The sequence below is a fragment of the Astyanax mexicanus genome, chromosome 14 (genome assembly GCF_023375975.1).
Source record: "Astyanax mexicanus isolate ESR-SI-001 chromosome 14, AstMex3_surface, whole genome shotgun sequence".
Lineage (NCBI taxonomy): Eukaryota > Metazoa > Chordata > Actinopteri > Characiformes > Acestrorhamphidae > Astyanax > Astyanax mexicanus.
The window spans coordinates 40,149,458-40,204,214 of NC_064421.1; the positions used below are offsets into that span (position 1 = coordinate 40,149,458).

The window sequence follows — 54,757 nt, forward strand, 5'->3', positions numbered from 1 at the left end:
TTTTGGGTATATAAAGCGTAGGGCCACAGGGGCTGGAGACAGGCTTCAGCAGAGGTGAAAGATGGAACTGGGAGCTGTAATAACTCTACTGAGCTCTCTTCTGATAGGAGGTAAGAACTTCCTCCTGGATCTGAGATTAGCAGAGCTTTTGGCTTTAAATTAGAGCCTGACTGTAGTGCTGATGGTTAACATAATGCTTTAGGTAAAGGAAAGATTTCTGAATGTCCATTAAAATGTCCATTTCTGTTTTTTTTTTTTTTTTTCATTTCAGCAAACGCGTACACAACAGCAGGTAAATATTATTAAATGTAATGGTTACATTGTGTTTTTTTCTTTCTGTCTATTTTTTCATTGCTGTACATGTTATTATTACCTCCCCTCATTTGGGAGATAGAATATCATGGTAGAATTATACATTGCTATCATGATAGCAATAATACATTCAAGGTTCGTGCTATAATGTATAATATTGGTATGCTGTGCTGTGGCCGTAGATCAGCACAGCAGTGCCAATATTACATGTTATAGCACAAACCTCGAGTGAATAATTGCGATTATACCACAGTTACATTATCGCTATGTACTGAAAGATTCTGAGTTAAAGAGGACGAGAATATACGATCCGGTTATAAACATTCTGCTAGTTAAAATAGTTCCGCTGCTGCTCTGTTTGTAGCTGCGCTGTTTGGCTTGTAGGCGCTGCACTGTTGCTAGGTTACCTGTATGTAGTGCAGTAATACATGGAGAGCCTCGGGTACAGCGCATTACCAGCTGATAACGGCACTCATAGAACGCCTGTCAGCCAATCACATTTCAGGGTCGGAATTAACTGTGTTATAATAACTAGCATAGCAGAGAAGCTATGTTACCTGTATCAAAACCGAAGTTAAGAACGTTGCAGAGGCTATTGCAATGTCATTAAATATGCATTTTCCTGTTAATATAGGATATTACAGTGTGTTGCCAAATTATCAGCCTTTTAATAAAAACTACAATAACAGTTCTAGTTATAACTCGTTACTAGCATTAGCTGTCAGGCAGTTAGCTTAGCTAGCTAACATAAACATTACCCATATACACAGTTTATTGTTGCATTTGATTCATAACCAGTTGTTGTCAGGGGCCCTAGGCCAGGTCGGGGCCCTAGGCAATCGATTGGTTTGCTTGCCTTGTTGCAATGAGTCTGTCAGTAAGCTACAGCTAGCTAGTAGCTAAAATCATCTACAGTGAGTTATGTTGTGTTTCAATTACCTCAGAAGTTAAATGTTGGAGCTGGGAATGACATACGTTACACCTGGACCATCGGCATTCCTATTAAACAACAGAATTTTTTATACTATTTTAAAACATTAATAAAGTGACAGAAACCCGGTGAATCAAACCCAAAATATTTGCCTTTTTTATGTCCAAGATTAGCACTGTTAGCATTGCCCCAAGTTAGCACTGTTGTAGTTAGTGATACCACTGATAACATAGCATTATGCAGTGTTTTGCACATTTAACCTTCATGGAAACATGTTCAAAGACAGAAGTATAACATAAACTGTGCAATTGCTCTATTCTTGTTTTTAGGTGTAGCTGGGTCATGTGGTGGCTACTACACTGCATCTAGTGGAGCATTTCACAGCCCTGGGTACCCCGGCAACTACTCCAATTATGCAGACTGTTCATGGCATATTAGCAGTGGAGGAGGAATGAACATACGCTTGACCGTCAATTCTATCGAGTAGGATTTTACAATGAAATATTTGTCCAGTGCATCTCACAACTGTTTACAAAATACATTGTTAGGCTTAACTGAATTATTTTACCTGTACGTACTGTATCATTTAAAGTTTAGGAGTTTTTTGACATTTTTTATCTTTAACAACCTTCCCTAAATGAATGTGCCATGGATGGCATAGATGGGAAAGAGGACATCCCACATTCCACTTGCTTTTTTCATATTGATGTTTTTTAGATGATCAAGCTTTACCCATAATTGGCCATTTTGGTTCACTCTTCTTAACAGAAATATTTTTATTCAGACACATTGGAGTATTTTCCAGCATAAATGTCCTGTTTAAGACCATCCGCAGCATCTCAATCAGATTTTGACTAGGCCACTCCAAAACCTTCATTTAGTTGTTTTAAGCCATTCAGAGGTGGACTTTGAATTATTGTCCTGATGCAGAACCCAAGTATGCTTGAGCTTGAGATCACAAACAGATGGCAGTGAAGTGTTGCAGTTCCCAAACCAGATGGTAATGCAAGTGCTCAGGATGCTTTCTACAGTCCATCTGTAGAACATTGTTAGGATTGAAAGTAGAGGCGCTGCTGGGCTTTCTTTGTAATGGAGCTGGTGTTGAGGGACCATGTGAGGTTCTCTGCATTGTGAACACCGAGGAACTTGGTGTTCTTTACAGTTTTCAAAGCAGAGCCGTTGATGTTCAGCGAATGGTGGACAGCTGGAGCTCTCCTGAAGTGAACAACCAGTTTTCACCCAGTTTCATTCTTATTATTGAATCATTACACTGACCTTAACTGAGGCAAGTGAGACCTGCAGCTCTTTAAATGTTGTTCTGTGTTTTTTTGACCTCCTGGATGAGTTGTCCATGCCCTTTTGGAATAATTTTGGTCGGCTGGAGTCCCAAAGCCTTAGAAGTTAATCTGTAACCTTTCCCAGACTGATAGATGATCAGTGATGACTTTGTCTTTTCATCTCTTTTTGAATTATTATTATTTTTTTTCATGTTGTCAGGCAGGTTCTATTTAAGTGATTTCTTGATTTTACAGGTCTGGCAGTAATCAGGCCTGGTTGTGATAGAACTCAAAATAAAATTAGAACTCATTTTCATAAAGGGCTAGATTGGCTTGAATATATTTTTCTCTTAATAAATGAAATCGACATTTAAAAAGTGTTTTTTATATTTATTCAGGTTATATTTGTCTGATATTAAAGTTTGTTTGATAATCTGAAAAAATGTAGGTGCAAAAACAAACGTAATCATGCCACTGTATATATTTATTTTTTTGTTCCATGTTCTAGTGTGGAAGCACATACACACTGCGGCTTTGATGGCATTCGTGTGTATGATGGTGGCTCCACCTTCTCACCATTAATTGAGACAATGTGTGGATCTACAACAAAGACTTTTTTTTCTCGGGGCAGTGACCTGACTATAGTGTTCTTCAGTGACGGAAGTGTTGTTGGTCAAGGTTTTGTTGCCAGATGGGACTTTGAGGGTGAGTGACCCATCCACTTTAATGTATTATATTTCAGCAGAAAAACATAAAAAGCAGGAACTATAAAGTGGTTTATTAAATAATATGAGACTAACAATATTTAAGTTTTGTTTTGTGACGAGAACCAAATGTATTGCCATAACATTAACATAAAGTGTTATCAGTTCCAAGTGGGGCCCAAAAGTCTGAAAATCTGTGTGTTTTCATTTAATTCAGAAAATATAAAATACAAATGTAAAGAATAAAAAAAGACATAAAAGTTATGATGAGTAAAATGACCCCACTGTATTCTAGGTAGATATTTAATTGTACATTGTACAATGTATATTTCCAATGGTAGCACATTTTTCAGAACATGTGTTTCTTTCTCCCTCCCACAGAATTCAATACTGGAACCACATGGCCTCAAGCGACAGAAGACTCAGGTATATTCTTTTGGCCCAGGATATCATTTATATATGTTTGAGTCCTTTGATAGTAGTTTGATAATAGCCTACTCTCTTTCTCTAACCAGAATTTATAACTTTTAATTTATATATACAATAGCTAAATTAATTACATTTATCATTTTTGCTAAGAAAGTATTTTAAACTGTACAATTAAAATGTATTTCTGCCAGGGAGCAAATAAATTCATGAAAAATTTAATAATAAATAACTGTTTTACAATTAAAAGCTCCCTGTAATGAACATCAGTCAGTAATAGATGCTGTAAATACTGTAAAACACGTCTTTAAATTCTAGGGCAACGCTTTATATTTTCATGTATCTTTTTTTAGGTAAAAAATACAAAAAAAATCTAGAATAATTTATAAAATAATTTAGATATTTGACTATATTTTAAAAAGTTTACCTAACGAAATATGGTCAATATGTAAATTATGTTTAAGTAAAGTCCAAATGAAATAAAAAATGGAATGTTCTTTAGTAATATTTTTAGTACGTTTACTGTATATACTATATGTATACTGTATACTTTTATTATGAGGCCAAAAATGGCATATTAGCCATAATGACTAACGACATAATAACGACTTCGTAGTGACCTAAGGTTCTATTTATAGAAACTGTAACATGGGGTCAAAGGGCACCAAGGATTTCCAAGCAGAATTAACATGATAACATTAATGTGTACATTATACATATCATTATATATATATATATATATATATATATATATATATATATATATATATATATATATATATATATATATATATATATATATATATTTACATACAGCTCTGGAAAAAAATAAGAAACCATTTCAATTTCTGAATCAGTTTCTCTGATTTTGCTATTTATAGGTTTATGTTTGAGTAAAATTAACATTGTTGTTACATTCTATAAACTACAGACAACATTTCTCCTGAATTTCAAATAAATAATATTAATTTATATAGTCATTCAGAACATTTATTTGCACAAAATGAGAAATGGCTAAAATAACAAAAAAGTTGCAGAGCTTTCAGACCTTAAATTATGCAAAGGAATGAAGTTCATATTCCTAAATGTTTAAGAATTCAGAAATCAATATGTGGTGGAATTACCCTGGTTTTTAATCTCAGTTTTCATGTGTCCTGGCATGATATCCTCCACCATTCTTACACACTGCTTTTGGATAACTTTATACCACTCCTGGTGCAAAAAATTAAGCAGTTCAACTTGGTTTGATGACTTGTGTTCATACATATTCATCATTTTTAAGTGGTCCCTTATTTATTTCCAGAGCTGTATGTGTAAGGTGGGGGCCAACATTTTATGAAGAGTAAAATGTCCATACTGTTTTCTGGGTAGATATTTAAATGTCCTAGTGCTTACCGGAACACATTTGTACAATTTGTGGTCTTAGTCTTAGCCTGTACTCCATGTTGGTTTCTGTATAATCTTGTGGAGTTCATGGCAGTAAATATCAAAGATTATACTTTTCATTCAAATTGCTATTCTGGTAATGTTATGTGTTATAAGAATGAGACTACATTAAAAAAAGAAATCAAAGCATTTTTACATATGATCTCTAACACTGTTCATTTAAGCCAGAGTTTTGGAATGGCCAGAACATGTCCCTCTTTTTGCCTCCCACAGACTTTAATACAGACCCCACAGCTTGGATCACAGAGTTTGATTATAATACAGAAGATTCAAGTTGGACCACAGACGTTACTGATACAGATTGGACCACAACAACAGCTGAACCAACTGAAAGAACTTCTCATGGTATCAATAGTTTCCTCCAATGCTATTTTTTCCACACTTCACAACTGCTACATAAACCATGACCAAGTTGTGTCATTATAGGGCACCTTCTGCCCTGTGTACAGTTTTCTCCAAAACATAACTGCATCACTGGCTACAAACAAGCTAATCCTAGACATCATTAAGCTAGGAGTCTATAGCTATAGTGGTTGTAATAAACTGGCTCTGGTTGTAAAACATGATGCTTGTCATTCCAGGAAGGTTAGCATGAAACATTAGAGAAAAAATTTGTTCCAGGAAAGTTCTGCAAATGTGTGACGTAATAATGATTTGCATCACAACGTTATTAGAACACTTAACACTTAACATTCCCAGGTAAACTAATTTCAACATTATGCCAACATTAAAAGTAACATTTCTGGCGCCGAGTGGTCCAGCGGTCTAATGCGCTGCCACTATGAGCGGGAGGTCACAGGTTCGAACCCTCGCTCATGCAGCTTTGCCATCAAGCCATCAAGCTGCTGGCGCTCAGAGGGAGCACAATTGGCTCTGCTCCCTCCGGGTGGGTAGATGGCGCTCTCTCCCTATCACACTTAAGGTGGCGCTGGGCGGCACAAGGCGTCTGTGAGCGGATGAATCGGAACCTGGCCGCTGTGCTTTCCTCCGAGCGCGCTCGCTGCTCAGGCAATGACTCATCAGCAGCAGCTCGAAAAAAGCGATGATTGACTTCACACGTGTCAGAGGAGGGTCACGGGCGTCACCGGTGATGGGGACGCACAAAGGGATGGGACAATTGGATATCCAAATTGGGAGAAAAACTAAAACTAAAAATTAAAACACTGACACAAGTGACGCTGAAGCGGTTTTATCAGAGCGTGTAAAACATCCAAAATGCTTTTTTTTTTATAGAAAAAAAATATGTTGAAACAAAATACATTAATGCAAAAATATCAAATATGGATATTTGACACCATGTTTCATTAGCATCTAATAAATAAACATGATACAATACATAGCAATATCAAGGTTTTGTCCCACCCCTATTTTACATAAGTGTCCATATTTAGTGATTCAAATTATTTTATATTTATTATAATATATTTTATAATTATTATAAACTTGCTGCTTATTGCGCATATTTTTTGGTGGTGATGCACTTAATGAGCCTAAATGTTAAAATGTATTTCTGCCAGGGAGAAATAAATTAATGAATAATTTAATAAAAAATAACTGTTTTAGCATTAAAAGCTCCCTGTAATGAACATCAGTCAGTAATAGATGCTGTAAATACTGTAAAACACGTCTTTAAACTCTAAGGCAACGGTTTATATTTTCATGTATCTTTTTTTAGGTAAAAAATACCAAAAATGGCATATTAGCCATAATGACTAACGAATAATAAAGACTTCGTAGTGATCTAAGGTTCTAGTTATAGAAACTGTAACATAGGGTCAAAGGGCACCAAGGATTACCAAGCACAATAAACATGATAACATTAATGTATACATTATACATATCATTATCTATATATATATATACATACAGCTCTGGAACAAAATAAGAAACCATTTCAATTTCTGAATCAGTTTCTCTAATTTTGCTATTTATAGGTATATGTTTGAGTAAAATTAACATTGTTGTTATATTCTATAAACTACAGACAACATTTCTCCTGAATTTCAAATAAATAATATTCATTTATATAGTCATTCAGAGCATTTATTTGCACAAAATGAGAAATGGCTAAAATAACAAAAAAGTTGCAGAGCTTTCATACCTTAAATTATGCAAAGGAATGAAGTTCATATTCCTAAATGTTTAAGAATTCAGAAATCAATATGTGGTGGAATTACCCTGGTTTTTAATCTCAGTTTTCATGTGTCCTGGCATGATATCCTCCACCATTCTTACACACTGCTTTTGGATAACTTTATACCACTCCTGGTGCAAAAAATTAAGCAGTTCAACTTGGTTTGATGACTTGTGTTCATGCATCTTCATCATTTTTAAGTGGTCCCTTATTTATTTCCAGAGCTGTATGTGTAAGGTGGGGGCCAACATTTTATGAAGAGTAAAATGTCCATACTGTTTTCTGGGTAGATATTTAAATGTCCTAGTGCTTACCGGAACACATTTGTACAATTTGTGGTCTTAGTCTTAGCCTGTACTCCATGTTGGTTTCTGTATAATCTTGTGGAGTTCATGGCAGTAAATATCAAAGATTATACTTTTCATTCAAATTGCTATTCTGGTAATGTTATGTGTTATAAGAATGAGACTACATTAAAAAAAGAAATCAAAGCATTTTTACATATGATCTCTAACACTGTTCATTTAAGCCAGAGTTTTGGAATGGCCAGAACATGTCCCTCTTTTTGCCTCCCACAGACTTTAATACAGACCCCACAGCTTGGATCACAGAGTTTGATTATAATACAGAAGATTCAAGTTGGACCACAGACGTTACTGATACAGATTGGACCACAACAACAGCTGAACCAACTGAAAGAACTTCTCATGGTATCAATAGTTTCCTCCAATGCTATTTTTTATTTTATACATAAACCATGACCAAGTTGTGTCATTATAGGGCACCTTCTGCCCTGTGTACAGTTTTCTCCAAAACATAACTGCATCACTGGCTACAAACAAGCTAATCCTAGACATCATTAAGCTAGGAGTCTATAGCTATAGTGGTTGTAATAAACTGGCTCTGGTTGTAAAACATGATGCTTGTCATTCCAGGAAGGTTAGCATGAAACATTAGAGAAAAAATTTGTTCCAGGAAAGTTCTGCAAATGTGTGACGTAATAATGATTTGCATCACAACGTTATTAGAACACTTAACACTTAAGATTCCCAGGTAAACTAATTTCAACATTATGCCAACATTAAAAGTAACATTTCTGGCGCCGAGTGGTCCAGCGGTCTAATGCGCTGCCACTATGAGCGGGAGGTCACAGGTTCGAACCCTCGCTCATGCAGCTTTGCCATCAAGCCATCAAGCTGCTGGCGCTCAGAGGGAGCACAATTGGCTCTGCTCCCTCCGGGTGGGTAGATGGCGCTCTCTCCCTATCACACTTAAGGTGGCGCTGGGCGGCACAAGGCGTCTGTGAGCGGATGAATCGGAACCTAGCCGCTGTGCTTTCCTCCGAGCGCGCTCGCTGCTCAGGCAATGATTCATCAGCAGCAGCTCGAAAAAAGCGGTGATTGACTTCACACGTGTCAGAGGAGGGTCACGGGCGTCACCGGTGATGGGGACGCACAAAGGGATGGGACAATTGGATATCCAAATTGGGAGAAAAATGGGGAAAATCTGAAATAAAATTATAAAAAAAAGGAACATTTCCAAAACTAAAAATTAAAACACTGACACAAGTGACGCTGAAGCTGTTTTATCAGAGCGTGTAAAACATCCAAAATGCTTTTTTTTTTTTTTTATAGAAAAAAAATATGTTGAAACAAAATACATTAATGCAAAAATATCAAATATGGATATTTGACACCATGTTTCATTAGCATATAATAAATAAACATGATACAATATATAGCAATATCAAGGTTTTGTCCCACCCCTATTTTACATAAGTGTCCATATTTAATGATTCAAATTCTTTTATATTTATTATAATATATTTTATAATTATTATAAACTTGCTGCTTATTGCGCATATTTTTTGGTGGTGATGCACTTAATGAGCCTAAATGTTAAAATGTATTTCTGCCAGGGAGAAATAAATTAATGAATAATTTAATAAAAAATAACTGTTTTAGCATTAAAAGCTCCCTGTAATGAACATCAGTCAGTAATAGATGCTGTAAATACTGTAAAACACGTCTTTAAACTCTAAGGCAACGGTTTATATTTTCATGTATCTTTTTTTAGGTAAAAAATACCAAAAATGGCATATTAGCCATAATGACTAACGACTAATAAAGACTTCGTAGTGATCTAAGGTTCTAGTTATAGAAACTGTAACATAGGGTCAAAGGGCACCAAGGATTACCAAGCACAATTAACATGATAACATTAATGTATACATTATACATATCATTATCTATATATATATATATATATATATACATACAGCTCTGGGAAAAAATAAGAAACCATTTCAATTTCTGAATCAGTTTCTCTGATTTTGCTATTGATAGGTATATGTTTGAGTAAAATGTTGGTTTCTGTATAATCTTGTGTCCCTCTTTTTGCCTCCCACAGCTTGGATCACAGAGTTTGATTATACTCCAGAAGATTTAAGTCGGACCACAGACGTTTCTGATACTACAGATTGGACCACTGCAGCAACTGGTATCAATAGTTTCCTCCAGTGCTACTATTTTTTCCACACTTCACAACTGCTACATAAACCATGACCAAGTTGTGTCATTATTTTGTTGTAAGTAAGCATTAGCTTAGATTTAGCAATATTTCCATTTTGACTCTTAAACAACCTCGTAATTCAGACAATCCAGTGATGTTCATATAGGAACTATATACCACAGAAATTATATAAATAATTTTAGTTTTCAAAAGTCTTTGAAATGTCACCGGGCAGTTATGTCTGAGACGTTATTAATAAGAAGTCCAGTCACTGACTGAATTATGACTGGGAGTCCTCGTAACACTTAACCCAGCTGTCTGTTCAAGGATAAAGACCAGCCCTTCAATGCTGAGAGTGTAGGATGGTCAGTGTGCTTGTGGGGAAAGCTCCCCTCAATAAGGAGATCTGCACAAGCGCAGAAGCCATAACAAGCAGAAAAAAACTAAATGAATTGTGCATCATGGAGCCAAACACTACAAACTAGTCACGTTGTTTTTTGTCAGATTTGTTCAGCGATGTAAAATATGTGGCTGAAATTGTAATTAGAGCATTTTGGTCTCTCCTTATTTGATAATAACCCCCCTGGTGGCATTGCAAAGATAGTCGCAGAGTGAACTGACTTGCCTATAAAGACTTTTGTTATATCCACTCATATCTGCTTGAATGCGGAGAGACCAAAACACTCTGAACTAAAAGTCTAATTACCAGTTTGACAATATATTTTACATCATTAATCTGATAAAACATATAGCGTTTGGCTACATGATGCACAAAAAGCCTGACTTTTCAGCTTGATATGGCCACTGCGCTTGCACAGGTCTCCACATCGAGGGGGTGGGGCATCCCCACTAGCATGCTGACCCTTCTTCCTTTGCAGTGTAAACAGCAAGCTGATTGGTTCTTTTTGTTGAAGGGTGGGAATTTATCCTTGAATGGATGCAGAGTTAAGCGTTGCGAGAACTTTCATTCATATTCAAACCAGTGGCTGGTCTACTAATTAATTTAAAATCTGGTTAGATCTGGAGGGCAAAATTTGGGTATACAAATTGATGAAGACTACAGATTGATGCAGGACTTTAAGCGATATATATTTGGAGACTAAACACTATGGGACCTATTTTAGCGGTCTATAGGCAAGCCATCAACCGTTCATGCACCGTGAAGCTTGATTTAAGGCGTGCCAATATGTCTTAGTCTGCTGCACGTCCTTGTGTGCATTGCCAAGATAGCAATGAACGTCTGACTATTGTCTAGGCTTTTTTCAGTCAGTGGTGCATCTGTGCCAAGATAGCAATACACCAGAACTTTAGCTGAACACACCTCATTTCCAGCTTATGAACCATTTTTATTGGTCTATTCATTATAATATTATATGTTCACAAAAAGTAGAAAATTAAGATACGTGTGTTTTTTGGCAGTGTGTTGCAGTGTCTTTGCTATTGTAACAACGGGAAAAGTTGGCTCGAAGCATGCAAATCGAATGTACTCATTCTCTTAATAAAGCATGGGTGGTTTTTGCGCATAACATGCAATAAACCAATCAGTGTGTCACTTGCCATGAGCTTAGCTGGCTCAAGGCTCTTTAACACACATACACTGACTGCAGCTCTTTAACTTTTTTCATTTGTGGCTATTATTATTCCACTGTATATCCATAAAGTGCCTTACATTAGAACAGTTCTGCTGCTATTACAATATATAAATAGAACACACTACAACTATATTACACTAAATCTTTTTAAACTGTTTAACATAAGTTTATAGAAAAAAAAATATGTTGAAACAAAATACATGAATGCAAAAATATCAAATATGGGCATTTGACACCATGTTTCAGTAGCTTATAATAAATAAATATGATACAATACATAGCAATATCAAAGTTTTGTCCCACCCCTATTTTACATAAGTGTCCATATTTAATGATTCAAAATTCTTTTTTTTCCCCATCATCATTTACACTAAGTGGTTATTATAAACTTGCCGCTTATTGCTCAAATTTTTTGCTGGTGATGCACTTAATGAGCCTAAATGTATTCTTGTATTGCTTTTAACACGTTTAATATCCCACCTGACATGCCAACAAAGCGTTTACATTTACAGCGTTTACATACATTTACTTCAGCAGTTCTATTCAAACCCTGAATTTACATCAGCCATGTTTATCTAATCTAGTCATGAATTTAAGTCGCATGACAGTACACTACAACACCAGGTTACACCACTCCAACAACAGGTTACACCACTCCAACAACAGGTTACACCACTCCAACACCAGGTTACACCACTCCAACAACAGGTTACACCACTCCAACACCAGGTTACACCACTCCAACAACAGGTTACACCACTCCAACACCAGGTTACACCACTACAACACCAGGTTACACCACTCCAACAACAGGTTACACCACTACAACACCAGGTTACACCACTACAACACCAGGTTACACCACTCCAACACCAGGTTACACCACTCCAACACCAGGTTACACCACTACAACACCAGGTTACACCACTCCAACAACAGGTTACACCACTACAACACCAGGTTACACCACTCCAACAACAGGTTACACCACTCCAACACCAGGTTACACCACTCCAACACCAGGTTACACCACTCCAACAACAGGTTACACCACTACAACACCAGGTTACACCACTCCAACAACAGGTTACACCACTACAACACCAGGTTACACCACTCCAACAACAGGTTACACCACTCCAACACCAGGTTACACCACTACAACACCAGGTTACACCACTCCAACAACAGGTTACACCACTACAACACCAGGTTACACCACTCCAACACCAGGTTACACCACTCCAATAACAGGTTACACCACTCCAACACCAGGTTACACCACTACAACACCAGGTTACACCACTCCAACAACAGGTTTCACCACTCCAACAACAGGTTACACCACTCCAACAACAGGTTACACAACTACAACACCAGGTTACACCACTCCAACAACAGGTTACACAACTACAACACCAGGTTACACCACTCCAACAACAGGTTACACCACTACAACACCAGGTTACACCACTCCAACAACAGGTTACACCACTCCAACACCAGGTTACACCACTCCAACACCAGGTTACACCACTCCAACAACAGGTTACACCACTCCAACAACAGGTTACACCACTACAACACCAGGTTACACCACTCCAACAACAGGTTACACCACTACAACACCAGGTTACACCACTCCAACACCAGGTTACACCACTCCAATAACAGGTTACACCACTCCAACACCAGGTTACACCACTACAACACCAGGTTACACCACTCCAACAACAGGTTTCACCACTCCAACAACAGGTTACACCACTCCAACAACAGGTTACACCACTACAACACCAGGTTACACCACTCCAACACCAGGTTACACCACTCCAACAACAGGTTACACCACTCCAACACCAGGTTACACCACTACAACACCAGGTTACACCACTCCAACACCAGGTTACACCACTCCAACAACAGGTTACAACCTTTAAATCACGACAGCATTCCATATAAAACACTGTGACATTTTTACAATAATGTTTACATTTAAATTAACATGCTAAACTCAGATATGCCACTATGATTCAACAGCTGCATGGGGGGCAATGCTTTCTTTTTCTCTCTCTCTCTCTCTCTGTCTCTCTCTCTTGAACAGAACCTTCCTGCAGGTGGAACTGTGGCGCCAGTTTCAGCAGTTGCTCCTGCAGCAGCTCCTGCCAGTACAATCGAAACTGTTGCCAGGACTACTACGGTAAGTTATCAAATGTTAGCACAATTATAATCATGTAAGCAGAAAGCCTTTATAGGCATGTAGCTTGAGCTGACTATTTGTACCTCATCTGTGATTTCAGTAAAAAAAATATTATTATTATTGATGTTTAGAATAATCTTATTTAATTTTTTTTATATTTAAGCTTGTCAGTTACTCCTTTTATGTTGAAATCTTATTACTTGATTTTATTTTTGAAAATTTACACTTTTTTTTATTCAAATTTACAAAAAACAGATTAATAGGGCAAGGCAAAGTGATGGTCAATAAATAAAAATAGGTCAGTACCGAAAAAAGCTAACAAACAAAGATCTAACCTAAAGAGTAGTCAAAAAAGGCTCGCCAAAAAAGGGACAAAAACTCAAAAGAAACTTGAGGCAGAACATCTATGTAAAAATAGGTTCAATACCGGGCAAAGAAGTGAGTGAAAGTATATGCTATTTATAGTGCTGAGTCCAGGTGTGTACAATCAGTAGGAGGGCGAACCGGAACACTGATGAGTCACTTGATCCGACATGTCTGGAGAGTTGAGTGCAGGTGTATCATGGGAAATGGAGTTTGTTTCAGGAGCATTGGAGTCTGTGGCAGGCAGACAGACAGTGACATGACTGACAGATACAGTATTAAATAAATGAACAAAATAAGATACTCCAAAACACAGAATTTCACATAGCAGTTTAGTGATCTATTATTAACCTACATTAAATGTACTCGTCTCCATGCCCAGCACGATTACACATTCTCAGAGAGGGATCTAAATCTAAATCCCCAAATCCCCCAAATTTACAGACTGTCACTTTAATAAATCTTGTTGTTTTTTTTTTTTTTTTTGTGTGCATACCTACCTGGACTAGTTGTGCTGTTAGTTTGTTTATGTGGAATATGTATTCTATTCACTTTTATTTCTTGTTTAATTCGATTTTGTTGTAAAAGCTGCTCATCTGAGTGAAAATAAAGGTTAATTGATAGTTTGATTGGTCTGAAATGCTCTGCTAAAAGCAAGAAGGTGTCCAGATTTATTATGACAGAGATATAAGAAGAAGTATTAATAGTTTTAATGTTTATTTTTTATGTTCTTTGTTCCAGCTTACTGCTTCAGCACAACAGAATCTCCCACAACAGGTAACAGTCTTTTAATCATGACAGTATGACTTATAAAACACAGCCTTTTGCCTAGTCCCTTTTCAGCTCTTACCCCTAACACTTTTCACACCAGCACTATTTGGTCCGGTTAAAATGAACTCTGGTCCGTTTGTAACTTTAGTGCGGTTGGATTGAGCAGGTGTGAAAACAGTAATCGCACTCGGGTGCGGATCAAAAGAACCGGACCGAGACCAGCTAGAGGAGGTGATCTCAGTCTGGTACCAAACGAACTCTGGAGCGGTTCACTTGTGGTGAGAACGTGATCCGGTCTCGATCGGATCCAGTTATTAAATATAAGCCATTTATTTGAGCTAAACTGCTGATAAAGCAAGCACAGTTTAAACTGATATATTAGCCAGATAACGCTAATTACCACAGCTGTGAACAAACACTGTGTTCATGCACGCGCCGTCTGTGCTGCATTCACTGCTCACAGCCGCATGACTCTGTTTATTATGTATAAATCTGCGCTGCACGTAGAAACACTGTGTTTGAAAGTGCAGAGTTTCAGCGTTCAGTGTTAAAGCACAGATATTTGCGCTGGAACACAAAATCTTCTCGCTGTATTTACTTTTTTCGTATATTTATATTTAACGTACTCCCGTGTCAGACAGCTCTGACCAATCAGAGGACACAGGCTGCTCGCGTGGTTTATTGAGGCGCATTTTGGTGCGTTTACATTTATGCCTATGTGAAACCAGACCGAACAGAGCGAGGAAACGCTCCAAGTAAACGAACTCATTAACTGATTCGGACCCTGAAAACGCCCTTAGTCCTGTTAAATAAATTTTTTAATGCTCATTTTGTCTGTTATTTTTGTACGGTCCCTAAAGTGCTGCATTGGTGCTAATACCTTTCTCCCCCTCTGTTGTACAGAATCTCCTTCCTGCAGGTGGAACTGTGGCTATAGTTTCAGCAGCTGCTCCTGCGACAGCTCCTGCCAGTACTATGGAAACTGTTGCCATGATTACCACCGTGAGCATCTCCAATCTCTGATTTAACACACAACAGCCACTCTGGATCATTTGCAAAGCATGCACCAGACTCAGATTTAGTGCATGCAGGCTATAGAAGCTGTTCTTTTGATTTTGCTGCAGTTCTCATTCGATTATTTTTGTGTGTTTTCTTTTGTGCAGTGTACTGTTCATCCACAACCCAAAGGCCACCAGGTAACACTGGAGTAACACTGATGGATTCTGATGATTTATCATACAGTCATATGAAAAAGTTTGGGCACCCCTATTAATCTTAATCATTTTTAGTTGTAAATATTTGGGTGTTTGCAACAGCCATTTCAGTTTGATATATCTAATAACTGATGGACACAGTAATATTTCAGGATTGAAATTAGGTTTATTGTACTAACAGAAAATGTGCAATATGCATTAACCAAAAAAATATGGGCACCCTTATCATTTTATTGATTTGAATACTCCTAACTACTTTTTGCTGACTTACTGAAGCACAAAATTGGATTGGTAACCTCATTGAGCTTTGACCTTCCTAGCCAGGTGTATCCAATCATGAGAAAAGGTATTTAAGGTGGCCAATTGCAAGTTGTTCTCCTATTTGAATCTCCTCTGAAGAGTGGCATCATGGGCTCATCAAAACAACTCTCAAATGATCTAAAAACAAAGATTGTTCAACATAGTTGTTCAGGGGAAGGATACACAAATTTGTCTCAGAGATTTAACCTGTCAGTTTCCACTGTGAGGAACATAGTAAGGAAATGGAAGAGCACAGGGACAGTTCTTGTTAAGCCCAGAAGTGGCAGGCCTCTCTGTCTCTCTCTCTTGAACAGAACCTTCCTGCAGGTGGAACTGTGGCGCCAATTTCAGCAGATGCTCCTGCAGCAGCTCCTGCCAGTACAATCGAAACTGTTGCCAGGACTACTACGGTAAGTTATCAAATGTTAGCACAATTATAATCATGAAAGCAGAAAGCCTTTTATAGGCATGTAGCTTGAGCTGACTATTTGTACCTCATCTGTGATCTTAGTAAAAAAAATCTTTTAGTTTCTAACCACATCCACACACTAACAGTTTTAGCTGAGTTCAATTTTTCTTTTATCATCATTATTATTATTATTGATGCTTAGAATAATCTTATTTAGGTTTTTTTTTTATTAAGCTTGTCAGTTACTCCTTTTATGTTAAAATATTATTACTTGCTTTGGATTTTATTTTTGAAAATTTACCCTTCTTTTTTATTCAAACTTTTATGTGGGGGTCCAAACAAATAATTATGAAAATAATTATGTAAAAAGGACACACACCCCTCAGATACTGTCACGGGAGCCAAACACAGGACAGACAAGTGTGGGTACAATATAGATAATAAAAAACAGTGCAAGTAAAAGGGCAAGGCTAAGTGATGGCCAATAAATGAAAGTAGGTCAGAATAGAAAAAAAAAGTTAACCAACAAAAGGCTAAGTTAAAGAGTAATCAAAATGGCAAAAAGGGTCGGCAACACAAAAGAAACGTGAGGCAGAAGATCTCTGTAAAAATAGGTTCAATACAGTGAGTAAAAGTATTTGCTATTTATAGGACTGAGTCCAGGGGCCTCGTGTACTAAGACTTGCGTGGACTTCCTACTAAAATGTTCCGTACGCTCAGACCTGAAAACCGTGCGTAGGCAGAATCCCATGTACTTTCTCTTAGTACATCACAATCAACTTGAAATCAAGCGCAAGTGCACGAAAACATCACACCTGCCATGACTCCTCCTTCAATTACGCAGAGTATAATGTTATAATAACAATAATAATAACAATAATAATATGCTAGAGTATAATATGCAAGTCAAGAAAGAAAAGTGTCGCAAGACGCATACCGTAATAACTAATAATTACCCATGTTTAAATGTATTATTCTAAGATGGATAATAAATGCTTTCATTTAAATGCTTTAAATGTGTTGCTTACCAAGAAGCCACACGTCACGCAGTCAGCTTGTTTTCTTATCCTCTTATGCTCTTGGAAATCTGAAACGGCTTATTAGCCAGTCATCCTCATGGGCCAAAAAACAGAATGGTCACGGAAAAGGCGCTCTCAATGAATTCGGCCATTAGCAATATTGCTACCACTTTAAAATAAGACTACCTTTATAAAGGGTTTATAAATGGTTTACAATTAGTTTATTAATGGTTACTAAATAGGTTATAAATGCCATAAAACTCATGAATAATCAGTTATAACACATATGTAGAAAGGGCAACAATATAGATGGCTGTGGGTTCACTATTTGTCAAAAAACAGGTCTACATAAATTTCTACGTATGTGTTATAACTTATTATTAATGATTTTTAAGGCATTTACAACCTAATTAGTAACCATGAATAAACTAACTGTAAACCATTTATAAACCCTTTATAAAGGTAGTCTTATTTTAAAGTGGTACCGCAATATTTTCCAATAATGCCAACGCTGCCATCTCCAACAACTCCAGCGCAAAACATTTTTTATATAATCTAGGCTAAGTGGAAACACGTTAAATGATCATTTTAGTAAGCCAATGAAAATGTCTGATTAATTTACTTTATTTTACCCAATAATGGCTTACTACAATGTGTGAATAAAGGATATCTTAATAGTTGTAATTTCAATGCATCGTCTCTAAGTGTCGCCAAGTTGAGTGCAGGTATATCAGGGGAAATGGAGTTTGTTTCAGAAGCATTAAAGACAGTGACAGGACTGACAGATATAGTATTTCTTAAATGAATTAAAATAAGATACTCAAACACACAGAATTTCACATAGCAGTTTAGTTATTTATTATTAACCCACATTAAATGTACTCGTCTCCATGCTCAGCATGACTACACATTCTCAGAGAGGGATCTAAATCTAAATTCCCAAATCCCCCAAATTTACAGACTGTCACTTTAATAAATATTGTTTTTGTTTGTTTGTGTGCTTACCTACCTTGACTGGTTGTACTGTTAGTTTGCTTATGTGGATTATGTATTTTATTCACATTTATTTCATGTTTAATTCCCCTTTGTTGTAATAGCTGCTCATCTGAGTGAAAATAAAGGTTGATTGATAGTTTGATTGGTCTATAATGCTGTGCTAAAAGCAAGAAAGTGTCCAGATTTAGTATAACAGAATTATGAGAGGAAATGTGAAAATTTTTAATGTATATTTTTCATGTTCTTTGCTCCAGATTACTGCCTCAACACACCAGGTTACACCACTCCAACACCAGGTTACAACTTTAAATCACGACAGCATTCCTTATAAAACACTGTGACAATAATGTTTACATTTAAATTAACATGCTAAACTCAGATATGCCACTATGATTCAACAGCTGCATGGGGGGCAATGCTTTCTTTTTCTCTCTCTCCCCCTCTCTCTCTCTCTCTCTCGAGCAGAACCTTCCTGCAGGTGGAACTGTGGCGCTAATTTCAGCAGTTGCTCCTGCAGCAGCTCCTGCCAGTACAATCGAAACTGTTGCCAGGACTACTATGGTAAGTTATCAAATGTTAGCACAATTATAATCATAAAAGCAGAAAGCCTTTTATAGGCATGTAGCTTGAGCTGACTATTTGTACCTCATCTGTGATTTCAGTAAAAAAAAATATTATTATTATTGATGTTTAGAATAATCTTATTTAATTTTTTTTATATTTAAGCTTGTCAGTTACTCCTTTTATGTTGAAATCTTATTACTTGATTTTATTTTTGAAAATTTACACTTTTTTTATTCAAATTTACAAAAACAGATTAATAGGGCAAGGCAAAGTGATGGTCAATAAATAAAAATAGGTCAGTACCGAAAAAAGCTAACAAGCAAAGATCTAACCTAAAGAGTAGTCAAAAAAGGCTCGCCAAAAAAGGGACAAAAACTCAAAAGAAACTTGAGGCAGAACATCTATGTAAAAATAGGTTCAATACCGGGCAAAGAAGTGAGTGAAAGTATATGCTATTTATAGTGCTGAGTCCAGGTGTGTACAATCAGTAGGAGGGCGAACCGGAACACTGATGAGTCACTTGATCCGACATGTCTGGAGAGTTGAGTGCAGGTGTATCATGGGAAATGGAGTTTGTTTCAGGAGCATTGGAGTCTGTGGCAGGCAGACAGACAGTGACATGACTGACAGATACAGTATTAAATAAATGAACAAAATAAGATACTTGAACACACAGAATTTCACATAGCAGTTTAGTGATCTATTATTAACCCACATTAAATGTACTCGTCTCCATGCCCAGCACGATTACACATTCTCAGAGAGGGATCTAAATCTAAATCCCAAAATCCCCCAAATTTACAGACTGTCACTTTAATAAATCTTGTTTTTTTTTGTTTTTTTTGTGTGCATACCTACCTGGACTAGTTGTGCTGTTAGTTTGTTTATGTGGAATATGTATTCTATTCACTTTTATTTCTTGTTTAATTCGATTTTGTTGTAAAAGCTGCTCATCTGAGTGAAAATAAAGGTTAATTGATAGTTTGATTGATCTGAAATGCTCTGCTAAAAGCAAGAAGGTGTCCAGATTTATTCTGACAGAGATATAAGAAGAAGTATTAATAGTTTTAATGTTTATTTTTTATGTTCTTTGTTCCAGCTTACTGCTTCAGCACAACAGAATCTCCCACAACAGGTAACAGTCTTTTAATCATGACAGTGTGCCTTATAAAACACAGCCTCTTGCCTAGTCCCTTTTCAGCTCTTACCCCTAACACTTTTCACACCAGCACTATTTGGTCCGGTTACAACGAACTCTGGTCCGTTTGTAACTTTAGTGCGGTTGGATTGAGCAGGTGTGAAAACAGTAATCGCGCTCGGGTGCGGATCAAAAGAACCGGACCGAGACCAGCTAGAGGAGGTGCTCTCGGTCCGGTACCAAACGAACTCTGGAGCGTTTCGCTTGTGGTGAGAACGTGATCCGGTCTCGATCGGATCCAGCTATTAAATATAAGCCATTTATTTGAGCTAAACTGCTGATAAAGCAAGCACAGTTTAAACTGATATATTAGCCAGATAACGCTAATTACCACAGCTGTGAACAAACACTGTGTCCATGCACGCACGGTCTGCGCTGCATTCACTGCTCACAGCCGCGTGACTCTGTTTATTATGTATAAATCTGCGCTGCACGTAGAAACACTGTGTTTGAAAGTGCAGAGTTTCAGCGTTTAGTGTTAAAGCACAGATATTTGCGCTGGAACACAAAATCTTCTCGCTGTATTTCCTTTTTTTGTATATTTATATTTAACGTACTCCCGTGTCAGACAGCTCTGACCAATCAGAGGACACAGGCTGCTCGCGTGGTTTATTGATGCGCATTTTGGTGCGTTTACATTTATGCCTATGTGAAACCAGACCGAACAGAGCGAGGAAACGCTCCAAGTAAACGAACTCATCAACTGATTCGGACCAGAGAAACCAACTACAGGTGTGAAAACGCCCTTAGTCCTGTTAAATAAATTTTTTAATGCTCATTTTGTCTGTTATTTTTGTACGGTCCCTAAAGTGCTGCATTGGTGCTAATACCTTTCTCCCCCTCTGTTGTACAGAATCTCCTTCTTGCAGGTGGAACTGTGGCTATAGTTTCAGCAGCTGCTCCTGCGACAGCTCCTGCCAGTACTATGGAAACTGTTGCCATGATTACCACCGTGAGCATCTCCAATCTCTGATTTAACACACAACAGCCACTCTGGATCATTTGCAAAGCATGCACCAGACTCAGATTTAGTGCATGCAGGCTATAGAAGCTGTTCTTTTGATTTTGCTGCAGTTCTCATTCGATTATTTTTTTGTGTTTTCTTTTTTTGCAGTGTACTGTTCATCCACAACCCAAAGGCCACCAGGTAACACTGGAGTAACACTGATGGATTCTGATGATTTATCATACAGTCATATGAAAAAGTTTGGGCACCCCTATTAATGTTAATCATTTATAGTTCTAAATATTTGGGTGTTTGCAACAGCCATTTCAGTTTGATATATCTAATAACTGATGGACACAGTAATATTTCAGGATTGAAATGAGGTTTATTGTACTAACAGAAAATGTGCAATATGCATTAACCAAAATTTGACCGGTGCAAAAATATGGGCACCCTTATCATTTTATTGATTTGAATACTCCTAACTACTTTTTACTGACTTACTGAAGCACAAAATTGGATTGGTAACCTCATTGAGCTTTGACCTTCCTAGCCAGGTGTATCCAATCATGAGAAAAGGTATTTAAGGTGGCCAATTGCAAGTTGTTCTCCTATTTGAATCTCCTCTGAAGAGTGGCATCATGGGCTCATCAAAACAACTCTCAAATGATCTAAAAACAAAGATTGTTCAACATAGTTGTTCAGGGGAAGGATACAAAAATTTGTCTCAGTGATTTAACCTGTCAGTTTCCACTGTGAGGAACATAGTAAGGAAATGGAAGACCACAGGGACAGTTCTTGTTAAGCCCAGAAGTGGCAGGCCAAGAAAAATATCAGAAAGGCAGAGAAGAAGAATGGAGAGAACAGTCAAGGACAATCCACAGACCACCTCCAAAGAGCTGCAGCATCATCTTGCTGCAGATGGTGTCACTGTGCATCGGTCAACAATACAGCGCACTTTGCACAAGGAGAAGCTGTATGGGAGAGTGATGCAAAAGAAGCCATTTCTGCAAGCACGCCACAAACAGAGTCGCCTATGCAAAAGCACACCTCAGGCGACTGAGGTTAAAATGGCTAATTCAGTGACTATTTTAGAGTCAGACGCAGCTCCCTTATCAGCAGCTCTAGCTCTGTGCAGCTCACTGGGCTCTCCAGAAACAGTCTCCATATGTTTACACAGTTAGCTAGCATGGCTGCAGAGCAACCAAACACATTTCATTTTGGTTAGCTTCCAGTTAGGTTTGGTTAGATGTTGGTGAATTGTTTTCAGTCCAGCAGTGACACTGAATTGTTTAAGAACTCCAGCAGCACTGCTGTATCTGATCCACACACTAACACCTCATACACCACCACCATGACAATCAGTATCACAATACACAGTGCTGAGAAAAATCACCCACCACCCAAATACCCCCCTGTGGTGGTTCTCCTATTTATCCCACTGTTTGTAGGCATCAGATAGCTACATATTTGTTTCTTGACTAGCTGCTTAGAAGAGCCAATGGATGTTGAATGAGTTTAAACAATTATTAGGCTCAATTTATAATTACTGGTAAGTTTACTTTAATTGTAATAGTGACTCTAGTCTACACTATTACAAGTCACAAAAAAAGTTTGTGCATTAATCACTGCAAAACTAAAAACTTTGCAAATTAAATACTCTCATATCTAAAATATCTAAAATTCCTAATTTTTGCATTGTTGTCAGGATTTTATAAGAATACTGAACTTATTTCTAACCTTATTTCTTATTTCTTTGTTTGAAGTAATTCAATCTTTTTAAAATTATTTGGTATTATGGCAGATATTTTTGCATGTTTTAAACATAATTTCTTTAGACAAAAACAAAATTATCAGTCATTTATTTTCTGAACTGAGCCAATTGACCTGTCTTAATGTAATAATACACTTATAGTTTATTAAATATTTTGAAAATAAGCACAAAAATGATTGAAATAAGTTATTATTTCATGTAATATGCTTCAAACGTCTCAAAATTAGATATACTAGATATTTAGACCACATTTAAGAGTATTCCACTTGCTATTATATAATTTTTTGCAGTGATATATTGTTACATTTTTAACTATGCTGTTTTCTACTGGTCTCCAGTGACTGCCCCCAATTGTGGAGGAAGCCTGTTTGGTTCCGGCTTTCTCTCCAGCCCCAACTACCCAAACTATTACCATGATAACGCGTACTGCGTGTGGCGACTCTCTGCTTTGCCAGGGGAGAAGATCTTTCTGTCATTCGTAGATCTTGAGTAAGTTTGAGTAACTCTTTATAATGAATTGATTTTTGTGCTCTTTTGTTTATATAACACACACTACAGTGGCAAAAAGGAGCAAGGAAGCTTTGGAAACTTATAAACATCAGTTAACCTTGCCTGCCTGTTTTATTACGCTCCTGCCTCAGATGAATTCAGGAGTATATTACTGTGTTGCCTTAACATGTATGACACGATGCTACATTATAGTGTCAAAAGTATTCACTCACGCTTCCAAATCATTAAATTCAGGTGTTCCAATCACTTCCATAGCCACAGAATTATAAAACCAAGCACCTAGGCAAGCAGACTGTTTCTACAAACATTAGTGAAAATGCAAAGTTTGGTGGAGGAGGAATTGGCCTCAGCCCCTTGGAACTATTAATGCTTCAGTAAAACAAGACATTTAAGACAATTTCACTCCCAACGTTGCGGGAACAGATTGAGGTTAACCCTGAGAATGGCACATAATCCTGACTTCATTAAAACAAAACCATAATGGCACCGAGTGATCCAGCGGTCTAATGCGCTGCCACTATGAGCGGGAGGTCGCAGGTTCGAACCCCCGCTCATGCAGCTTTGCCATCAGCTGCCGGTGCTCAGAGGGAGCAAAATTGGCCCTGCTCCCTCTGGGGTGGGCAGATGGCGCTCTCTCCCTATCACACTTAAGGTGGCGCTTGGAGGCACGAGGCGTCTGTGAGCGGATGAATCGGAACCTAGCCGCTGTGCTTTCCTCCGAGCGCGCTCGCTGCTCAGGCAATGATTCATCAGCAGCAGCTCGAAAAGAGGGCTGATTGACTTCACACGTGTCGGAGGAGGCGTGTGCTCGTCTGCATCCTCCAAGGGTCACGGGCATCACCGGTGATGGGGATGCACAAAGGGGTGGGACAATTGGATATCCAAACTGGGAGAAAAGGGGAAAAATCTGAAATAAAATTATTAAAAAAAAAGAAAAAAAACATAAATGTATTCATAAGAGAAAAAAAAACTAAAATAAAACTTGGAGCTGTAAAATAAAACATATACCATACAAAATGATAAAAATATATACATTAAGAACCAATAGAATCACTAATAAGTAGAGCTGGGCGATTAATCGATAATAATTGATTTTATCGATTAATTCGAATTTACAGTTAAGGACGATGTGTTTTTATAAAACAATTTTACCACCGAGGCTCCCCTGAGCTTAGCCCCGCCCCTCCCGTCTCTCCCTCCCTCCCTCGCATAAAAATAAAGCTATTTTGAGACGTGACTGCCTATTTAAAAAGCAAGTTTACTTGTATCATTTCTAACATATTTAGAGTGTTTTTCACTCACTTTTTTGTCTCTCACAATTTGAATCCTTCAAAAACATGTATTATGCAAATTAGGCGATGACGTCATTTAGCGACTTTTAGGATATTTTAGTAGGGGGAAAAAATCGATTAAAAAATCTTTTTTTTTTTTTATTCGAAGATTTTTTTTGGGCCATATCGCCCAGTTCTACTAATAAGTATAAAAAAACAAAAACGAAAGAAAGTTTAAATAAATGCTTCTAGGCCTCACTGCTGGCTCTGTAAACTTCCAATTTATCATCTTCAGCTTTTAACGACTCTCTGTTTGTTCGTGGCTCAGACTGGAGAACTGCTGTGGCTGTGACTATGTAAACGTGTATGATGGCTCTACCACTGCCTCACCACTGCTGGGCAACCTGTGCTTCAATAGCGGCCTCCAGGACTTCCACTCGTCCTCCTCGTACCTGACTGTCCTGTTCAGGAGTGACTACTCAGTCGTGGCTCGTGGATTTAAAGCCTCCTACAGCAGCTCTCTGCCTTCAAACACAGGTAAACTTAGCTAAAGGGTGTACAGTATAGGAGCTTCAGGTGGAAAACGTGACTCTAAGCTTAGTGCACTAAAAATGCGCCTTGTAATTCGGTGCACCTAATGTGTGTAAGTCAGGTTGTAAGTAGCAATAAAGCCACTCCGCTGAAGTACAGCGTTATACAGGAGTTTCAGTGAAGTTTGTCCAGCATTAGCAGTATTAGCATTATCTGCTAACCGCACTAAGCGCTACGTCTTTCGCCATTCAGATGAGAGTATTATCGGCCTGCTGCTAACCCCAGCTAGCACTGCTGGATCAGTATATGCATTACCTGCTGTTAGCCACTAATTCTAATGCTCCAGCTTTAGTGAAAATCTAGAAATCGAAGCTTACTGTAAATAAACAGAAGCACTTTACTCAGGAGAAAAATTTGTGTAGATTAACATCCAGCACTCGTTTGACTTGACAATGACAATTTTGTTTACTTAGCGTAGCTTAGCTTTACACTGCTGAATTAGAAGGAAAACATGGCAACACCCCTGTTCATTACTACTGCGCCTTATGATCTAGTGTACCTTTTATATTAAAATAGACCAAAAAATAGACGTTTAATGACAGTGTTGAACCTTATAGTGACAAAAATACGGAACAACATTACTGCTACAAGATAAGGTGAAAACTGTACTGTAATTGAAAGGAGGCTCTAGTGCCCTGTTGCCACCTCTAACCTAGATACACAATGAGATACAGTTGGGCATGGTGGAGGTATACAGGTTCCGTATGGCATCCTGCAGCACATTTACCAACAAATGCTGCTGTAGCTGGGTCTGTAGATCCTGCTCTACACTCGTAGGCTGCTGAAGTTGCCATTCCAGCTGCTTCCATAAATGCTTGATTGGTGATAAAACTGTCAACCGGGCAGACCAAAAAAGTGTTGCAAATATGGCGGAGACATACCTGGAAAACCCTTGCTATGTGTGGGTGAGCATTATCCTGCTGAAAAAAAAGATTCTAGATGTTTGTGGACGAGTTTCTCTGATATTATCAAGCCCAGGTTTCTCAGAATTCTTAGTGATGCTAACATTAGCATGAACCTCTTTGTTGTGCAGCTCGAGTGAAGTGTTCCTCAGACCGCATGATCATTGAGATTCGGAGATCATACCTGGAATCTCTGGGCATCAGCTGGCACAATCTTTACGTGGATGACCATCGCTGCAGACCCTCTGCTAACAGCTATGAGGTGTCCTTTAACTTCCCTGTTGGCCAGTGTGGAACCAACAAAAAGGTAAGACAGAATTTTAACAATTATAGCTATAAAATGACAACTAATCATACCTGCTTCAATACAAAGCAATATGTTAAAGGAACAATCAGTAATGTGAGTGAGTGAGTGTTTGAAATGGGTATAGAGTCCAATTTCTAAACACTGGGTAGAGTTTTCTGCCCCACCCACACCTCCACAGATATAAAGCTCACGCAGGTTGTTAGATTGACACACAGTGGCAAGCAACAATGAGTCTTACTCTGTAGCTGATCAGTGAATATATAGGTTTCAGTTTCCAAAATTCCCATGTCTACTATGCTAGTGAGGGTGCAAATTACCTAGCTATGGTTAGCAACCTTACTGAAGCTCATCTTTATTCATGGCTTCAGACACTGTTCGTATTTTGCTGTGTTCTATACTTGGCAATACTGAGTGTGGAAATGGGACTAGGCAAATTTAGAGGCTAAAACCCACACAGTTCAAATAAGAATTCACTGACTGACGTTCTGCTGTCAGGAGCTGCCAGGGCTTAAACTTTTCCTTACATTTTCTTAATATCTGATGATCTATCCTGATTGTGTCATGAGATACTACAGAAAATATAATCCTTAATGGTCCTTTAAGTTGTGAAAATACTGTACTAATAATACAGTCTAAAATAAACACCAAACACCATTGTGATTGCACTTTGCTTCCCTCCCATCAGTTCTACAACGGACGTGTTGTCTACAATAATAATGTACGAGCGACACCCTCCCAATCGGGTGAGATCACACGGACAATCGATGAGTTCTTGCTGAACGTGACCTGCCACATGGAGCAGGACACCACGGCGGGGACAGTCTACAAAGCCAAAGAGTTGGTCAACAGCACCATCATTGGAACTGGCCGCTTCAATGCCACCATGTCCTTCTTCCCTTCCCCCAGCTTCTCCTACCCCATACTGGAACATCCCTATGAGGTCAAGATAAATCAGAACCTGTATGTTCAGGTGCAGCTCACCAGAGCCGACAACACCCTGGACGTCTTTCTGGAAACCTGTGAGGCCTCTCCCAACCACAACTTTGATGCTCGCGTCTACACCCTTTTGCAAAACGGGTAAGAATTTCAGACTCTTGCTGTTGCTGAAACTTATTACAATTTGGGAAACCAATTGCCTTGAAAAATGTTAAAAAACGCAGCTTTGCCATCAACTGCCGGCGTGCAGAGGGAGCGAAATTGGCCTTGCTCCCTCCGGGTGGGTAGATGGCGCTCTCTCCCCACATCACTAAAGGGTGATGTCCACAGCACAAGGCATCTGTGAGCTGATGTATCAGAACCGAGTCGCTGCGCTTTCCTCAGAGCGCGCTGTGATGCTACTCGGCAATGCTGCATAAGCAGCAGCTTGAAAAAAAGGTGGTGGCTGGCTTCACATGTATCGGAGGAGGCATGTGTTGGTCTTCTCCCTCTTGGTGTGTTGGGGTATAACGAGTGATTGGGGAAGTCCTAATGAGTGGGTTGGGCAATTGCTGAGCAAAATTGGGGAGAAAATGGGGAAAAATTAGAACTAAAATATTTTTTAAAAAATGTTAAAAACTGAAAAATGTAACCTAGTTTACTTACTGTAATATCTACTGTTTATGTTTCCTTAAAATATAGTTTTAATAACTTAATAAAACTTTAAAATACCTTAATTCTAAATTGTAATTTAGACTATGTACAAGTGTTGGCAACTTGGCAACTGTTCCCAAAGTTAATAAAATACAAAACAATTGTTTTCTTACATCATTATTGCATAATTTGAGTGTGTCCAGACTGCTAACTCTACTGTTTTCCATAAAAGATGATAGTATGCATGGAGGACAAAGAACACAGCATTCCAAGAAAAACACTTAAAATTAAGTTTTACTGTGCTCCCCACAGTAAAATTTGGTGGTGGTTCATCATGCTATGGGGCTGTGTGATCAGTGCAGGTACTGGGAATCTTGTTAAAGTTGAGGGTCTCATGGATTCCATTCAATATTAGCAGATTCTTGAGAAAAATGTTCAGGAATCAGTGAGAAAGTTGAAGTTAAAGCGCCGGGGCTGGATACTTCAACAAGACAACGACCCTAAACATTAAACACACTACTCAAAATCTACTAAATCATTCATGCAGAGAAACAAATACAACGTTCTGGAATGATCATCTCAGTCCCCAGACCTGAATATTATTATAATTAAAAATCTGTGGTGTGATTTAAAGCGGGCTGTTCACGATCAGAAACCTCAAACCTGACTGAACTGGAGATGTTTTGAATGTTTTTTAAAGTAGAATGATCCAAAATACCTTCAACCAGAAGCCAGACTCTCATTGGAAGCTATAGGAAGAGTTAAGAGGCTTTTATTTCTGCAAAAGGAGGATCTACTAAATATTGATGTATTTTTTCTGTTGGGGTGCTCAAATTTATGCACCTGCCTAATTTAGTTTAAAGAATTATTGCACACTTTCTGTAAATCCTATGAACTTCATTTCACTTTTTAAATATCACTGCGTGTGTGTGTTTGATGATTAGTCTTCATTTTTATCTACACATTACAGCTGCGAGCAGGACAAAACAGTGGAGATATTAACCAACGGCCGGCACTACTACGCCCAGTTCAGCTTCAAAGCCTTCAAGTTCCTGCGGACGCATGCCTTCGTCTTCCTGCAGTGTAGGGTGTTGGTCTGCGCCGACAACGACTACGGCTCCCGCTGCCGACGGGGCTGCCTCAATCGCACAAAGAGATCCCTCGACTCCGCCCACCACACTGAAGTAGTCACACTGGGCCCAATCACTCTGAAAGGTCAGTGAGCATTTTCTATAATTAATAAAAGAATATATAACAGAATTATAGGCTGACTTTAATCATATTTATATTAAGTGTCTCTCACTTTAAAAAATAATTGTATTGTATCACAACAATATTCTGTGATTAATCAAGATTAAAATTGTAAATTAAAGTTAAAAGGGCATAGCTAACTAAGTAAAGTAAAGCTAAGCTAAGTAAACAAAACTGTAATAAAAAAAGACTTTCTTTTAAAGTCAAATGAGCACTTGATCATAATCTACACAGATTTCTCGCCTGAAAACTCTTTGTTTGGGAGAGTAAAGCACTCGTTTATTTACAGTAAGCTTAGATTACTTAAATTTTACAGCACTAAGGCTGCAGCATTAGCATTAGCAGCTAACCAGCAGTGCTAGCCTGGGTTAGGAGCAGGCTACAGGCCGATAATACTCCCCAATGAACAGGAAAAAGTGAGCGCGGTTAGCGGCCAATGCTAATGCTACTCCAGTCTCAAGTCTCGGTGCTGGAGAATTAAACTAAAACCCCTGTATGATGCTGTACTTCACCAGAGTGGCTTTACTGTTTCTTACACCCTGACTGGTAAAATTCATAAATGATGCACTGGATTAAAAGGCGCACTGACGATTTTTGGGAAAATTAAAGGATTTTAAGTGCACCTTATAATGCAAAAATGCTGTATTATTGCCTCCCTCCCAAAAATACAGGAAGGAAAGTACCAGCAGTTACATTTGTATTCATGAGTTTAATAATGATAAATCACAGAATATTTATGTTAAAAAATACATTTCTTAAGTGATTAACACCACTTATATATGAAACACAAGTCTTCTGTTGAACATTAAACCCACTTCATTATAAAATAAGTGTTTATGATCTTCTCTATCCACAGGTTCCAGGTCTGCTGCCAAGGTGGACGTGGGGAAGTGATCTCACAGCAGCCGAGCTGCATTTCACTCCAATCTCTAATCAGTTGTTCAATTATCGCTCTATGAACAGAGTACTAATATACTTACTGTGATTAAAAGCATTCTCAAAAGACAATCTGCATTTCTTCCTTTTCTTCTGACTTTAATTTACATGTATAGTGATAAAGCACAACATTAACTTGTGCTATAAAACTACTTTACAATACAGTACAATACAATACAGACTTCATAGAGTTTACAGCACTGCAGATAAACTGCTTAGCACCACACTAGCAATTACAGCTGAGTGATGAATCAATTTCATCAATTAATTCAACCACCTAAATTACCATAGTGTTCAACAATAAATACAATAGAAGCAACCACTTAGCAGACTAGAAGACAGGTTGAAAACTGGAATAGTACAAAAAACATTTAGAAACATTATAGCAACCAACAAAATTATCATAGTGTCCATCAAAAAACACCATAGAAACCACTTAGCACTAGCCAAGTAAAAGCCTGAAATACTATTAAAACTGTCCTTGCAACCAGCAGGTTTTTATGGTATATTATTACCATAAAAACAAACCACTTAGGTCTGTATACCTAGCAGAAAACAAGTTTTATACTAAAATAGTACAACAACCCCTTAGAAACACAAACATAGCAACCATAAGGGACAACATTTTAAATGAACAACCACCTAAAATGCAATAGAGACTGCACAGCAACACCATAGCAACTATTTAGAATACAATAGCAACCATTTAACAAAAACACACAACTTGCCAACAACATGGGACACCTTAAAATAAATAAAATGCAACAACCTAAAACCATAGCAACTCATTTTTTTAGCAGTCATTATTTTGAGATACTATCTCAATATTTTGAGATACTAAGTCATTATTTTGAGATACTATCTCAATATTTTGAGATAGCAAGTCAATATTTTGAGATACTAAGTCATTATTTTGAGATAGCAAGTGTGTTTGCTTTTGGGGAAAAAAGTATTGTCCCAGATAGCAAGCATACGTTGGCTCAACGTTGGCTCAATGTCATTGTTTATGTATTGCTGTGTTCTGCTGTAACAATAAAGAGTTAACTACTTATGTTCCACATCGCTGTTCGGCCTAACTATTCAAGTGGTGACACAACAAATATTTATAACATACAGCGTAGTCGGAACCACAGCCACACTCTACAACACACTAAAATAGAAGTCCAGTGTGTTATTAAATGAATCTCTTTTCTCCAAGGTCTAAAGGCTTATTTTAAAATTGTGTGATTCATCTAAAAGCACCAATATTTCATGATTTGAAAATCCACGACTGAAGTAATCCTCAATGATAGTATCCATTTTGCGTCTTTGTCTCACCTGCTTCTGTCTCTGTACAGTATACTAGTATCTGAAAATATTGAGAGCTCTAGCATCCTGTAGGCATAAATGAATGATATTTGTTAAACGGTTGTACTTGTAGGAATATTAAGCATTGATTGTTGGGTCAATTGTATATTTTTGTAGTTTGTAGTTGTATTTGTGGGCTGTTTATGTGTATTAAGTTCATTTAACTCAGTCAAGACAGAGAATATATAGTTTAATATTTATAATTGTGTCGGTTAGGGGGGCTGTTTGGGAACGGGTGGTTGCAGAAGGGGTACCCACTATATTCACTTCACGCCACTGATACCACAGAGGTGTCAAGTAATGAAGTAGAAATACTTTGTTACCTTACTTAAGTAGAAATTTTGGGTTACTATCTTTATCTATCTTTAACAGTGTTATGTAAACTAAGATTTTCAAATTGATGTTTCGTTTTATAACGTCTCTTAATATTAAACTCCTAATTAGGCAACTGATTCCTGACAAATTAAACATACACACTTCCTTCTGAACTGAATAGTAATTTTCCCAACATGCCTGAAATATGCTGCATTTGCTGTCCATTTTTTCATTTCTTCGGAGTTGTTAGACTCTTTGGCCCGTTCTCTGCGCTACAGCTGAACACTCTCGTTGCTTTTACACTCTTTGGCCCGTTTTCTGCACCACAACTGCGCATTCTCTCCTCTTTTACACTCTTTGGCCCGTTATCCATGCTATAACTGCGCATTCTCGCCGCATATACACTATTTGGCTCGTTTTCCGCACCACAACTGAGCACTTTCCCCGCTTGTAGAGTCTTTGGCCCCTTTCTGCGCCACAACTGAGCATTTTTGCCGCTTTTAGACTCTTTGGTCTGTTTCCCGTGCTACACACGCGCATTCTCGCCGCATATACACTCTTTGATCTGTCTCGCCTCTTTTAGCCTCTTTGGCCCATTTTCTGACACCTAGCATGTACACTTTGAATCTCACATTAAAACCTGCGGGCCAACTTTCATTTTATTTTTAAAATACCTTGCGGGCCACTTCAAAAAAGGAAACGGGCCGCAAATGGCCCGTGGGCCGTAGTTTGGACACCCCGTTTTTATAAAAAATATACGTAAAATATACATAATCATAATTTGCATATTTGCATTTTTCGTTCGTCCATATTTGATCCAATGTTTTATACAGTTTTATAGCAGCTTGTGTAAACCCAGGGGGTTTCTAGAGGTCAACACGATAGACTGTATATAGCTGGACAGAACATCATCTCTCAAAAGTGAAGCCACCACAGGTCGGGCGCCCCCTGCTGTTCGTTTGCAAAAAGCTGTGTAACCCCACCCATCCCCATAGGTTTCAATGGCCAAATAGACAACTTTCAATTACGTTTTTTTCTTATATACTGTAATTCTACCTCCATTATTTAAATGCAGCAGCTAGTGTAACCTCTTCTTATATTATAACATTTTTATATCCCACAGAATTAGTTTTTAAAAATGTTATTCAGCTCTATTCAAAAAGGTGTGGTTATTGTAACAGGGCTGGTTATGGGCGGGACCAATAACAGACCGTCGGCTCCGCTCTGCTCTGCAGCCTGTGACCTCGAGGCATCCCTGAGGGTCGGGGTTATTTAAATTAGTAGGCTGTCTCTCCAGTTTTTCTCCCTCCTCTGGTCTCTACTGCGCAGACTCAGTTTTCAGGATCACCAACATGGTGGAAGATTTTGGCTTCATTTTAATTAAATGAATGGGAACGGCAACACAGCGTGCATTTTTTTTACAGTCTCTGGTCAACACTCACACACATCCAGTCCTCACCAGCTCTTACCGCTACCTGCGGCTTCAAAATCGCTCCAAATAAGTAAATCCAAATCGCCAGAAATTCTCATTTATGCCCAAGAAATTTGAGGCATAAAAAATTATAATATCGATTGTAACGCCTTATTTAAAAGGTTTGGCTAGGTTTACAGCTTACTAATGCACATGTGCAGAATCATCAGTCTTTGAAGAAAGACATGTGAATCCTCTCTGTCGGCCAATCAGTTGCCGCGTTCTGCAGTGAGAAGGTGGAGAGGGGGATGTAACCCGACACTGTCACTGAGCAGAGAGTCCTATTTTTTTTTTGCTTTGTTTACTGCATAACTCTGTACATTCATATGCCATAGATTTAGTAGCTTTAATATTATCTGCAACAAATGTAGAAAAAAAAAATAATTGAATGTGTCCAAACTTTTGACTGGTACTTTATATTATTGCTATATGCAATATTTGTAAGTTCATTGTGCAAAGCTACAGTCTACAACTGGTTTGTTAAGCATGTAGTAAGGACAGGTATGATGTTGTCTGTGTGATTCTGTCTGTAAAAGATTTTCATAACATCCCTCTGAATCTCTGAAGACTTTTTTTTGCACCATTTCAGTTCTTATAGTCAACTAGTCATTAGTGCACTATAGGCCCCTGTGGTGCGGCCTAGGCTTCTGTTTATAAGGTCATTTTCCCCTTACATTTACATTATTTTTATTTTTATACTTTATGTAGTTTTAAAAGTAGTACTTTTATACTTTTCCTTAAGTAAAAGTTGTAAGTTGATACTTTAACTTGTCTAAACTCCAGTATCTATACTTCTACTTGAGTAATGAATGTGAATACTTTTGACACCCTTGAAGTACCAGCTGATGAAGATGTTATATGATAGTTTTATTTTGTGTACATGTCTAATTCTAATGTATGTATTTGTACATGTAACAATTACTGTTGATTTACTGAAAAACGATGTTTTCTATGTCTTTATTTTTAGTAATAACTGTCTAGCCCCATTCTCCTCAGTAGCAGTCTGATATGACTTGGTGGCTTTATCATTCCATTAAAAGGCATAGAGCTGATACTGGATGCATCTGTGCAGAGCTGAATATGGCTGGGTTACTCAAAGTAGCTAATTATTATATTATATTACAAACAAAAAAAAAAGAGCAGTATACTCACAGGTGGTCAAGAACGCATATCAGCTGAGAAAGATTTAAATTGCAGTCTCTCCTCGCAGACTGCTGGTGCGCCCTTGAAATTGGTCTGGAGGGCAACAACACCCCAATTTCTGCAGCCTTAATAACAATGCTGTTTAACTGCCTGTTGTCCAGTAGACAAGTGACAAGAATATTCAGTTTTTTATAGACTTGCATGTTTCAACTTCTGTTCTGTAGTTGTTGTAATCAATATGTATGATTAAGATTGATTAAAAGTGGAAATTATCAACCCCATTTAAACCAATTTATTTAATTGAACACTGTTTTGTAAAGTTTATACATGTGTGCTTAAACCAAATGTATGTATGAGAAGAAGATTGTTAGATACTTCCTTAAATTTGCAGCTTCCTAACCTTTGTGATCATAAGATTTACTTCTCTGTTCCAAACATATTTCATATGCTTGTTTTACTTCCTCTTAAAAGAGATCAGCACACCCTAAAATTTATTACAGTAAACAGTTTTGGTCACATTTTGCATGGTTAAGCAGAAATAAGGAGATGAATACAACATGTACGGATTGTTCTAGGTCTTTCTGTTCTTCTTGGAAAGTGGTATAAAATAGTTGTGAGGGAGGTCAGAGCCAGGGCATGCTCTTATCTTTCTATCCTCTGTATTTGTCTGTATTTGTAAACTGTATGTCCTAACACCTTCATGTATGTCTTGTCTTTTCCAATAAATGTATTTCTTAATACAATGACTGGTTGGCTTGACCATGGGTGTGGTAGTGGGGGAAAAGTGGACCTGACTACCCAGGGCCCGAGTAGGAAGAGGGGCCCATGAAAATCCACGTTCCTTGTGTACTGGATGGATAGGGGCCCACTGACATTGAGAGTGTACAGGGCCCAGAATTTGCTGCTACACCCCTGGGCTTGACTCATGTAATTTTCATTGCAACTCAGTACCAAATTTCCTCCACATGACCCAAAGAGTATAAATTCAAAAGTGAGTCTTTAAAATACTGTAGGTGTCCTAAAGTGACAGGTAGTGTTGTAGTCAAGACCGCTAGATCCGAGTCATCATGCTTAATCAAAATCATGCTTAATCTGTGTCTCTTCTAAAACTTTATCTGAAGTCAACACATGAAACTGAATCAAATTCTAATATTTTTATTATAAAATGTAAAAAAACCCATCACAATTTGCCCTTAACCTGTTACTGCAGAAGCGCCCGGCGGGCCCGTTCTGACTGTATAAAGTAGAATGCTTAAAAGCGTCAAATATTATAAACACACCGACCAACTAACCAATTCATATTTCTTATTCATGCTATGACTACCTGCATGCACATTTTCAGCCACATACATGAAACCAGTCACCAGAAATCTCCAACTGAAAACAGCCTATTTTTTTTACATTATTTCCCCAACAACTTAGCCTTATAAAATATTATTAGTGTGTAACATAACATCATATAACATCATATATCATAGAAGATTTACTTAGTATCACAGCATCCACAAAACAGCACTGAACCACGGATGAACTATTAAAAAGTGCTATATTCGCTTGCTCACTTGCTCGCTCCTCACAAACATGTTTTTTTTTTTCAGCGCAACCGGAACATAATATTCTGAAGCTCCTAGCGACCACACAATGTAATGTTTTTACGTAAAGTTGTACGTGAATACAAAGCTAAGGATGTCCTGTTCTAGATTCTGTGTTTTTTATTGGTCCACAAACAACTATTTTTCTTGAGTGATCGTCTTTTGAACCAATGGCGTGAGCGCTTTTTTTAGAGGTGTCCAATCAAATCAGGTCATGGCCTTGCTCCAGGGTCGCAAAAGTGATTGACGCCTATTTCAACCAATAGTCCACCCTCAGAAGAATACGTTGATATGTAATTTGCCCTGATTGGTGTCCTAATGGCTGGGGGCTGGTGGTGGAGCATACCAAACTGTCACCACATGGTGCGCTGTCACCATGGGCGCTGTCACCTCCAGGGCATTTTATAAAAAATTATTAATATTACTCTAAAATGGACTTTAATGGACATTAATTAGTTCTATCACAAACAAACAAAACATATATTACAAACTCTTGTCGTATAGTGACATATTCCTTCTTTGTATGTAGAGAGATTGTGGAAATCTAATACAATGCTGTGTAGCATAGAGATTTTTTTTACATTCTCTCTGCAATTGATGTTCCCAAATGGAACTTAAATAATGGAAATAAAAGTCTGTAAGTTAATTCTTGTTTTATCCCAAGTATCTACTTCAGTTTAGCCCCTGAATGGTCATTGTGCTATATGTATAACTTAAGATATTCAGTGTTATAGCATAGTAGTGCAAATCGCATAAAAATGAGCATAAACTTGTTGCTAAGGTCACTAGCTTTAGTACTCTCCCAGGTAACATTAGATGGATAGATATATAGATACTTTATTGATCCCGAAGGAAATTTAGCAGCCAGTAGCAGTTACACAACACAGTAGTACAATAGTGTAGTACAATATGAGAGCACATTGGGGGATATAAAACTCTACAAAAACTATACAAAGTGTGGAAGTAATCAGTCGTAGATATGAGATAACATATAGTGCAGTAACAGAATAAATTAATTATATATATTAGTATTTTAGCTAGTTCATCAATAAGGTTAGCTAGCTTGTTGCTAGATTTAGTTCTCTACCCGGTAACATTATTATTTAAGCTAGCTCATCACTATGGTTAGATAGCTTGTTGCTAATGTTAGCTAGCTCAACACGCGTACTACTATATATACTAACATGAAACAATGAAAACCTGGGGAAAGGGTGGAGCTACAAATTACAGACACGTGAGTCTCCGTTTCAGGATCAATGAGAGTCACAGCTTCTGTTTAGAAGGAGTGGCTGTTCTGCAGCGGAGGGGGGGCAGCACTGCGCGGTGTCTCTGAAACAAATCACCCGCCTTAATGACTCCCCTCAAAAATATGTGACAAAGCGCGTCCCGGATCAATTCAATACGGAACGCGTATTTTACTGCCCAAATACGGGATGATTACAGATTTTACGGGATGGTTGGTAACCCTAGTTGTAACCCATGTAAGCGTCTTATGAATATGGAATACAATACGTTGCATGACATCATGTGTTGTCAGGCTGCCTTATTACAATGCAAATGTATGCATAGGCGCGTTTACTGATATACGTATATACACGAACAGTTTTACCGCCTGTACTCATGATTTTTTTACGTGTGGACACGTGATATTTTTACACGTGGAGGCGTTTCTTTCCCACATGTTTTGGCTTAGTTGGCTTGCCATAACAGCGCACTCCCTTCCCAATCCCCCCTCCGCTCCCCCCCAATCACACGCGTCTCGGGCACGCAGCGACACAAACGAATCCATGGAGGCAGGCGAGAGAAGCGCGTTTTGTAGCTGGAAATACAGCCACTATTTTGAGTTAGTATCAGCTAAAGGTTCCAATATCAGAGTTCACTGTACGACAAAGTGTCTAGAAGAAATAGTCTTTCTGACAAGAGAATTGAGAAGCTTCTGTTAATGAGGTACAACTACTGGTTTACTCACCCCACTCCACTGTTTCACTCTTAAAAGTACACATACCAAAAGTACACATGATGTCAGCCTAGACAAGGGGTCCTTAAACTACGGCCCGTGGGCCGCATACGGCCCCCTGCGCTCATTTGACCGCCCCCTTTAGCTACAACAGCAGTACCTGCTCCCTGGCCCCTCGCGCAAGCAGCATAAGCTATACGGGGAAAAAACAGTAAAAAAAATGAAAATTGGCCACCGAGAGTCTCCGTAGACGGATGAAAAAAACAGAAGGCTATTTCCCACGGTAATCCGACAACATAATACCACTCGCTCTGTGCTGTTCGCATGCGCTCTGAGACTCACATCTGACGGAATGTCGAGGAAAAGAAAAATCGACTCTAGCAAAACTGAAACATGTGTTGGAGACTCAGCAAAATTATTTTATAAAACAAAAACACCTAAATATATCATCAGTTCGAGCTAGCTTTCAAGAGGCCAAGCTAATAGCTAGCAGTGGAAAGCCTTTCACCGACGGAGAGTTTGTAAAACAGTGCCTGACGGCGGTTGTCAAGGAGATGTGCCCAGAAAAGGCAGACTTTTTCAGCGCAGTGAGTCTATCCGCACCCACAGTTACACAGAGAGTAGAAGAAATGGGCGACAATTTGCACCTTCAACTGCAAACTTTTCACTGGCCCTTGACGAAAGCAACGATGTGCGTGACACAGCGCAACTGTTGATTTTCATCCGTGGAACTAAGGATAAGTTCGAAGTCACAGAGAAGCTTGCTGGACTACAAAGCATCAAGGGAACGACAACAGGAGAGGACATCTACAGGAAAGTTCACCAAACGGTGGCTGATTTCGATCTGGACTGGGCTAAATTAGTGAGTGTGACCACGGATGGTGCGCCGAGCATGGTGGTCTCTATGAAAGGAGTGATAGCGCGTATCAACTGAGTGAACAGAAATGAGTGAACGCGGCCATCCTCGTCCGATCGCCATACACTGCCTGATCCATCAACAAGCACTCTGTTGCAAAGCAGTTAAGTGGGATTCTGTCATGACAATTTGGTGTCCTGTGTTAATTTCATCAGAGCTCATGCTCTTAACCAGAGGCAGTTTCAGGATTTTTTGTCTGAGCTAAATGCTGATTACGAAGATGTGCTGTACCACACTGAGGTCCGCTGGTTGAGTCGAGGGCAAGTTTTGAAACGTTTCAACGACCTGCTCCCCGAGATCAACGCGTTTATGCTGTCCAAAAACAAAGCTGTGTCAGAACTCACCGATAAAGACAGGAAATGGCACCTTGCTTTCTTAACAGATGTAAACGACTTAATGTGCAGCTCCAAGGTAAGGGAAGACTCATCAGTGACATGCATTCGTATTTAAAGGCGTTGAAGTAAAACTGGTTCTCCTCCTTAAACATGTGAAGGAGAAAAATTTCTGCCATTTCCCACTACACAGAAACGGGCAGCTAAGGAGCCTTCACTTGGATTCCTGACTGAAAAATGTGCTGAGGCACGAATTTCAGGTGAGATTTCGTTTGGTTTTGTTTTGTAAAACCACTCCTTGCTGCCCTGCTGAGAACAACAGGTTCAATGTTCAGATTTACAGTGTTAAATATGTCAGGCCAAGAGATACATTGTTGCTGTTAAAAATGCATTTTCCAGTAAAGGCAGTATTGGCAAAACTGGTTATAGTTTTTATGTTAAGGCAGCGGGAGGTGGTGTCTGCAGCTGCTGAAAGTAACTAATAAAGTAACTTGTAAAGTAACTTAGTTACTTTTAAATTCAAGTAATCCATAAAGTAACTAAGTTACTTTTTAAAGGAGTAATCAGTAATCAGATTACTTTTTCAAAGTATCTATAGCATCACTGGTGCTCTCCCCGATAACATTAATATGTTAGCTAGTTTACTGCTGAAATTAGTTATCTTGCTAGTTTGTACTTATCTCTCCTTTTTTTCTAAATGTCTGGAAAAAAGTCGTGGCCCTGTGGTCTCTGACGGGGCGGAGGGTGCTGGAGCACCTGCTTAGTAAAAAGCACCTTACTGCCCAAAAAGAGCACTTACTGCACAAAGTGCCCTTTTGTCATATTTATTTATAATTTTTTGTAAGTGTATGGGTGAAAGTCATACCTGTTTTAGCAGGGAGACTACTGTATTTTACCCTTCTTTCCTGCCATCTTCGCGTATTAGTTTTCTCCCGTAAATTTACTGTATTATATTAATTTAAAAAAGTATAATAAAAAAAACAGGCCACTGGCCACCCGTCAAGCCACCACCCCATCCCCAGTCTACCCCTCGCTGTGAGTTTGGGCAGCGCGGTGCAGCAGCAGCTGACGTTAAAACTAATCTAGATATACACAGATTTTTTAAAAGAAGTAACGGTAGCTAACCATGTAAACTGTGATGACATTGTTTCTGGAGCTGTTTGTTATAGCTGTTAAAAAAGACACAAATCAAATCACAAATCAAACCCACTGTGTGCTTAACTGCAGCTTGTGACTAGTCAGTTAACTTTGGAATTAGCAAGTTTATAGATGGTCAAGGTTTGAGGAAAAAAAAAATGTAATGTTTAACTTGCCCTGATGTTCCTGATCAGCCAATAACTATTTCTTTTTCAAACTGTATTTATTAATTTAGGATTGCAGGATTACTGTAAGCTATAATGAATGAAAATCCATTTAGTTAACTAGTTTGCTAGAAGCTGGATGTAGAGGATAGCTAGAATTTAGTACAACACTGGGTAATGTTGGTACTTTAAAGCAGTTTCTTAACCCTGATCACGGAACTAAAATTGTGTATTTTCCTCCAGATCCAACTGGTCAACTAATAAACAATCATTTACTGAGTTTACCTGTTAACATCTCTTAGCCCCATATGGATCATAAATCAGTCATTATGTATACCAGCAGTGTATTAGACACATCATACCACCACTTACTTTATTAAGTGCCTTTAAAGCAGAGGAAGCTCTAGAATATGCAGAAAAGTGGGAATATGCAGTAGAATATGCAGAAACAGGGTTGAGAAACACTGTTTAACCTGACTTCTGTTCATTTGTAGTTTACAGTAACACCACAGTAAGACCACAAATTAACCGGTTATATTGTAAGGTATTTTTCTGTATGATGTTTCAAATTCTTGCTCCATGTGCCCCTTTTTGACTTTGGGTGTCTGTGCTAAATCTCATGACACCATTGCTGGCACTGCCCAGAGAAACAGCATAGAAACTGCAAACCCTCAAACAGAACTTAAATACAGTTCATGTGTGTATGACAATAAAACAATATTTATCTGATCATTTTGTTGAAGTATAATTGTAGTTACTGTTTTATTAAAAGCAGCTGATAGTAAATATCCAGTACTATCACATTCATTTGGTAGGAATATTGGCCATATTGGCCCAAATTACTCTAAATATTAGCCTGCTACGACTGTCAAAGTCTTAGCAATCTGCATCTTAGAGGTGGGAATATGAAGAAAAAGAAATCCACCTGATGCTGCTCATGTATTCTGTCACAAAATAATAAGCCACGTAATGACTTATCATCAAAATCCTTATACTCCTGTATATTTTAACTAATATACACTCTAATTTACGGAGCCCGGGAGGGGCCGTGGATAAAAAAAAACAATTAAATCGAGTGAACGATGTAGCAGTTCGTGCTCACGTTTTCTTTAATTCGAGTGAACGATTTGCAATTCGTGCTCACGATTTCTTTAATTGGTGCTCACGATTTCTGTAATTCGTGCGCACGATTTCTGTAATTCGAGTGAACGATTTCTGTAATTCCTGCTCACGTTTTTATGCAATAAGACAATAAGCTGGGAGGGAAAGGAGCATTTTCTCTCTTGATCTGTTACAGGGGTGCAGTGATGATAATCAGTTATCTACCTTTATAACCTGCTGATATTAATGCACTAGTGTTACAGTTAGATGTACAGTACAGTGAGCAGATTTTGCCTGGTGGTGGAATCTCTACAGCGCGTGGGGGAGAGCCGTCCGCGGCACGGGTTCCCTGGCCGCGAGCGCAGGTCTTCACGGAGCTTATTTACCAACAATATAGACAAATATAGTCAATTCCAGTCATGATTAAAGGAAACAAACATTACTAATGCAGGATAACTGTGTGTTATTAAAACCAGATCAAAACAAAGTTATAATGCAATGTGGAACTGTTTATAATTTCTTATTTTCAACAATAGTATAACGTAAAGAAGTATAATTATATAAATATACAGCTATAAGACTTAGGTCCAAATGTACACTGTAAAAGTTAATAAAGATAATACAAAATTAATGCAAGGTGTGACAGTTGTCTATGAATGGCTCATATAAGACTATATAAAATCAAAATAGCTGGTCTAAAATACTATTAATACAATGTATTAAGATATTTAGTAAATAGGCATTTCATATAATAATTTGGATCAATTTGATAATTTATTCCAATATGTTTCCTAAAATAATTAAGTTTCTATATCTGATGAAATGTCCTGAATATCTGCTTATTCTCAAATCACAGTGTCCTGCCCAGAAACATGCCACAAGCTTCAAATAAAAAAATATAATAATTATAAACTTCTTAAATGTATATTTTCTGAATTATGTGTTTATTTATTATACAAATTATTAAAATATAGATTAAATCTATCATAAAAGTAATAATGATGTAACCAGATTTAAGAAGGTGTGCATTTCCTTGGAGGCTGGCTGAATGTTATTTAGAAATTAATAAACACATTTGCACATTGCATTAACTTTATTTTGATCTGGTTTTAATAACACACAGTTGTCCTGCATCAGTAAAATGTTTGTTTCCTTTATTCATGACTGGAATTGACTGTATTTGTCTACATTGTTGGTAAATAAGCTCCGTGAAGACCTGCGCGCGCGGCAGGTGTCTGGCGGCGGGGGAACCGATGCCGCGGACGGCTCTCCCCCACGCGCTGTAGAGATTCCACCACCAGGCAAAATCTGCTCACTGTACTGTACATCTAACTGTAACACTAGTGCATTAATAACAGCAGGTTATAAAGGTAGATAACTGATTATCATTACTGCACCCCTGTAACAGATCAAGAGAGAAAATGCTCCTTTCCCTCCGAGCTTCTTGTCTTATTGCGCATAAAAACGTGAGCACGAATTACAGAAATCGTTCACTCGAATTACAGAAATCGTGCGCACGAATTACAGAAATCGTGAGCACGAATTAAAGAAATCGTGAGCACGAATTGCAAATCGTTCACTCGAATTAAAGAAAACGTGAGCACGAACTGCTACATCGTTCACTCGATTTAATTATTTTTTTATCCACGGCCCCTCCCAGGCTCCGTACTAATTTTACTTTTACTGAAAAGAAAACTTTTGTTTGGATTAATTTAAAGTCTGGGGTGGGTAAATTGTTTAATAAAACACAGTCAATTCCATAAAGATTTAAAAATTCTGGAAACATTTACATGTCAAATAATGACATTTTCATGTCTTCAGTGTCTTATGGTATAAAGGCTAAAATGAAGGCTGTCTCCTAAAATAACAAGTGAAAGGGGAACTGAGATAAACAGAGAAAAAACACACCAAAGTAGGCTGGGTTTTAAAGCTGGGTTGCCTTGTTTTGGGCATATAAAGTGTAGGGCAACAGGGGCTGGAGACAGGCTTCAGCAGAGGTGAAAGATGGAACTGGGAGCTGTAATAATTCTACTGAGCTCTCTTTTGACAGGAGGTAAGAACTTCACCCAATATCTGAGATTAGCAGAGCTTTTGGCTTTAAATTAGAGCCTCACTGTGTTGCTGTTAAAAAACATAATGCTTTAGGTGTCCTTACGGAAAGAAAATATATAAACCCCATGGTTTGGTATGTTTTCGGTACGATTACTGTAAAAAATAAAGAGGCTGGGCATTCTGTACAGCCTCATGTTTATTATTTTAAAATAACAATGAATCTTCATTATAATTATGTTTTGTTTTTTTGGGATGGAATGTTGTAACGGGGCTCGAGCACTTTTGTTAAATGCTTGAAATCAGGGTTCTCTCCTACCGTCATCATGAGACGCTCTATCTTTCTTGTTGGAACAAAGAAAGACTGAGCATCATTGCATTATTTTACATGCTTTTTAAACTACACATATTTTTTCCTAAGCATATTACTGGATGCATTTTTAGTGTTTGAGTTCTTTTTAAGAAATATCAGTAATAGTACTTTATAACTACTAAATATATTGCCAGTTATACTGTGTTGTACTGAACATTACATTTTACAATATGCTACTTTACATATTTTCAAAAAAAAAAAAAAAAAAAAAAAAGCAGGTGGAAAAAAATACTTGTGTGTGTGTGGCCAGTTAGTCAGTCAGTGGATATTGGTTTTCTAAATAAAGGGCCATAATTAGATTCAAGTAAAAAAAAAAAGGTAAAACGGTAAAAAATAAATAAATGGTATTAGATTGCTCAGTGTGAGCAGACACCCTGAAAAATCCATACTGAGTTTTTAGTAGCTTTCCACTTTTAGCTGTTTGTAGTAGACTAGATAATAAAGCTTTATGAGTAGCGGTGTAATGGTACGTGTATTCTTTGCGAACCGTCACGGTACAAGGGTCTTGGTTCAGTTTGTGTAAAAGCACAGCAGAACACAATACAACCCTCTCTCTCTCTCTCTCTCTCTCTCGCTATCTCTCTCTCTATCTCTCTATATGTTTAGGCAAAAAAAATTGTAGTTTTAACACTTAGTATTGCTGTTGTTTTTATAGATGTTTTTTATAGATAGAGTCTCTCATGATGACGGAGAGAACCCTGGTTTTAAGCATTTATTAGAAGTGCTTGAGCCCCGTTACAAGATTCCATCCCAAAAAATAAAAAAAACATTCTAATGACGTTCCATTGTTATTTTAAAGTTAATAAAGGTGAGGTTATACAGAATGCCCAGTCTCTATATTTTTTCCACCAACCATACCGTAAACATACCGAAACGTGGGGTTTATATCGCAGTGTGAACTGAACCCTGAATTTTCTGTACTGGTTACATCCCTATTCAGGAGGTATTTTTTTTTATATAAATATTTAAAAATGTTTTATCTCCCCTAAACCTCTGATCCTAGAATCATTATAAACTCACATTATCACTAAAGCCAGAGCGGTAGATGCTTTGCACTCACTGAGTTTGATGAAGCTGCTCTGATCTGACAGCTTATTTGTATTTTATTGTTATTTGACAGCTTAGTATATTTTACAGTAGTGATAGACCAACTAGTGACCTGCTGATTTTGTTAAAATATCCTAACAGTTTACTGTTACTCTTTTGTGTGAGTTTGTTTAGAGAAGGTAATTTAAGACTTTAAGTAAATGTACTCTTTCCTGTTCTTGTGCCATTGCTACAGCCAAATGAATTGTGAGCATCTCTTATAAACAATATAATATTCAAACTTTTTACCTCTTTCTGTAATGACTACACAACACAATACTTGTACATTTACTTTTAGTATTTAAGTAGAACATTTTAAAATAAACTACTTGCAATACTTAAGTACAAAATGTTGAATACTTTAGTACTTCTACTTAAGTAAGATGCTTAAAGGAGACTCACTTGACCAAGTACTTGTACTTTTACTTATGTTTGGATCTCTGGTACTTTTGACGTGTCTGCTAACTTCTGAAGGTTTGCTAAATGCAAATTAACAGTTACTTGGAGATCTTTGGTTAGATTATTATTAGTGAGAACCCTTTTCATGGCTACTAACAAAGATGGAATCTCTGGAAAATATTTTTTAAATTAAATAATGTGTGACAATGTTTTAGAGGTGGCTACCACAATAGCTATATATTGAATTTAAAGGTGCCTTAATAATTATACCTTGAATTATCAACACCGAATTATCAATGGAACTTTTTATGGTACCTGATGTTTTTTGTGGAACCCATGCATGAATACTTTTCTTAGTTACAAGGTGGCAGGATACATTTGCGTCCTTTCCAGGTTTGTTTGTCACTGTTCCAGATGTTTTAAACGTTTTGATGATTGCTCTGACTGTAGATAAGGGCATCTGTAGGTGAGTGGCTATTTACTTGTACTTGTAGCCATTGTCTGATTTATGAAGGTCAACACAAATCTGCCTCACTTGAATAGTGTGTTTTCTTGTCTTTCCCATGTTTAACTGTGTGTAAGAAAAATAGGCCTCTGTGTAACACCATATTTATACCCCAAGGAAACAGGAAGTCATGAATTACTAATTAAAGATTTCTAGATATTTTGATCCACTTTATAAACTACAGTACAAATGACATAAATGGGTAAATACATGCATTTCCAAGAAATTGTTAAGGGTGCCAGTAATTGTGGGACAGGTAGTTTTGTGAAAAGTAATTATTTCTTAGTCAGGATTTGTTGTCAAGTCAAGTCAAGAGGCTTTTATTGTCATTACATCTGAGTACAGGTAAACAGTGTAGTGAAATTACGTTCCTCCGGAACCATGGTGCCACATGGAACAACAAGCAATGGACAACATAAAGTGCAAGAGTGACGACAGTTCAACATAAAACTATAACACTAAATAACAATAAATACAAAAAAGACGATACAATTTAAAAAGACAGGACAGTGCAGTACCGATACGGTTTAATAGAGTGTTTAGTGAGGATAAGGTGCAGAGATGTGTAACATACTGTAACATATAGAACATTTTTTATTCACATCAGTAACTGAGGTAACTATCTACAGTCACTTTTTCAACTTGTCATATTAATGTCATTGCATTTTAAAAATGTGATAGATAGATACTTTATTGTTCCCCGAGTGAAAATACAGAAAGTGTATTTGGTCTACAAATAATATTGCAGTTTAGCTTAATGCAAACTTGTGCCATTCTTTATAAAATATTTTTATTTCAATAAATTATAACATAAATTATTTAACAGATATTTTGTCTTTATTGATATATGTTTTTATATTTACCAATAGATAGACATATAGGGTCCATGTATATATTGCCCTATTAAAAAATTATATGCTTTTTTTCCATGTATTATTTAATATATTGCACTATATTTTCCAATATATTGCCATATATTATTGTTTCATAAGAATAAATGAAAGAGTTCTAAATGTCCATTAAAATGTCCAATTCTGTTTTTTGTTTTCATTTCAGCAAACATGTTCACAACAGCAGGTAAATATTATTAAATGTAATGGTAATTTTTTTTTTTCTTTCAGTCTGTTTTTTCATTGCTATACAAGATGTGCTACCTGTGTCAAACCCGAAGATAAGAATGTTGCAGTGGCTACTGCAATGTCATTAAATATGATAAACAGTGTATCTGGAACAGATCTATGTTTTCCTGGTAATATAGGATATGACAGTGTGTAGCCAAATTATCAACCTGCTAAAAAAATGTCAATAACTGTTCTAGTTTGCATGTCAGACACGTAGTTTTACTAGGTAACATACACATTACCCATATACAGTGTTGGGCACATTACTTTGAAAAAGTAATTAGTTATAGTTACTTGTTACTTCTCCAAAAAAGTAACTGAGTTACTAACTGAGTTACTCCACTATAAAAGTAATTAGTTACCAGTAAAAGTAACTATTGCATTACTTTTGTGTTACTCGCCCCCGTAATTACCTTTTTCTGTATTCTGTTTATTATTAGTTACATCCAAGTAAAGGTGACTTTACAACCTAAACATGTTACTCCACATTACATTTACTGTTGTTAGACAAAATTATGCATGAAATGTCTGAATTATATACATATGATAAAAACTGATCAGTTATCACCTAATATTTAAAATAATATAACAGATTTGGTTATTTATTGTTTCTATTATTATTATTAATATTATTGAATGTTGTATATTTACATTTTCTCCACTTAAAAAAGACAGTAGCATTGGGTCCTGCGCTTGTCATTTTTTCTACTGAGAGCACTTCTTAAAATAGTGTCCTTTTATGTTTCTTAAAGATTTTTGACTTTAGTTAATACAATAATACAATAGACTTTAGTCAGGACATGTGCTCTTACTGTGGTTGTACTGTGAACTACAAATGAACAGAAGTCACGTTAGAGCAGTGTTTCCACACTCAGTTCTTACATATTCTACTAAACATTCCCACTGTTCTGCATATTCTTGAGTTTTCTCTGCTTTAAATGCACCCAATAAAGTAAGTGGTAGTATGATGTGTCTAATAAACTGCTGGATATACATAATGATTGATGTATGGTCCACCGTGGGCTAAGGGATTTTAACAGGTAAACTCAATAAAGGATTGTTTATTAACTAATCAGTTGGATCAGGTGGAAAACACACAATTTTAGTTCAGAGATCAGGGTTAAGAAACTGCTTTAAACTACCAACATAAAGTCTTGTACTAAATTCTGGCGATCCTCTACATCCAGCTTCTAGATAACTAGTTAGCTAAATGAATTTTTGTTCATTATAGCTGACATTAGGTCCTGCAATCCTACATTAATAAACACAGTTTGAAAATGAAATAGTGATTAGCTGCTCAGGTACAGGGCAAGTTGAACATTACATATATATTTTAGTTTAGTTTTTTCTAAAACCTTGACTCCCAATCTAGCTCATTCCAAAGTTAAGTTTATTAATTACACAGTGGTTTTGATCTGTGTGCTGATTCAGAGACAAGTCTTTTTAACCACTGTGACTGGCCCGTGGGGTTAGGGGCGTGGCCACTGTGACCAGGTAGCAGGAAGCACAGAGATACACAGACACGGGGAGTAAATGAACTCAATTCATACCTTTATTTTTGGCTCAAAAAACACTCCACCACACCCAACAGAACTTAAAATAACATAAATCCAGCCAATGGGGCTCTAGAAGCTGTAGAGATTACTTAAAGTCTTTAAGTGGCCCGTTTCTGCCTCCCTTGAGTGCGGGCTGAGGCAGAGTTTTTATACCTGTCCCAGCTGGCTGCTTAATCAGTCCTGATGTGGACCACCTTGGGCAGATAGAGCTGTGCGTTCTGGCGTAGGGCGGACCCACGGCTCCCCCGCCTCCTCACGCCACACCACCTATCAGAAACTCAGTTACCTTTCTTTTAGAAAAATCTCTGTATATCCAAATATGTGTTTTAAAATCAGCTGCTGTTTATTTCAACACCGTTACTCCCATCACTGCCCATATACACAGTTTTTTGCATTCAATTCATAACCAGGTCGGGGCTCTAGGCAATCGATTGGTTTGCTTGTCTTGTTGCAATGGGTCTGTCAGTAAGCTGCTAGCTAGTGGCTAACATCATCTACAGTGAGTTATATATATGTCAGAGCTGGGAATGACTTACGTTACACCAGGACTGTTAGCATTTCAATTAAACTATTAGATAATTTTACTATTTCAATACATTAAAAAAGTAGATAAAATATTAGCCTTTTTTATGTCCTAGATTAGCACTCCTAGCATTGCCCTAAGTTAGCACTGATGTAGTTAGCGATACCACTGACAAAAAAAGCATTATGTAGTATTTTGCACATTCAGACATCTTGAAAACACATGTAAAGACAGAAGTATAACAGAACTGTGTATAAGGCTAATTTAATAAAACAAAAATAAATAGAAGTGATGATAAACTGTATTATACTACGGCTGTCACTACTGGTGATGTGGGATTCATCTTACCATCTCCTATTTCTCCAATGAGAATGGCAACAGAATTTTGCGTAACTGTGCAATTGCTCTATTCTTGTTTTTAGGTGTAGCCGGGCCATGTGGTGGCTACTACACTGCATCTAGTGGAGCATTTCACAGCCCTGGGTACCCCGGCAACTACCCCAATAATGCACACTGTACATGGCATATTAGCAGTGGAGGAGGAATGAACATACGCTTGACCGTCAATTCTATCGAGTAGGATTTTACAATTATATATATTTTCCAGTGTATTTTACAGTTGTTTACCAAACACATTGTCAGGCTAAATTTAATTAGTTACATGTGCATACTGTATCATTAAAAGTTTAAAGGTCCCCCCGTGGAAGGCGTGTTGCAATGCTTTTTGCTATCTTACACCCCATCAACAGTCTATTTTCATACCTTGAACCTGCACTGTTTAAATAGTGTTTAAGTTTAGAAATATATATTTACAGAGATGGGTGTGGTCGTCTGCAAGTGAGGCTGGAGCAGTATTAGCTAGGGGTGTGACGAGACACTAATATCACAAGACGAGACACCATACTGGGTTCACGAAAACGAGACGAGACGAGATTTAAAAATTAAATTTGAAAGAAAACGTCAAAAATGAAAAATGGCTTGAAAAATAGAGTTTTATTTGACAAAATCATATAATGCAAACTCAACAGACTGGTTTCTCTCACACATTGAGATTCTATAAGAAATAGAAATAAGAATAATAATAAAAAAACGTATCTAGGTCTTATATAGTGCAAACAATAAGTGCAAACCACAACCAGTCATATTAAGACTATGGTTTGTGTTTTTTTCTCCTAAATCTCTTGTAATTTAACTATGCAGAACCATAACCGGTCATATTAAAACTATGCTTGAAGTGCAGACAGAGACAGAACATTTTTAAATACAGTACAGAGCTAAGGGATTAGTACAGCTGCCTATGAAACAGTCACGTGTAGGATTTGCTTACAGTATTTATATATGGTTTGTGTCTTGTTGGTCACTCTGTTACTGTTTATTGTTTCCACTGGAGCCAAAATGCAGCCGGACATACAACTTAAAAGTAGAAGAAGCATCTTCTATACAAATGCCCAAATTTTCCTCTTCTGCTGGGAGCTGCTCTAACAGCTCAGCCACCACACTCGCCGCTATCGCTACTGCGTTGCCAGATCCCTCTTAAAAAGTCCACACTTAACTGTTTTTTTTTGCCCCGCGAGACAGGTTTAAGCCTGACAAGAAATATCGTCCGTTTTAATCGCGCATCACACCCTTAGTATTAGCATTAGCCATTAACCGCACTAGCCCTTTCGCCGTTTAAAAGTGAGTGTTAACAGCCTGTATTGTCCTAACTTACGTAACACTCAGGGTGCTCAGTGTAGCGTAGTATTTTGAATACTGTATTAGATAGATAGATACTTTATTGATCCCCGAGGGGAAATTCTAGACATCCGGCAGCAGGTATGTAAAGTTTTAAGTATGTATTAAGAAGTATTAAGAATTAGAAGTGAGCTGTTAACAATAGACACTAAACTATTTAATATGTTGATGATACATTATGCTTCTCTTTAACCTCACATACATAAATTATAAGTCGGTTGTGCTCCGCTAATTATGAGGGGTTGATCTAAACCAAAAATGCCAGGCCGATTTGTTGTCCCAGTCCAGCCCTGGTTGTCCATGCCCTATTGAAATTATGTAAATTCCGGCCACTCCTGGAAAAATTCACCAGTGTGAATGCTTTCTTCATTTGTGAATAAAAGCTCTCACTGTGGTTTGCTGGAGTCCCACAGCCTTAGAAATGACTTCTTAGCTTTTCCAGACTGAAAGATGATCAGTGATTTTGTTTTCTCATCTGTTTTTAAATTGATTTAGATTGGGGCTTATTTAGATGTGCTACTTTTTGAGATCTTTAAGGTGCTTCATGTTGTCAGACAGGTTCCATTTAAGTGATTTACAGGTCTGGCAGTAATCAGATTACTTAGGTTTACTAACTTTGTTGAGGTTAGTAAAATTGAATAAAAAAAGTGTGTTTAATTAATTATTTTCCCTTTATAAATGAAATCATCATTTAAAAAAAAAGTGTTTTTTTACTTACTTATTATAGTTATAATTAGTCTGATATTAAAGTTTGTTTAATGTAATCAGGAAAGGAGGCAAATAAAAAAAACAGCATTTAATATATTTATTTTTCGTTCCATATTCTAGTGTGGAAACTGAGTCAAGGTGCAGCTATGATGGCATTCGTGTGTATGATGGTCCCTCCACCTCCTCTGCATTAATTGAGACACTGTGTAGATCCACAAAAAAGGCTTTTTTTTCTCGGGGCAGTGACCTGACTGTAGTGTTCTTCAGTGACTCAAGTTCTGTTCGTCAAGGTTTTGTTGCCAGATGGGTGTTTGAAGGTAAGTGACCCATCCACTTTAATTTATTATATTTTAATTCCTTAATAATGCAGGAAACTTGACTTGGCATCAAAGCCTGGCCTATAGTGAAAAAACATAGAACGCAGGGATTAGGGGCTTTTGGAAGGACCAGCGGGCTAAGTGCTGCCACTATGATTAGGAGATCTTCGGTTCGAATCCTATTTATATAGCTTGCCATCAACTACTGGAGCCCTGAGAGAGCACAATTGGTCTTGCTCTCTGGATGGGTAGATGGGATGGGTGCTCTCTCCCCACATCACTTTCCACATCACACATGATGTCTGCACCTTGGGAGTGTAGAAACTTTCTCCATTAGTAGACCATCTGTCTTATGGTGGATACATGAACAACAAGGCTTTTAGAGATACTTTTGTAACCCGTTCCAGCTTCATGCAAGTCAACAATTCTTAAACGTAGGTCTTCTGAGAGCTCTTTTCTGCGAGGCATGATACACATCAAGCAATGCTTCTTAAGAACAGCAAACTCAAAACTGTGTGTGTTTTTTTATAGGGCAGGGAAGCTTTAACCAACACCAACATCCAATCTCATCACATCCTGGCTTCAATTAGCTCTTAGAAAAGTCACTAGCCTAGGGGTTCACTATATATGTGTATATATATACACATTTGTGTGTGATATTAGTTTAAGCAGACTGTGTTTATCTATTGATTAAGATCAGAAACCCAAGTAATCCCAAAGGGTTCACATAGTTTTTCTTACAGCTGTAGTCTTTACCCTCCTGGTGTTGGGGCATCACTAGTGATAGGGGGGAGTCCTAATGTGTGGGTTGAGTAATTGGCCAGGTAATTCGGGGAGAAAATGGGATAAAAAATAAAAAATCTAATTATAAAAAGCCGTATTTATATGAAGTGGTTTATTAAGTAAAATAAGATGTCTTCGATTTTGTGAAGAGAATCAAATATAATACCATTACATTAACATGAAGTTGTAAGGAGGGAAGATGGAGTGCTGTTCAAACCGCAGCTCCAACCATGCAGTTGTCAGGTAAACCCATAAAGGAAAGGGAAAAAAGACAGAGAAGGGGACATGCCCAAAAACAGGTGGAAAAATGAGGCTGCATTCAGAGCATGGGAAAACTAGTGGAAAATAAAGCAGCACGCCATGCGAGTGAAAACAGGTGGAAGCCGAGTGAAAACCCAGAAAACAGGTGCAAACCCCGAAGTGGGTGTTAAAACAAAACGAGCGGAAGCCCCAAAAATGGGTGTAATTGCTGAAACAGGTGGGAACCCCAAAACAGGTCTAAAACGAAAAGTCAGGAAGTGGCACTTGCCATGGACAGAGCAGGGGGGAGAAGAAAAGAGCTGAGGCTTGTTCGAAACTGGCATAGATTTGCTCTCACAAGCTTCAATGATCCAGTGCCGAGTGACTGAATCTCCACGTTTATATGGGGAAAACTCAGGTGGAGCGAATCAGCCCTAATTAGTGGCTTGAGGCCTCCCCCTAGCGGTCAGAGAAGCCCTTGACCGGACCCCAACCCTTACAGAAGTGCCAAGTAGGACCTGAACATCTGAAAATCTGGGTTTCATTAAATTCAGAACATACATAATACAAATATAACAAATTTTAAAATAGACATAAAAATTGACAAATAAGACGACTCAACTGTATTCTAGCCAGATATTTAATTGTAAAACCAATGTATATTCCCAATGGTAGCACATTTTTCAGAACATGTGTTTCTTTCTCCCTTCCACAGAATTCAATACTGGAACCACATGGTCTCCTCGTGACACCACAAAAGACTCAGGTATAGTCCTTTGGCCCAGGATATCATTTATATCAGTGGTGGATGCTGGTCTTTCAAGGAGGGGAAGCTCAATTTCGGCCTACATCTTAACATATGTCGTTTTATTTATACGTAAATTCTACTCTCCCTGAGATGTTTTTTTGTAAACAAAAGGCATTATTTTCATGTTTTCATACACAACAAAAAGGTACCCATTCTTTACATTGAACAATTACATAAAAAGACGCTATGACATGAATAAACATAAAATGATCATTAAAAAAAACATTACGCAAAATCTTTAAAGATGGTAAAGGAAAAAAATGCAGGTAAATTTATTTCTTTTTTGGAGTTTTAATTTTCTTGAATAATCAATTAAATTACTTTTAATTATTTTTAATGACAACACAATACTTAATACTGGCCCCTGTTAATATATGTCCTGAGATAGTTTCATCAAGAGGAATGGCCATCAGTACATTTTATTTGTTACAGCACTTCCAGTCAGCCAGCTCACTTTATCATACCAGAACAGCTGAATACCTGTTACTTTTCCCCACCTTTTACACCAAATTAATCTGAGCAGTTGATCTGCCCTGCTGTTTAACTCTAAGTTTTTCTTTGTAAGGAAGACTATCAAATGGCTTCGCCAAAATCTGGTCCACAACATTAAAACTGTCTGACAATATGTTCAGCTTGCGATAGAAAAGAGTGATAGA

At 37.6% G+C, this 54,757-nt stretch overlaps 1 protein-coding gene across 1 annotated transcript; it reads left to right on the plus strand.

Moving 5' to 3' along the window:
• Positions 1 to 246: 246 nt before the first annotated feature.
• On the plus strand, positions 247 to 30,496 carry LOC103044438 (mucin-2). Its single transcript, XM_049463633.1, has 22 exons — positions 247 to 292; positions 1,573 to 1,726; positions 3,029 to 3,225; positions 3,606 to 3,650; positions 5,310 to 5,441; positions 7,809 to 7,949; positions 9,640 to 9,729; positions 11,958 to 13,259; positions 13,438 to 13,533; positions 14,638 to 14,673; positions 15,571 to 15,669; positions 15,831 to 15,863; positions 16,496 to 16,591; positions 20,269 to 20,304; positions 21,221 to 21,319; positions 21,482 to 21,514; positions 23,426 to 23,576; positions 25,197 to 25,405; positions 26,493 to 26,668; positions 27,354 to 27,745; positions 29,208 to 29,452; positions 30,345 to 30,496. Exons 2-22 carry the CDS (start codon positions 1,695 to 1,697, stop codon positions 30,380 to 30,382), a joined length of 3,678 nt encoding a protein of 1,225 aa, XP_049319590.1. The 5' UTR covers positions 247 to 292; positions 1,573 to 1,694; the 3' UTR covers positions 30,383 to 30,496.
• The last annotated feature ends 24,261 nt before the right edge of the window (positions 30,497 to 54,757 follow it).

Coding starts and splice junctions, on each gene's coding strand:
- LOC103044438 (XM_049463633.1), top strand. CDS start 1,695: ATGAACATACGCTTGACCGTCAATTCTATCGA. Junction 3,651..5,309: donor TCAAGCGACAGAAGACTCAG/GTATATTCTTTT, acceptor TGCCTCCCACAG/ACTTTAATACAGACCCCACA. Junction 14,674..15,570: donor AACAGAATCTCCCACAACAG/GTAACAGTCTTT, acceptor TCTGTTGTACAG/AATCTCCTTCCTGCAGGTGG.